This window comes from Larus michahellis, chromosome 29, assembly GCF_964199755.1.
Source record: "Larus michahellis chromosome 29, bLarMic1.1, whole genome shotgun sequence".
Taxonomy (NCBI): Eukaryota; Metazoa; Chordata; class Aves; order Charadriiformes; family Laridae; genus Larus; species Larus michahellis.
This window is the reverse complement of record NC_133924.1, coordinates 1,138,708-1,196,896: the sequence shown is the minus strand read 5'-3', so window position 1 is coordinate 1,196,896 and position 58,189 is coordinate 1,138,708. Positions and strand designations below refer to the sequence as shown.

General features: G+C 58.3%; 7 protein-coding genes across 7 annotated transcripts in view; 2 read left to right on the top strand and 5 right to left on the bottom strand.

The window, feature by feature from the left end:
• The first annotated feature begins 815 nt into the window (after positions 1–815).
• Positions 816–8,117, top strand: LOC141735122 (uncharacterized). The gene is made up of 3 exons (XM_074567612.1): positions 816–902; positions 1,211–1,285; positions 1,511–8,117. The coding sequence occupies exons 1-3, from the start codon at positions 869–871 to the stop codon at positions 3,685–3,687; spliced, it is 2,286 nt and encodes a 761-aa protein (XP_074423713.1). The 5' UTR covers positions 816–868; the 3' UTR covers positions 3,688–8,117.
• An 8,466-nt stretch (positions 8,118–16,583) lies between these two features.
• Positions 16,584–22,441, bottom strand: SH3BP5L (SH3 binding domain protein 5 like). Its single transcript, XM_074567748.1, has 7 exons — positions 22,388–22,441; positions 21,112–21,559; positions 20,933–20,995; positions 19,901–20,029; positions 19,623–19,784; positions 18,320–18,493; positions 16,584–18,095 (listed from the first exon to the last, which is right to left on the bottom strand). The coding sequence occupies exons 2-7, from the start codon at positions 21,313–21,315 to the stop codon at positions 17,682–17,684; spliced, it is 1,146 nt and encodes a 381-aa protein (XP_074423849.1). The 5' UTR covers positions 21,316–21,559; positions 22,388–22,441; the 3' UTR covers positions 16,584–17,681.
• Positions 22,442–22,455: 14 nt separating this feature from the next.
• LOC141735189 (uncharacterized) lies at positions 22,456–28,993 on the top strand. The gene is made up of 3 exons (XM_074567788.1): positions 22,456–22,551; positions 26,356–26,471; positions 27,436–28,993. Exons 2-3 carry the CDS (start codon positions 26,366–26,368, stop codon positions 28,179–28,181), a joined length of 852 nt encoding a protein of 283 aa, XP_074423889.1. The 5' UTR covers positions 22,456–22,551; positions 26,356–26,365; the 3' UTR covers positions 28,182–28,993.
• A 2,894-nt stretch (positions 28,994–31,887) lies between these two features.
• On the bottom strand, positions 31,888–36,232 carry LOC141735180 (uncharacterized). Its single transcript, XM_074567770.1, has 3 exons — positions 36,181–36,232; positions 34,366–34,481; positions 31,888–33,457 (listed from the first exon to the last, which is right to left on the bottom strand). The coding sequence occupies exons 2-3, from the start codon at positions 34,469–34,471 to the stop codon at positions 32,631–32,633; spliced, it is 933 nt and encodes a 310-aa protein (XP_074423871.1). The 5' UTR covers positions 34,472–34,481; positions 36,181–36,232; the 3' UTR covers positions 31,888–32,630.
• A 3,949-nt stretch (positions 36,233–40,181) lies between these two features.
• On the bottom strand, positions 40,182–43,470 carry LOC141735208 (C-type lectin domain family 2 member B-like). The gene is made up of 6 exons (XM_074567831.1): positions 43,403–43,470; positions 42,129–42,267; positions 41,583–41,678; positions 41,299–41,483; positions 40,905–41,005; positions 40,182–40,726 (listed from the first exon to the last, which is right to left on the bottom strand). The coding sequence occupies exons 2-6, from the start codon at positions 42,259–42,261 to the stop codon at positions 40,612–40,614; spliced, it is 630 nt and encodes a 209-aa protein (XP_074423932.1). The 5' UTR covers positions 42,262–42,267; positions 43,403–43,470; the 3' UTR covers positions 40,182–40,611.
• Positions 43,471–47,857: 4,387 nt separating this feature from the next.
• On the bottom strand, positions 47,858–51,170 carry LOC141735206 (C-type lectin domain family 2 member B-like). The gene is made up of 6 exons (XM_074567829.1): positions 51,080–51,170; positions 49,806–49,944; positions 49,260–49,355; positions 48,976–49,160; positions 48,581–48,681; positions 47,858–48,402 (listed from the first exon to the last, which is right to left on the bottom strand). The coding sequence occupies exons 2-6, from the start codon at positions 49,936–49,938 to the stop codon at positions 48,288–48,290; spliced, it is 630 nt and encodes a 209-aa protein (XP_074423930.1). The 5' UTR covers positions 49,939–49,944; positions 51,080–51,170; the 3' UTR covers positions 47,858–48,287.
• Positions 51,171–55,410: 4,240 nt separating this feature from the next.
• Positions 55,411–58,189, bottom strand: part of LOC141735207 (C-type lectin domain family 2 member B-like) — a 3,289-nt gene continuing 510 nt past the window's right edge. Inside the window, exons 2-6 of the mRNA XM_074567830.1 lie at positions 57,364–57,502; positions 56,818–56,913; positions 56,534–56,718; positions 56,139–56,239; positions 55,411–55,960 (exon numbers count right to left, since the gene is read on the bottom strand). Coding sequence (XP_074423931.1) covers positions 55,846–55,960; positions 56,139–56,239; positions 56,534–56,718; positions 56,818–56,913; positions 57,364–57,496 — 630 coding nt within the window. The 5' untranslated portion in view covers positions 57,497–57,502 and the 3' untranslated portion in view covers positions 55,411–55,845. The remainder of the gene's footprint in view (positions 55,961–56,138; positions 56,240–56,533; positions 56,719–56,817; positions 56,914–57,363; positions 57,503–58,189) is intronic.

Sequence of the window (58,189 nt, the reverse complement as noted above, 5' to 3'; positions counted from 1 at the left end):
CCTCGCCCCCCCCCCCCCCATCATCCACCCCCCCCCATCATCCCCTGGCCCCCCCCCCCCCCCCCCATTTATTTTTACCTTCGTTCCCTGCGATTTCCCCTTCCCGCCCCCCCCGGCTTCCACCCGCCTCGTGTTTTCATATCCCCCCCCCCCCAAATTTCTCATTTTATTCTCGTTTATTCTCATTTTAACACACACACACACCCCCCCCGCACCCACCTCCGCTGTATTCCCCCCCCACACCGCGGGACGCCATCCCCCCCCCCCCCCCCCCCATTTCTCCCCCTTGTCACATTCCGATTTTCATTTTCCCTCCAGCCCTGTTGCATTTTAATCCTCCCCCCGCGCCCCCCCCCCCCATTTAGACTTCCATGACACCACCCCCCCCCCCTTTAATTTCCACCTCGGTTCTATTTAACCCCCCCCCCCCTCCATCCCTGGGGTCGCCCCAACCCTTATTTAAGCGCCCCCCAACCTTCCGGGGGGGGGTATTTATGGGGGAGGAGGGGGGGGAGTGTCTTTTCCTATGGGGTGATTTAGGGTGAAGCCCCCCCCAAAACACCCTCGGGGGGGGCGGGGGGGCACATCGCACCCCAGTACCCGTCGCCACCCAGGGTGATGCTGGGACACTGCCCCCCCCCCCCCCCCCACTCCCCAACCCCCCCCCCCCGAACGATGCCTACATCCAGGTGGTCACGGGGTGGGGGGCACCCAATTTGGGGGGGGGGGGGGGGTTGTCGTCCTCCCCCCCCCCAAACCGTGGACCCCAATACCTGTTTGTGTTGCAGGGACACCCCCCACCCCCCCCCCCCAGCCACGTGTCGTGTGTCCGTCCCCCCCCCCCCCGAGTTTGGACCACCGGGACAAGATGCAGGAGAGCTACGAGAGCGTCATCTCCCTGGGTGAGGCCCTCCGTTCCCTTTAATTTCTTCTTATTCGAGGCGTATTAAAAATTAAATTAATTACCTTCATTAGGGGGGGAATTTATACGGTGCGACAACACCCCAAAATTGCCGGAATTAAGCTTAAATAGAGCGTTGGGGGCGGCAGGGGGGGTTGAAGGGGAAGAATTCAACCAGGCCCCCGTTTCCTTTCTGGCTTCTTCCAGCCAAGTCTTGGCGTTATAATTGGATTTAATTTTTGGGGGGGGGATGTGGGGGGTGGTGGGGGGGGAAAGAGCCATAATCGGTACCCGACTGTCTCCCCGTAGCCGAAGAAATCGCCATCAGTTGGCCACGGATCACCGCCTTCGCCGAATCGCATCGCAGGAGGGGTTTGGTCGCCGGTAAGTCGCCCCCGTAACGGCGCCGGCGATGACCGACAACGGCTTTCGGAAGGCCCAAAACCGTGGGGTGATGGGAGGGGGACAATACGGTGGCGGGGGGACGGGGGACGGGGAGTCGGAGACGCCAACCGCGACGTCGGGAGGGATGGGGGCAACCAACCGGTGGGATTTCCCCTCGTCGGGGTGGTCTTCACTCCCTTTTTTCTTCTCCCCCCCAACCTGTAGACGATGGGTTGTTGAGCGAGAACGAAGAGGAAGAGCCACCACCGGGCGAGCTGGAGAAGGTGGACGCCGAGGGGACACCAGTGGGGAAACCCAAAGGGACCAGTCCCACCAGTACGGAAGGGACGAAACCCAACGACAGTCCCCAAAAAGCCGAAAACCAACCCAGAAAACCATCGGGCAAGCGACAGGGGAAATCGGGCCACCGAGGCTTCAAGAAATTCCCCCCGCGGAGTTTGCTGGGCCACCACGGCCGGTGCCACGACTGCGGCAAAGCCTTGGCTTTCGGGTCGGCCTTCAACAAACGCCGACGAGGGACCGAGCGGCCCCATAAATGCCCCGAATGCGGGAAATGTTTTCGCCTCAGCTCGACCCTCATCACCCACCAACGCCGACACGCCGGCGAGAAACCCTACAAGTGCCCCGATTGCGGCAAGACCTTCAGCGTTGGCTCAGCCTTCATCCAACATCAACGGGTCCACGCCGGCACCGGCGCCGGGGCGGCCCCTTGTCAATGCGGCGTCTGCGGCAAGAGTTTCCCGGCCAGCGCCAGTTTGGTCAAGCATCAAAAATTACACCTGGAGGAAAAACCCTACAAGTGCGGGGATTGCGGGAAGGGTTTCAACTGGAATTCTCACCTGGAACGGCATCGCCGGATCCACACCGGCGAAAAACCCTATGCCTGCCCCGAATGCGGGAAGAGCTTCAGTTGGAGCTCCCACCTCGACCGGCATCGCCGGACCCACGCGGCGGCCGGTGAACCCCCTTGCCGTTGCGCCGATTGCGGGCGCTGCCCACCTCCCCGCGCCACCGAAAGCTCCAAAACCCCCGAGAAACCCTTAGAGTGCAACGAATGCGGCAAAGGCTTCACCAAGAACGCGGCGTTGGCCAAGCACCGGCGCGTTCACGTGGGCGAGAAACCCTACAAGTGTGGGGAGTGCGGGAAGGGTTTCGGCTTGAACGCCGCCTTGTTGCAGCACCAACGGAGCCACGCTGCCGGCAAACCCTACCAATGCGGCGATTGCGGCAAGAGTTTTGCTTGGAGCTCCCACCTTGACCGCCATCGGCGCATCCATATGGGGGAGAAACCCTACCGCTGCGGGGATTGTGGGAAGAGCTTTTCCCAGAGTTCCCACTTGGAGAGACACCAACGCGTCCACGCCGGCGCCGAGCAACCCTACCAGTGCACCGATTGCGGGAAGAGCTTCTTGGCCTCCACCAAACGCCGGCGGTTGTTGAGCGGCGCCGGCGAACGACCCTGTAAATGCACCGATTGCGGGAAGAGTTTTCTTTGGGGTGCCCGGGCTCGACCGGCACCGGAGAGGACCCATAAGTGCAGCGAATGTGGGAAAAACTTCACGTACCGGGCGGAGAACGTCAAGCATCAAGGGACGCAGACGGGGGAGAAACCTTATACCTGCCCCGAATGCGGGAAGAGCTTCGGGCAAAATTCGGCGTTGGTGAAGCATCGCCGGATGCACACGGGGGAGAAGCCCTACAAGTGCGGGGATTGCGGCAAGAGCTTCAGCGTCCGCTCCAACCTCATCAAACATCAACGGACCCACCTTGGCGAGAAGCCCTACAAGTGCCCCGATTGCGGGAAGGGTTTCATCCAGAAGTCGGACCTCACCAAGCACCGCCGCATGCACACGGGGGAGAAGCCCTACAAGTGCAACGTCTGCGGGAAGTGCTTCAGCGTCTCCTCCAACCTCATCAAGCACCAACGCATCCACCTGGGGGAAAAACCCTACCAGTGCTCCGAGTGCGGCAAGAGCTTCATCCAACGCTCCGAGCTCACCATCCACCAACGCGTCCACACCGGCGAGAAACCCTACAAGTGTCCCGAGTGCGGCAAGTGCTTCAGCCGCAGCTCCCACCTCAACCGCCACCAACGCACCCACGCCGGCGACAAGCCCAAAGCCGCCGCCGCCGCCGCCGCCGTCACCCCCTCCGGCGGCTTCTCCGGCGCCACCTTCTCCCCGCCGTTGGGCGGCTCGGCGGCCCCCATCCCCTCGCTGCCCTCCTTCCCTGCCTCCCCCTCGCCCCTGCCCATCCCGTCCCTCTCCAGCCCCGCCCTGGACCTGCCCTGGGCCCTCTCCTTCCCCGCCCGCGCCTTCCCCCACCCCTCCTTCCCCTCGGCCCCCGCCTCGGGGGCCCAGACCCCCTCCCTCATCAACTGAGGGGTGGCCGGCCCTGGCGGCGGCTCCAGCCTCCTCCCGACCTCCCCGGCCGCTCGCCCGACACCCGACTTGGGTTGACCTCAAAGCCCCATCGTTGGGGGGCTCGTTCCTGCCCAGAGCCGTTCAGCCTCGGTGGCTGATTAATGATCACACTAATTAGAGGATGGGAAAGTCCTCCTCGTTCTGGGGCTCCATCCTTCTCCCGACCTCCCCAGCCGCTCGCCCGACACCCAACTTGGGTTGGCCTCAAAGACCCATCGTTGGGGGGCTTGTTCCCGCCTGGAGCCATTGATCCTCCATGGCTGATTAGTGGGCTAATTAGCGATCTAATTAGGGGATGAGGGACCCTGGCTGTGGCCACCAGCTCCATCCTCCTCCCAGCCTCCCCAGCCACTCACCCAACACCCAACTGGAGTTGACCTCAAAGACCCATCGTTGGTGGGGGTCTTGTTCCCACCTGGAGCCGTTCACCCTGGTGGCTAATTAATGGTCTCGCTAATTAGAGGATGGGAAAGTCCTCCTCATTCTGTGGCTCCATCCTTCTCCCGACCTCCCCAGCCGCTCACCCGACACCCAACTTGGGTTGACCTCAAAGACCCATCGTTGTGGGGGGGTCTTGTTCCCACCTGGAGCAGTTCACCCTGGTGGCTAATTAATGGTCTTGCTAATTAGGGGATGGGGACTTCCCCCTCAGGCCCTTCAGGCCCTGGCTCCATCGTTCTCCCCGACCTCCCCAGCCGCTCGCCCGACACCCAACTTGGGTTGACCTCAAAGACCCATCACTGGGCGGCTTGTTCCCGCCTGGAGCCATCGATCCTCCACGGCTCCCACCTTGGAGCATTTTGGGAGAGAAAAAAAAAAAAAAAAAAGGCAGAAACGAGGATTTTCCCACGCCGCCGCGTCACCCGAGAGCTGCCACGAGGGACCCCCCCCCACCCCGTCACCCGCGGCGTCTCCTTGAGCTCGTCTTATCCCTCATCGTTCCTCAGAAACGGAGCCAGTCAGGGGTTTTTCGTCTTTCGGTTTTAATCGTTCTTTTCCTTTCGAAAAGAAAATACTTCGGGGCAAAACCACGGGGGTTTTGTGACGGCGCTTTTCAGGCACTTAATGGACTATTTTGATTTTTCTTTCCCTTCCCCCCCCCCTCCCCGCCCCCACTTTTCCACACGGACTTTGCAAAAACTATGCGTTTGTGGTGGAGGGGATGTATTTTTTTTTTTAATTATTATTATTACTGATTTTCCGGAATTTTTATCTTTGCTTTTGCTCCGTCCCTCGGAGCGGGATTCGGTGCATTTCGGTACTATCGGGAAAAGGCGGTGGCGGTGCTTTTTTTTTTTTTTTTTTTTTTTTTTTTTTTTGCCGCCCGAAATCCCGATTTCTCCCATTTCCCTATTTTTCCTCCTCACCGGGGGATCCAGGGCATCTCGGGGCTGGGGTTGTTGGGGGGCGGGGGAGGGAGGGGAGGGGGAGAAATAAATGAAGAAAATTTTTAAAAAATTTAAAAAAAAAAAACCAACAAAAACCACACGAAAAGAAACAGAAAGGGTCACGCGCGAAATATCAAAGCGTCGAAAGAATGACAGAAGAGAAAGAATTAAAGCGGAGAATGACTGTTTTTTCCCCAAAGGGGATAAAAAGCTGACATAAGCTTTTTTTTTTTGGAAAAGCCGGGAATTGCTGAAATCTCTGGAATCGGGAAGGTTTCGACTGGAACTGGAATAAGTCGAGGGGTGCGGCGACGCTGCGGGAAGGACTCGGCGTGTTTATGGAAAAAGGAAAAAGAAAAGAAATGAGTTTCAGATGTCGGCGAGAGGAAGAGGTAGCAAGGTAGGTGCGAAGAAAAAGAGGGAAAATGTCAAATAACGGGGGGAAAAATAGAGAAAATGGAAAAGAAGAGGAGGGAAAGAAAGCAAAGGAGGGACGGGATGGAGGCGGAGCTGCACCGTCCCCTTTCCCCATGGAACAGCCCCCTGAGGCTTGTCCCCGGCTCCGTGGGACGTGTTTTGGGGACCCGCCCGGCTCCTCGGCCAACCCCGCTGATGATGTCACACCTGTGATGTCACCGATGGCACGACTGTGATGTCACCGATGGTAGAACCAGGACGACACTGCTGGCATAACCGGGATGTCACAAGCGGGGATGTCGACTGGTGGCAAAACCATGACGTCACCAATGGCTCAACTGAGATGCCACCAATGGCACAACCGTGATGTCACCAATGACGCAACCAGGGTGGCGTTGCTGGCAGAACCGTGATGTCACCAATGGATCAGCTGGGATGTCACCAATGGCACAACCATGATGTCACCAATGGCACAACCATGATGTCACCGATGGCACAACCATGATGTCACTGATGGCACAACTGGGATGTCACCGCTGGCACAACCACGATGTCACCGCTGGCACAGCCATGATGTCACCAGTGGCACAACTGGGATGTCACCAATGGCACAACCGTGATGCCACCAATGGCTGAACTGAGATGCCACCAATGGCACAACCGTGATGTCACCAATAGCACAACCAGGGTGTCATTGCTGGCAGAACCATGATGTCACCAATGGATCAGCTGGGATGTCACCAATGGCACAACCATGATGTCACTGATGGCAGAACCATGATGTCACCACTGGCTCAACTGAGATGCCACCAATGGCACAACTGTGATGTCACCAATGGCACAACCAGGGTGTCATTGCTGGCAGAACCATGATGTCACCGCTGGCACAGCCATGATGTCACTGATGGCAGAACCATGATGTTACCAATGGATCAACTGGGATGTCACCACTGGCACAACCATGATGTCACCGCTGGTTACAACCATGATGTCACCGATGGATCAACTGGGATGTCAGTGCTGCCACAACCATGATGTCACCACCGCTACAACCATGACATCACCCAGGATGTTAATTCCATCCTTGCGTCACGGGGGGGGGTCCCCTCCGGACACCCCCCCCCCCCCCCGGGTCCCGATCCCCGACCGGTCCCACTTGGGGGGGGGGGGGGATGAAACTCGTTTGAAGGGGCCCCAAAATCTCCTGTTCTTGCCTCAATTTTGGCCACCAGTCAACGGGGATGGCTTTGGACGCCCACCTCCATCAATCAGGCGTTAACGAGCGCCTCGGTGGCCCTCACCCCGCCCTTGCACTAATTGTGCATTAACGAGCGCGCTAATTACCCGCTCCCCGTGTAGATGCCGCCCTGCCTTGGGGCCAATTCGGGCTAAATTTAGCCCCCAAATCAAGGGCGTGGTGAGATGAGGTGCTTTGGTGGCTTGGTCTGGACGGTGTCCCCAAGGCGGGGGGGGTGGGGGGTGACACGAGGGAGCCCCGGGGGGGGGGTGTGGGGGGTGACACGAGGGAGCCCCGTCACCCCGCAGAGCCCAGGACCTTGCAAAGGGGGAAGGGGGAGGAAGAGGAGGGAGAGGGATGAAGTCAAGAACGTCCGTCCCCGGAAAAAACACCCCCCACCCCACCCCCCCGCCCCAAAACCGCGATTTAAGTGAAATTTCTCTATTTTCTGGTGTTGTCCGTGCTTCCGAAACCGGCGTGGACGTGTCGCTGTGCTGCTTGTCAACGGTCCCCGTCCCCTCCCCTCCCCGATCCGTGTCCGCTGGCGGGGACCTCCTTGCCTTGTCCACCGCGGCTTTTATTTTATTATTTTATTTTATTATTATTTTTTTTGGGGGGGGTGGGGGTGGGGTGAGGGTGGGGAGGGGGGTGGGGGGGCGGGGAGGGAAGAGTCGCTTTCTTTCCACGAGTAGCAATTAATAAATTTAGAGCGTAGCAACCCCGGCGGCGCCGCAGTCCTTTCCCACGGCGGGTGGAAAAGTTGGCCCTTCCTCTTCCGTTGGCCTTGGAAGGCTTCGGACCACGTCGCGACCCCATCTTCCGCGGATATTTTTTTTTTTTTTTCCTCTTTGGTTGGGTTTCCCGTTGGGTTGCCCCAGTTTGAAGCCCAGTCGCGGTTAAAAAATGTGCGTTTTTGTTGTTGGTTTTTCGTTTTGTTTTTTTTTCCCCACTGCAAGATTCCCAGGAATCCAGTAAAAAGGGAACGGGATGGAGGGCGGTGTTGAGCCTTCACCAACTGAAGCCTTCGTTCGTGGTCACCAGCCAAGAGCGTGGTGGCCCCAAAACCCACCTTTTTAACCCCAAAAGGCTACTCCGCTTGGACCACGGGGGAGGGTTGGGGTTGTTAATGACCATTAGTGCCCTTCGGCCTCCAAAATGGTTTTTTGGGTGGCCCTGCAGCACATCTCCAAGGGGTTCAGGACACCTCCAAAGGGGTTTGGCACATCTCAAAGGGGTTCAGGACATCTCCGAGGGGTTCAGGTCATCTTGATGGGGTCTAGGACACCTCCAAAGGGGTTCAGGACATCTCTGAAGGGGTTCAGGACATCTCCGAGGGGTTCAAGTCATCTTGATAGGGTCTAGGACACCTCCAAAGGGGTTCAGCACATCTCCAAGGGGTTCAGAACACCTCCGAAGGGTCCAGCATGTCTTGAAAGAGCTCAGCGTGTCTTGAAGGGCTTTCAGCACATCTCCAAGAGGTTCAGGATGTCTCCAACGAGGTTCAGGATTTCTCCAAGGGGTTCAGAACGTTTCCAAAGGGGTCCAGCACATCTTGAAGGAGCTCAGCGTGTCTTGAAGGGCTTCAGCACATCTCCAAGGGATTCAGGACATCTCCGAAGGGGTTCAGGATGTCTTCAAAGGGGTTCAGGACATTTCCATGGGGTTCAGGACACCTCCAAAGGGGTTCAGCACATCTCAAAGGGGTTCAGGTCATCTTGATGGGGTCTAGGACACCTCCAAAGGGGTTCAGCACATCTCCAAGGGGTTCAGAACACCTCCAAAGGGGTCCAGCATGTCTTGAAAGAGCTCAGCGTGTCTTGAAGGGCTTTCAGCACATCTCCAAGAGGTTCAGGATGTCTCCAACGAGGTTCAGGACTTCTCCAAGGGGTTCAGAACGTTTCCAAAGGGGTCCAGCACATCTTGAAGGAGCTCAGTGTGTCTTGAAGGGCTTCAGCACATCTCCAAGGGATTCAGGACATCTCCGAAGGGGTTCAGGATGTCTTCAAAGGGGTTCAGGACATTTCCATGGGGTTCAGGACACCTCCAAAGGGGTTCAGCACATCTCCAAGGGGTTCAGAACACCTCCGAAGGGGTCCAGCATGTCTTGAAAGAGCTCAGCGTGTCTTGAAGGGCTTTCAGCACATCTCCAAGAGGTTCAGAATGTCTCCAACGAGGTTCAGGACGTTTCCAAAGGGGTTCAGGATGTTTCCAAAGGGGTCCAGCACATCTTGAAGGAGCTCAGCGTGTCTTGAAGGGCTTCAGCACATCTTCAAGGGATTCAGGACATCTCCGAAGGGGTTCAGGATGTCTTCAAAGGGGTTCAGGACATTTCCATGGGGTTCAGGACACCTCCAAAGGGGTTCAGCACATCTCAAAGGGGTTCAGCACATCTCCAAGGGGTTCAGGTCATCTTGATGGGGTCTAGGACACCTCCAAAGGGGTTCAGGACATCTCTGAAGGGGTTCAGGACATCTCGGAGGGGTTCAGGTCATCTTGATGGGGTCTAGGACACCTCCAAAGGGGTTCAGCACATCTCCAAGGGGTTCAGAACACCTCTGAAGGGTCCAGCATGTCTTGAAAGAGCTCAGCATGTCTTGAAGGGCTTTCAGCACATCTCCAAGAGGTTCAGGATGTCTCCAACGAGGTTCAGGACTTCTCCAAGGGGTTCAGGACGTTTCCAAAGGGGTCCAGCACATCTTGAAGGAGCTCAGTGTGTCTTGAAGGGCTTCAGCACATCTCCAAGGGATTCAGGACATCTCCGAAGGGGTTCAGGATGTCTTCAAAGGGGTTCAGGACATTTCCATGGGGTTCAGGACACCTCCAAAGGGGTTCAGCACATCTCAAAGGGGTTCAGGTCATCTTGATGGGGTCTAGGACACCTCCAAAGGGGTTCAGCACATCTCCAAGGGGTTCAGAACACCTCCAAAGGGGTCCAGCATGTCTTGAAAGAGCTCAGCGTGTCTTGAAGGGCTTTCAGCACATCTCCAAGAGGTTCAGGATGTCTCCAACGAGGTTCAGGACTTCTCCAAGGGGTTCAGAACGTTTCCAAAGGGGTCCAGCACATCTTGAAGGAGCTCAGCGTGTCTTGAAGGGCTTCAGCACATCTTCAAGGGATTCAGGACATCTCTGAAAGGGTTCAGGATGTCTTCAAAGGGGTTCAGGATATTTCCATGGGGTTCAGGACACCTCCAAGGGGTTCAGCACATCTCCAAGGGGTTCAGGACGTCTCCAAGGGGTTCATCGCACCTTGAAAGGGGTTCACCACATCTCCAAGGCTCTTGGCCACTTCCCAGGCAGCTCCCTGGAGAGATACAGGCAGCACCGGCACCGTGGGGGACTTCTCGGGGGTGGGGGGGAAGAGCAGCCCCTTCCCACCCCATGGATTGGGGGAAGGCCGAGCACCCCAAGACAAGGGCAACCCCCCCAACCCCACGGCACGCTGCTTCCTCAGCCACCGTCCCCATACCCACCCCAGGGACAAGGAGCCCCATTCCCACCCCACGGCTCTGCCATGGGGCAGAGACCGACCCCCCCCCCCCGGGCACAACCCCATTTGGGGGTCCAACCCCCCCCAAGACCCCGCCTGGTCTTGGCTCTGCTGGAGCAGAAGGTTCCGAAGAAACATCCGTGGGGGGAGAGTCGCCAGGAGGAGAACGGGGTGGGGGTGGTGGGTCTTTATTTTTCAATCGATATTAAATTCCCGTTGTCTTAATTAAACTGCTGGCGGGGTTGGAGGGGGGGGGGGGGGGTCCTGCGTAGAATATTTATATATTCGGGAAAAGTTTTTAATGACGACGCGTCTTAATAAACGCCTAAAAAGAAGATTTAGGGTTGGGTTCGGGTTTTTGGGGTTGGTTTTTTTTGTTTGTTTTTTTTTTTTCCGCGCTGGAAATACGGTTACGAGGTTAATTGCAGTGGCCGCGCCCCCGGGATAATTATAAAAAAAAAAAAAAAAAAAAACAAAAAAAAAAAAAGGAAAAAACCGGAATAAATCTGAAGTCTCAATGTGGACAAAAAAAAACAAAAAAAAAAAAAGCGGGGGGGATGAAGAGGGATAGCGGGGAGCAACGTCGGACCCCAAGACACTTCCTCAAGAGCGGCGAGCGAAAGGAGGCGATTCTTGGAAGGGACAGTCAATAAAAGGGGGGGGCTGGGGGGGGGGTGGGTGGAAAAAAAGGCTTATTTTTCCCTAAGGCGAGACAAAAAACCAACCAAAAAACCGGGGCGGGTATCGGTGGAGCAGCTTCAAAACCCGGCGAGAAACCGGTAAAATGGTGAAAAAGGTCAAACGATGAGCGTTTCGGGAGTGTCAAAGATTCCCCGGCAACGGCCTTCCCGACCCCCCCGACCCCCCCAAAAAAAAAAAAAGGTTTCCCATGGGTTTCGATTCCCCTCAAGGGCAAATCTGCCCCACGTCGACAAATGCCTAAAATTACCGGCGCGGTAAAGCCATGCCCGAGAAGCGGTGGGGGAGGTTGGGGAAATCTTGCCCGGGAGCAGCTGCAGACGTTGCTCCTCTCTTGGGTTTCTCCACGTGACACCGGGATGAGCCGGTCCCTTTGTTCTTTACAGCTCTAGAAAGTCAGATCCAAGCGACGGAATCTCCAACCAACTCAACGTCCCTATGAACGGGACATCCGTGGTGCTCCTGAAGCATCTCCTCCATCCCCGCCTCAGCCGCCACCACAGAGAAGAGTTCGGATTTCACCAAGCTTTTGGCTCCACCAAGGTTTTGACTCCACCAAGGTTTCCATTCCACCAAGGTTTTGGCTCCACCAAGGTTTCGGCTTCATCAACATTCTGACTCTGCCAAGGTTTGGGCTCCATCAAAGTTCTGGCTCCACCAAGGTTTGGGCTCCATCGAAGTTCTGGCTCCGCCAAGGTTTGGGCTCCATCAAGGTTTTGGCTCCACCAAGGTTTGGGCTCCATCAAAGTTCTGGCTCCGTCAAGGTTTGGGCTCCATCAAAGTTCTGTCTCCACCAAGGTTTGGGCTCCATCAAGGTTTTGACTCCACCAAGGTTTTGGCCCCACCAAGGTTTGGGCTCCACCAAGGTTTTGGCCCCACCAAGGTTTGGGCCCCACCACCATTTTTGGCTCTACCAAACCCTCCCTACAAAGAGCTGTGACACGACTCTCACCCACCCCACCCTACCCTGGGACCTTCTGTGTCCCAACAGATCTCCTGGCTAGCAACCCCCAGACCTTACAACACATGGGCCACCCCGTACAACCCCACGTTGCTCCACGCCGGGTCTTGGCCAATGCGTCTCCATCCGCTCACCACCTCCTTCCTCCTCACCATCCATGGTCCCACCACCTGCAAGGAGACACGTGCTGCTGTGGATCCCCAAAGTGTCCCACTAAGGTCCTCAATGGATGGAGGTTTGGAGCCAAGACCTGGAGATGATCCACTCCAACCATTGAGCTCAACGCAAGGTCTTCTAGACCCACACTCATGGCCTTGAGTATCTCCAAGGATGGCGGGCCTCTTCCAACCTTCTTCCATCCTAGAACACCTTAAGTTGGAAGAATCATGGCATCCAACTCTTCCAACCTTCCTCCATCCTAGAACATCTCAAGGTGGAAGAATCATGGCATCCAACTCTTCCAACCTTCTTCCATCCTAGAACATCTCAAGGTGGAAGGATGGTGGTGTCCAACTCTTCTTCCAACTTTCTTCCATCCTAGAACACCTTAAGTTGGAAGAATTGTGGTGTCCAACTCCTCTTCCAACCTCCTTCCACCCTAAAACTTCTCAAGATGGAAGGATCACGGCGTCCAACCCCTCGCAGGAGGGACAACGCCCCCAAAATAACCAAAAATTAGCTTTTTATTTAAAGTTTACGCAAAATTTCATGTTGTTGGGTTTTTTTCTGATTTGTGCCCAGATTTCAAAGGAAAAAGGGGAGAAAAAAATTAAAAAAGGAGCTTTATAATTTCCCGCTTTTTTCTGCCATGGGGATTTGGTGGTTTCTTCTTCGCGGGGGGGGGGACACACACACTTGGGGACCACCTTCACCCCCCCTTCTCGCCCTCCCCGCCCCCCTCCACCGCGTTTTGCTCTTTTTTAACGCTCGCGTAAAATAATCCCTGGAGGAAATTCGGCGTTTCCGTAGAAAAACGGGAAAAATAAAATATTCGTGTGTTCCCCCCCCACGGGGGTGCTCGGGGCGGGAGGGTGAACCTCCCCCCCCCACCCCCGCCTCAACCTTCCCGGTCCCTGTTTTCCCGGTTCCCGGTGCCTGTTGCAGCCCGGGTCGGTGTGGAAGGACACAGGAAAGGGCTGCCCCAGCCGGGAGGAAGAGGAGGAGGAGAAGGAGGAGGAAGGTCGGAGCCGGCAGGTACCGGGGGGAGGCGCCGGAAAAGCTCCGCCCGGTCCCGGTGATGCCCCCAGGCGGGTACCGCGGGTGCTTTTCCCGGTCCCGGAGATGCTTTTCCCGGTACCGGGATGCTCGGTTCGGTCCCGGAGCTCTCCCGTTGGGTCCCGGAGATGCTTTTCCCGGTCCTAGGGTTGTTTTCCCGCTACCGGAGATGCTTTTCCCAGTCCCAGGAATGCTTTTCCCGGTACTGGAGAAGATTCTTCTGGTCCCAGAGATGCTTTTCCCGGTACCGGGATGCTCAGTTCGGTCCCAGGGATGCTTTACCCAGTACTGGAGAAGATTCTCCCAGTCCTAGGGCTGTTTTCCCAGTCCCGGAGATGTTTTCCCAGTACCAGGATGCTCGGTTCGGTCCCAGGGATTCTTTTCCCAGTCCCGGGAAGCTCGGTTCGGTCCCGGAGCTCTCCTGTTGGGTCCTGGAGATGCTTTTCCCGGTCCTAGGGCTGTTTTCCCGCTACCGGAGATGCTTTTCCCAGTCCCAGGAATGCTTTTCCCAGTACCGGAGAAGATTCTCCTGGTCCCAGAGATGTTTTCCCGGTCCCAGAGATGCTTTTCCCGGTCCCAGAGCTCTCCCGTTGGGTCCCGGAGATGCTTTTCCCGGTCCTAGGGTTGTTTTCCCGCTACCGGAGATGCTTTTCCTGGTACCGGAGAAGATTCTCCCAGTCCCAGGGCTGTTTTCCCAGTCCCGGAGAGGCTTTTCCCGGTCCCAGAGATATTTTCCCAGTACCAGGATGCTCGGTTCGGTCCCAGGGATTCTTTTCCCAGTCCCGGGAAGCTCGGTTCAGTCCCGGAGCTCTCCCGTTGGGTCCCGGAGATGCTTTTCCTGGTCCTAGGGCTGTTTTCCCGCTACCGGAGATGCTTTTCCCAGTCCCAGGAATGCTTTTCCCAGTACCGGAGAAGATTCTCCTGGTCCCAGAGATGCTTTCCCAGTCCCAGAGATGCTTTTCCCAGTACCGGGATGCTCAGTTCGGTCCCAGGGATGCTTTACCCGGTACTGGAGAAGATTCTCCCAGTCCTAGGGCTGTTTTCCCAGTCCCGGAGATGTTTTCGCAGTACCAGGATGCTCGCTTCGGTCCCAGGGATGCTTTTCCCAGTCCCGGGAAGCTCGGTTTGGTCCCGGAGCTGCCCCGTTGGGTCCCGGAGATGCTTTTCCCAGTCCTAGGGCTGTTTTCCCGGCCCCAGAGATGCTTTTCCCGGCCCCAGGGATGTTTTTTGCCAGTACCGGAGAATATTCTCCCGGTCCCAGAGATGCTATTCCTGGTCCTAGGGCTGTTTTCCTGCTACTGGAGATGCTTTTCCCAGTCCCAGGAATGCTCTTCCCGGTACCGGAGAAGATTCTTCTGGTCCCAGAGATGTTTTCCCGATCTCAGAGATGCTTTTCCTGGTACCAGGATGCTCGGTTCAGTCACAGGGATGCTTTTCCCAGTCCCAGGAAGCTCAGCGTGGTCCCGGAGCTCTCCCGCTGGGTCCCGGAGATGCTTTTCCTGGTCCTAGGGCTGTTTTCCTGGTCCCGGAGATGCTTTTCCCGGTCCCAGGGATGTTTTTCCCAGTCCTAAAGATGCTTTTCCCGGTCCTAGGGCTGTTTTCCTGGTCCCAGAGATGCTTTGCCCAGTACCGGAGAAGATTCTCCCAGTCCCAGGGCTGTTTTCCCAGTCCCAGAGATGCTTTTTCCAGTCCTGGGAAGCTCAGCTCAGTCCCGGAGCTCTCCTGCTGGGTCCCAGAGATGCTTTTCCTGGTCCTAGGGCCGTTTTCCCAGTCCTGGAGATGCTTTTCCTGGTCCCAGGAAGCTCAGTTCAGTCCCAGAGCTCTCCCGCTGGGTCCCGGCGATGCTTTTCCCAGTCCCGGAGATGTTTTCCCAGTACCAGGATGCTCGGTTCGGTCCGAGGGATGCTTTTCCCGGTCTCGGGAAGCTCGGTTCGGTCCCGGAGCTCTCCCACTGGGTCCTGGAAATACTTTTCCCGGTCCCAGGAATGCTTTTCCCAGTCCTAGGGCTGTTTTCCCAGTACCGGAGATACTTTTCCCTTTTCCTGCTCTTTTTGCGGAAAATCCTTTAACGAACGATCCCATCTCATCCGTCAAGGCCAACATCCAAGAGAAAAACCTTATAAATATCTGGAATATGGGAAAAGCTTCGTTCAAATCTTTGATCTCCTTATCCGTGAGTGATTCCCCACCGACGAGAATCCCTAAAAGTGTTCGGAAGGTGGGAAAAAAATTCCAGGTGAGCTCCAGTTTAATCCGACATTTGGGATTATGACCTCATAAACGCGGAGAATGCGGAAAAAGCTTCGGAATTCGATCCGTCCTCGTTATCCATCAACGGCTCCGTACGGAAAAAACATCCCTCCGAGCATCCGGTTTGCGGGAAAAGCTTCGGGAAAAGCTCATATCTCCGACGGCGTCGATGGATCCATACGGGCGGGAAACCGCATCCCTGCCCAGTTTGCGGGAAGAATTGCCGGGACCGTCCCAGTTTGGTCACTCAACGGCTCCATCATCCAACTGGGAAGGAGAAGGATGGCGGCCGCTGCTCCATCCAGCGGGAAAATCCAAGCGGAATCGCCCCATAGATGCTCTTTGAAACCAGCTCCAAAACACAGGGAGCCTTAATAAGGGAGGGTGCCCCCCCCTTTTTTCTGGGGGGGGGGGGGAGGGCACCCAAAAAATGGGGGTCTGACCCCCCAAAAACGGAGGTGGAGGGAGGAAAGAGATTTGGGACTTGGGGATGTGGGTGATGGGGGGGTGGCATCATCCATGGCCCCCCCGGAACATGTTGGGGCGAGGGGGGGGGGGCAGCAATGGGACCCCCAAGGGATTTGGGGTTGGGGGGGGGGCGGGGGCGGCGCAGAGACGGGACCCCCCCATCCCTTGGGGTGACAGGGACCCCACCCCACTGCGTTTTGGGGGGGGGGGAGGAGCAGCAGTGGGACCCCCAAATGCCTTTGGGGTGGGGGACACCCCCCTGTTTCATGGGGGGGGGGGGGGGGGGCACAGAGACGGGACCCCCAAATCCCTTTGGGGCGATGGACACCCCACCCCACTGCGTTTTGGGGCAGGGGGGAGGGCACCAACGGGCCCCCCCACATCCCTCAGGGAGCCACCAGTGTCCCCCCCATCCACCCACCCACGAACCCCAAATCCGGGGGGGGGGTGTGGGGGGTGGGGGGGTTGTCCCCACTTTCCTGGGCCCCCTCCCCGAGCTAAATCCAGGCCTTGAACCCTCCCCATTTTCCCCTTATTTTCCCCCAAATTTTCCCCTTTTCCAAGCTGGCTCTGAAACACAAGGGGAAAAGCGCGGGGTGGGGGGGCACCTTCTTCGCACCCCCCCCCCCCCCCCCCCCCCCAAAATACCGAGATCTTCCCCCAAAACTGTGCTCCCCCCATCCCCCCCCCCCCCGACGGAAATCCGTATTCTTTAAAAAATCGAGTCAATGGGCAAATTAAACTGATGAAAATCAGCTTCGGGGGGGAATTAAAAGGGAAATTTCAAGACTTCATCCTGTTCCCAAAGCCATTAACTTCGTCCCCCCCCCCCCGCCCAGAATATCGGGGGGGGGGGGACGGAAATTTTGGGGTGCAAGCAAGCGAATAAAACCACGGGGGAGGGGGAAGGAAATCAATTTTACTCGCCAAAAAATACACTCCGAGAGCCCCCGGGGCTGCCTCAAACCAGCGGGGTTTTCATCACAGCCCCCGTATGCCGTGCCCCCCCCCTCCCCGCCCGCCCCCCGGACCCCAAAATGGTTGTAGGGGGGGTGGGGGGGTGTCCCCCCCCCTCCCTTTTGTTAGTGCAATTCGGCTTCAGCCTCGCCTTTTGCTGGAAAAGGGGGAAAATAACCCCAAATGACCATGTGGAATTTGAAGGGGGGGGGGGGATTAAGAGGAAGGCGGGGGGCGGGGGGGGGATGTTGTGTGTCATCCCCCCCCCCTCAAATCAGGCAGGGTCCCCCTATCCCCTTCCCCCCAAAGCGTTTTAGGGGTGCACTGAGGGGGGGGGTCGGTTCGTTAGCAGCTTCGTTAGCGGCCTCGCCCACCCAGCCGCTCGCTGCCAACACCCAACGGGGGCAAACAGCCCCCCCCCCGGGACACCTCCCCCCCCCCAGCTTTATTTACCCGCCCCCCCCCCCAAAGTGTTTTAGGGGTGCACCGAGGAGGGGGGTTTTGATCGAGGAGCTTCGTTAGCGGCCTCGCCCCCCCCCAGCCGCTCGCTGCCAACACCCGACGGGGCGGCAAAACTCGGTAACCCAACGGCAAACGGCGCCCCCCCCCCCCCCAACGTCAACCACTGAATTCCAAGGGGTGAACCCCAACGACCCCCCCCCCCCCCCAAAGTTTTGTCCCCCCCCCCCATCATCACCTTCATCAACGAGGGGCTTTAAAGCGTCACCCCCGGCAGCTCCGACCCACCCCACCGCAGTGGGGTTGCGCCACAGACCCCGTTGGCTTTTGGGGTTCCCCTGGTTGGGGGGTGAAGGGGGGGTAAAAAGCCACCGGGAGGGCGGGGGGGGGGGGGGTTTATAGGGGGAGAGGGGTTTAAAGGCTGATGCTTCGGTGATGTTTGAAATGCCCCTGCCCCCCGCGGCGTTGCTCCCGTTCCTCCAATTCCTCGCTGTTGAGGCTGGTAGCGTCCGACAGACCCAATAAATGTTCGACCGAGTCGAACTTCTGCAGGTCGGAGGCGATGGTTTGAAGGCTGAGCACCGAAAGGGTGTCACCCGGCGGGCATTCGGTCCCCAAATGCGTCCCTCCTGTCCCCCCGACCTCGCTACCGGCGTGTTGAGGACTCGCTTCGGCTCCCACCGGCGAAGCCCGACGGACGATGAGGCGTTGGAGGCGACGAGCGTGGATTTGTTCGCTGATCTGCTCCAGGTTGCGCAGGGCCACCGAATACCGCGTCTTGGCTTGGGACACCAACCTCTCCAGCGCCGTCACTTTGGCCTTGTGCTCCTGGAGGAGGTGACGGCGGCGGCCGCCGGGGTCACCTCAACGTCCCGATGGCCCCTTCCCGAACCCCACCCAGCCTCCTTTAATCCACGCCTCATCCCCGAAACCGGCGGAAAGCGGGAGGAGCCACCCCAAAAATAGGATCCCCGCACCCCCCGCCAACCCCAAAGGGTGAAAAAACAGTACAACCGCGTGTGCGTGTCCCCCCCCCACTCCTTTCCCAGTACCTCCAGGATCTGGTTGAACTGGGCTTTCAGCTCGAAATAGGGTTTGCTCTTGACGATGACGCGTTTGAGGGATTTTTGGAGGGCTTGGACCTTGGCCTCGGCTTGTTGACACAGTTGGGTGACGCGTTGATGCTCCCGCTCGCTCCGAAGTCGCTCTTCCTCCGCCTCGTTCACCTGGGGACGCCCCCCAAAAAAAAAAAAACCCTCAAAAACGCGGTGTGCGCGTGTGCGTCCTCCCCCTCAACGTCCCCAACCTCCTCCCGGGTCCCATCCTACCCTCCGTCCCGGTTTGAGCCCCCCAGGTTCAAACTCTTCCAAGAATTTGACTTTCCGGTAAGAAAAACCCACTTCGCGCTGGGGGAAAATTACATTTTTTTAGACGATTCTAATGTCTTAAGTTTGGGGAAAAAAATATCCGTTTTAGAGCCAGCTCCGGGGGCGCGGGTTTCAAGTTTCGGGTATTTTCGAGCTCGCCGAGCGCAGGGGGCGGGGGGGGGGGGACAAGGAGAAGCGAGAGCCGGGCGCTCCACCCGGGAGCTACCAACAGGGTTCTCTCACACCACGAACGTCCCGTTTCTACATCAATCCACAATTTCGCGGAGGAAAAAAACGGGAGCTTCTCCGCTTCCATCCGCCCAATTTCACGCCCCGAGCCCTTCCCTTCCTCCCCGAGTCCGGTATTTGCCGGGAGCCCCCCAGCTTCCCGCTGGTAGAATGAGCCGAATATAATCCGCGGATATTTTATATCGCTATTGGGATCGATATCAGTTCTTCTCGGTGCGGCCCTAAAACGCTGGGGGGGGGGATTAAAGTTGGGGGGGCCGTTTGTTGTTGGGTTACTACTGAGTTTTGCCGCCCCGTCGGGTGTTGGCAGCAAGCAGCTGGGGGGGCGGGGAGGCGAGGCCGCTAACGAAGCGGCTAACGAAGCTCCTCGATCAAAACATCCCTCCTCGGTGCACCCCTAAAACACTTTGGGGGCTGGGGGGGGGCTGTTTGCTGTTGGGCTACTGAGTTTTCTGCCCCGTCGGGTGTTGGCAGCGAGCGGCTGGGTGGGCGAGGCCGCTAACGACGCCTAACGAACGAATAATAATTATTATTATGAATTATTTAGCGTCATTGTGTTAAATCTCTTTATATTCCGACCCTCCGGTTGCCGCCTTGTTCCCCCGTTCCCCTTCCCAGGTGGCGAGGGGTGATCGGCTGAGAGCATTCGTGATCTAACGGACAATAAATCGGGGGGGGTTCTCAAAAAAAAAAAAAATAACACACACACACACCCACCCTTCCCCTCCCGGCCCCGTACTTTGCAGGTCGCGTGGTTGAGCATCTCCTGCCAGGTGGGATCCAAGCGGTTCTTGTCGGCCATCACCCCTTGCTCGGCCACGAAAACCATCTCGCGGGCGGCGTTGTGCATGCTGACGGCGCGCTCGTACCTCAGCGCCGCTTTCTGCGTCTCCTGCTGCGCCTGCGAGCCGGGTGGGAGCAGGAAAAATAACCCCAAAAAACCCAAAACAACGGGCTACGACATCGGAGGGGTGTGGGGGGGGGCCATTATTCTGCACCTTTCGGGTGCTCCGTTACCTCCTTGGCCAAGCGACGGGCTTCGTAGTAAGGTCGAGCTTTCTCGATGCAGTTGCCCAACTGGGAGCCCTGGGCGTTGAGTTTCCGGGCGGATTCGGAAAGGATGCGACGATAAGCGGTGCGGGCGTCCTGGAAACAAAGGACAGGGTGTCCCCCCGGGTCCCCCCTCTCACCCAGCGCACCCAGGGAGGCCACCCAGCAGCGGCGTTTGTCTTCCCAACCATCCCATGGAGGGTAGAAGCCAACAGGGACCAGTTAAAGGCTGGGCACTAGGACTAGGGGACCAGTTATGGGATGGGCAACCCAGTTACGGACTGGGGAACCAGTTAAGGACCGAGGAAAAAGGACGGGGGAACCAGTTAAGGACTGGGGGACCCAGTTAAGGACCAGAAGACCAGCTCTGCGGGACCAGTTAAGGGCTGGGGACCCAGTTAAGTACCAGAAGACCAGCTCTGCGGGACCAGTTAAGGGCTGAGGACCCAGTTAAGGACCAAGGAAAAAGGACTGGGGACCCAGTTAAGGACCTGGGGGAACCAGTTAAGGACCAGAAGACCAGCTCTGCGGGACCAGTTAAGGGCTGGGGACCCAGTTAAGGACCGAGGAAAAAGGACTGGGGACCCAGTTAAGGACCTGGGGGAACCAGTTAAGGACTGGGAGACGATGACTGGGGAACCAGTTAGGGACTGGGGAACCAGTTACGGACCAGGGGACCAGGACTGGGGGACCAGTTAAGGACTGGAGAACACAATTAAGGACCGGGGGACCCAGTTAAGGACTGGGAGACGATGACTGGGGAACCAGTTAGGGACTGAGGAACAAGGACTGGGGAGCCAGTTACGGACCAAGGGACCAGGACTGGGGGACCAGTTAAGGACTGGGAGATGACAACTGGAGAACGAGGATTGAGGGACCACCTAAGGACTGGGAGACAACTGGGGGGCCAGTTGGGGACTGAGGACAAAGGACTGGGGGACCAGTTAAGGAGGAGGGATGAAGGACTGGGGGCCCAGTTAGGGACTGGGAGCAGCTCACGTCCAACTGGAGCTCCACCCGGTTGATCTCCTCGTTGGCCTGGTTGAGGTGCTCCAGTTCCTCCTGGGGGAGAGGCCAAATGTGGGGTGAGAAACCCACAAAATCCTGCCCCACCCCCCCCAAAAAAAAAATGGGGGCGGGGACTGGGAAAAAAGACCCTTCCCACACCCATTCCTCACCTGTATCCTGGGATCCAGCTCTTCCTCCTCCTCCTCTTCCTCTTCTACCACTTTTGGGGGGCTCTTGGGCTCCTCGCTATCGCAGGCGCCCCCCGAAACGGCTGCCCCTGCCTCATCTTCACCCCCCCCCAGCTGGCCGGGGGGGGTACGACGTCCGTCCCCTCCCTCTGTCCCCCAAACCAGTCTCTCCTCCGCGTCCCCCATAGCGGGGTCCCCCCCCGAGGCGGGTGACGACGGGTGCTGCTTCGTTTCAGGGGGGGGGCCAGCATCTTAGCGGGGGGGCCATTCAGCGCCGGCCCACCCCGCACAGAGCAAGGGGCCCTATTTCATTTGGGGGGGGAAGGGGGGGGGAATTTGGGGGGCACCCCCCGCCCCCAACAGCGACAGAGTTCCCCCCCCAGGGACGATGACACGGGATCCGGATGGACGGAGACAGGATGGGGGGGGGCTGGAAAACAACCAGGAAAAGGTGAGCCCCCCCCTCAAATCCCTCTCCCTAGACACCCCCCCCCCACAAATGCTTCCTATTTCCCCCCACTGAGCTACCCCCCACATCCGTCCTATGCCCCCCCACCCCTCTAACTCCCCCCCACCTCTCAATTGACCCCTATATCCCTACAGTGCCCCCCCCAAGTCCCCCACCCCTCTAGTGCCCTCCCACATGCCTCCAATGCCCCCCCAACATACCTCCCAACCCTCTAATGCCCCCCCACATCCCTCTGATGCCCACCCCAACATGCCCCCCCACCCCTCCGGCGACCCCTATATCCCCCCAATGAACCCCCACATCCCTCTAAACCCCCCCCACATACCCCCCCACGCCTCCAATGACCCCTACATCCCCCAAAGGCCCCCCCAATATGGCCCCCCCTGCCTCCAATAAACCCTACATCCCTCACATGCCCCCCACAAGTGGTCCCCCCACCCCTCCAATGACCCCCACATCCCTCCAGTGGCCCCCCACATGCCCCCCCACTCTCCCAATGCTCCCCACATCCCTCCAGTGACCCCTACAACCCTCCAACGGCCCCCCCATATCCCTCCAGTGCCCCCCCAATATGGCCTCCACCCCTCCAGTGACCCCTAAATCCCTCCACAGACCCCTCCACACTCTCCTCACCATGTCCCCCTATATCTCTCCCCCACGGCTCCTCCCCTCCTGCTCCAACACCCCACACCCGCACCCCCCAAAACACCCTGAGCCCCCCACAAAGCTCCTCCCACCCCAGGGCCCCCCCCTCACACCTCCCCAGGCCCGGCCGCGGCCTCTGTTTACCTCCCGCTCCGCCACACCGCCCCGACAGCCCGGCTCCACCGGAACCGGAAATGCCCGCCCTCCTCCTCCCGACGTACAACATGGCGACCCCCTGCACCCCGCCGCTGCCCTTCGTTATCTCCGCTGCCCGCCCGGTGCCCGGCGGCTTTATGCCTGGCGCGGAGGTGAGTCCCGGGGAGCGAGAAGCCTCCGGGCGGGGGAGTCCGGGGGAAGCGAGAAGTCGCCCGGCGGGGAAAGGGCGGCGGGTTAGGCGGGGGAGGCCGCCGCGGCCGCCGCCATCTTGTGTTACGGCGCCGCCGCGCTTCAAGATGGCGGCCGCCGGCTGGGCCCCCCCGTTGAAGGCGGGCGGAGGCCGCCTTGGGGCCTGTGGGCCCCTATAGACCCCTATAGACCCGCGTGTGCCCACAGACACCCCCCACGGGCACACGGGCAGCTGTACGTCCACACACGCGTGTGTCCACAGCCCCCGGGGCGCGGCTGGAGGGGCTACAGGCGTGTACATCCAGCCCCACACGCGTGTGTGCACACAGACACACTGGCCTGGGCACACACAGGCCTGTAAATGGCACGTAAATGGCGTGTAAATGGCATGTACACGGCAGACACACACACACACACACGTGCCGGTTTAGGGAGATTTAGAGCCAAAAATCGGCGTCTGCTCTTCCCCGTCGCAGCATCAACATCCAGCCATGAGGGGCTGGAAAATCGTGTGGGGAATCAAGTGGGGTTTGATCCCCCTTTGGGGTTGTTTTATAGTAATAAAATACTTGATGAAATTCTGGAAAGGGGAGACGGATCTCCAACCGCGTCCCCATCCCTCCTTCCACCATATCCCCATCCCTTCTCCAACCACGTCCTCATCCCTTCTCCCACCACGTCTCCATCCATTTTCCCACCACGTCCCCATCCCTTCTCCCATCGTGTCCCCATCCCTTCTCCAACCACATCCCCATCCCTCCTCCAACCACGTCCCCATCCCTTCTCCCATCATGTCCCCATCCCTCTTCCAACCATGTCCCCATCCCTCCTCCAACCACGTCCCCATCCCTCCTCCCATCATGTCCCCATCCCTTCTCCAACCACATCCCCATCTCTTCTCCCATCACGTCCCCATCCCTCCTCCAACCACGTCCCCATCCCTCCTCCAACCACGTCCCCATCCATTCTCCCATCATGTCCCCATCCCTCTTCCAACCGTGTCCCCATCCCTCCTCCAACCACGTCCCCATCCCTTCTCCCATCATGTCCCCATCCCTTCTCCAGCCACATCCCCATCTCTTCTCCCATCACATCCCCATCTCTTCTCCCATCACGTCCCCATCCCTTCTCCCATCATGTCCCTATCCCTTCTCCCATCATGTCCCCATCCCTCTTCCAACCATGTCCCCATCCCTCTTCCAACCATGTCCCCATCCTTCCTCCAACCATGTCCCCATCCCTCCTCCAACCATGTCCCCATCCCTTTTCCCATCACATCCCCATCCCTCCTCCAACTACGTCCCCATCTCTTTTCCCATCACGTCCCCATCCCTCCTCCAACCATGTCCCCATCTCTTTTCCCATCACGTCCCCATCCCTCCTCCCACCACGTCTCCAGACGGACGGGCACATGCCTACAGGCCGTAGACACGTATGCCCACGCGGACGCGCGTATATACACGTGTGTCAACTCGTAAAGGCGCACGCGCGCATGCGTGCCCACCTGGACATGCCCACACACGTGAATCCATGCACCTGTATGTGCACGCGCGTGTGTATACACACGTATATACTCACCTCGCCACACGCACGCGCCCATATCCTTACCCCTGTGCACGTATAGACACGTATGGCCACGCTCAACACACCCATGCACAGGCGTACGCGTATGAACACACGTATGTGCTCGCCTGTACGCGTATATTCACCCCCACGTGCACATATATACACGTATGTACTCACCTGTACACGTGTATTCACCCTCATGGGCGTTTCGGGGTGATTTTAGGGGTTTTTCGAAGCCGCGCCCAAGGAAACGGGACGAAACGAGGCGGGATCGAGTCATTTTTGGGGTGAAGAAACCACCCCGTTTCTGCCCTGGGAGGATGGTTTGGGAGCGATTTAGAGCTTAAAAATCGGGGTCTGTTTTGCCCATCGACATCTGACCGTGGGGGGGCTGGGAAACTGCGGGGGTGTGGTGGGGGGGGGGCAGGGGAGGGAAAGAAACTGGGGTTTGATCCCACTTTGGGGTTATTTTCTATTAATAAAATACTTAATAAAAGTGTACAAAGGGGAGACGGGTCGATCCCTCTCGGCTTTTTGGGGTGTGAAGTGACGGAGAAACCTTTGGGGAACACCCCCCCCCCCAAAATACCCACCGTGGGGTGCAGCGATGCTCCCTTCCCCCCCGGGGGGGGCGGGGTGCTGAAATTTGGGGCGAGTTCCCCCCAGTTTTCCAGGTGGGTTGGGGTCAGGGGGAGGCTTCAAATCCCCCCCAAAAACCCCCTTCCCCCCCCCAAAAAAAAGAAAACCAACCTTTTTCCACCACAAATATTGGGTCTGCAGGAGCTCTGCCAGCATCCCGGGAGGCGCGGGGAACCCCCCCCTCCCCCAGCCCCCCAAAATTCACCCACCTCCCCCCCCCCCCCCAGCTCCCCAACTGGCAGCTTGAAGTTTTTTTACTGGTTTTGGCCGGGCTGGGGTTAATTTTTCTCCCAGTTTGGCAGCTGGTATGTCAGGAATGTCAACAACGCATATTGTTGTAGCTGTTGCTAGGCGATGTTTATACTATTCAAGGACCCTTTTTTCCCCTTCCTATGGAAACCCAGGACTGAAAGGACCCAACGAGGGGGGCGACCAATGGGATATTCCGTACCACAGACGTCACCTTCCGTATATAAAGGCGAGGGGGGGGCACCCCGGTGGGGGGGCGGGAATCCAGGATCTCGGCTGGGAATCATCATCCGGGGGTGGTGAGAGCAGACTTGTCCCATTTGACTTTCTCTATTCTTTTCCCGTTTTTTTCTTTTTTTTTTTTTTTTTTTTAATTCTTATTATTTTTCTATTTTCTCTCCTGTTCTTCTAAACCCTCTTTATCTCAACCCGCAAGTTATTTTTTTTTAAATTTTTCTCCCCGTCCCACTGCGGTGGGGGGGGGGGGAGGGGAGGGAGGGGGTTGCGGGGGGGATGGACGACCCCCGTTGCCGGCTGGGGTTCAACCCCCGGCGCTCCTGGCTGTGTTTCGGCTCTCGCTTAATATTTAACGATTAATTAACCCTCCCCCCGTAGATCCACCGCTCCACCAGCTGCCAGGAGGAAAATTAACCCTATCCCAGTCCAAACCAGGACACCCCACACCAAGGGGATGCCCCATGGTGGGTCAAGACCCCCCCCGGACCCTCCTCACCACCCCGTTGATTATTTTTTTATTCCTCCCCAAAATCCCTTTTTTTAGGGGGAAATCCTAAAACCCCGGAGGAAAACGGGGCGGTGGCTTTTGAGGTCGTCCCCTTCTCTCCCAGTTTGGGCTGGGAGAGAGTTAATTTTCTTCCCAGTGTTTCCGAGCTGGGATGGCAGGAACGTCCGTAACGCATATTGGTTGGGGTTGTTGCTAGGCGATGTTTATATTATTTAAGCACCGACGGAACAATGGCCAATGGAATATTCCGTACAATAGAGGTCCCGCTCCGGATAAAAACGGGGGAAAATTGGGCAACTAATTCCCCGGCTGGTGAGAGTGATTTGTGTTTTTTTTATTTTTTATATTCCTTTACCATTATTGTAATAATTATTATTAGTATTGCATTTCAATTTGCCGTTATTCTTCTCTTAAACCCTCTTTATCTCAGCCCACGAGTTTTATTTTGCCCCTTTTTCTTCCTCCTCCTTTTATCCCTCTTCTCCCTCCTCTTCTGGTGGGCAGGAGAAGGTCCTTGAACCCCGACACCTCCTTTAGGGTTGTCCCCTTTCGGGGTTGTCCCCTCTAGGGTTGTCCCCATGGAGGTGACAGCCATGGAGGACGCTGCTGCGCCCCTCGTCCCGCTCCCCACAGCCGGCGCTGGGGACAGCGCGAAGAGGAACGGGGACAGCGCGGTGCCACCGGGTGAGAGTCCCCGGGGGCTGGGGACAAGGCGGGGGGTTGGATGGTGGCTGAGAGGTGGCTTTGGTGGGGACAAGGGTCTGGGGACACTTGGGGGGGGTGGTTCTTTGTCCCTAAGGAGGGCTCTTGTGCCGGGTTGTGTCCCCAAACCTTCTCCTATCGTGTCCCCAAACCTGCCTCTGTGTCCCCAACCCTTTTCCCATGGTGACCCCAAACCTTCTCCCGCACAATAACCCTTTTGTCACCGTGTCCCCGTCCCTTCTCCCACTGTGGCCCCTCCCTTCTCCCACCACGTCCCCATCCCTTCTGCCGTGGTGTCTCCAGTGCTGCTGCCATCATGTCCCCATCCCTTCTCCTGCTGTGTCCCCAACCCGTCCCACCATAGGCCCATCCCTTTTGCCACCGTTTCCCCATCCCTTCTCCCACAATGTCCCCATCCCTTCTCCCACAGTGACAACATCCCTTCTCCCGCTGTGTCCCCAACACGTCCCACCATAGGCCCCTTCTCCATAGGCCCCTTCCCCCCCCAGTCCCTTCTCCGCCATGACCCCAAACCTTCTCCCACTGGTGACCTCATCCATTTCCCATCGTGACTCCATCCCCTTTCCGCGATGTCCCTGTCCCTTCTCCCACTGTGGCCCCAGCCTTCTCCCACCACGTCCCCACCTATTCTTGCCACCATGTCCCCAGACCTTCTGCCACCCTGTCCCTATGCCCTGTGCCGCGTGGCCCCATCCCTTCTCCCACCACGTCCCCATCCCTTCTCCCACCACGTCCCCAACCCTCCTCCCACAATGTCCCCAACCCTTCTCAAGGTCCCTTCTGCCTTGGAGCCTTCATCCTCTGCTGGCACCACCTGGCTCTTGGCTGACCCTTTCCCTGAATCCCTGCGGTTCCCCGTCCCCACTCCATGTGAACCCTCTCCCAGCTGGAAGGGGCTCCAGGGGACCTTCTCTCTCCCCAACAGGTTTGGGATCCATCAAGGAGGAGGAGAAACGGCAGCAGGATGCTCTTCAGCAGGAGGAGGAGGAACCGGTGGAACCCCCAACCTCCAGCCAGCAGCTGTCCCCAGGGTCCCATCCCGGGGGATCCCCACCCCCAGGGGACAAGGGGAGGGACGAGGCACCCAACACCTGCCGGGAATGCGGGAAGAGCTTCCGTCAACGCTCAGCGTTGGTCAACCACCATCGGATCCACACGGGCGAACGCCCCTTCAGCTGCCAGGACTGCGGACGCCGCTTCAACCGTCGCTCCAACCTCACCACCCACCGCCGCATCCATACTGGTGAGACGCCATTCCAGTGTCCGGATTGCGGGAAGAGCTACCACGACAGCTCCAACCTCCGTCGCCATCAGAAGACGCACACGGACGAACGCCCTTACCGCTGCGAGGAATGCGGGAAGAGCTTCAAGAACAGGTCGACCTTGACCATCCATCACCGCGTGCATTCGGGGGAGAAGCCCTACAAGTGCCCCGAGTGTAACAAGAGCTTCAAGATCAGCGCAGAGCTGATGCGTCACGGGCGGGTCCACAGCAGCGAGAGGCCCTTCAAGTGCTCCGAGTGTCACAAGAGCTTCAAGACCAGTCCAGAGCTGGTGCAGCACTGGAGGAGCCACACCGGCGAGAGACCCTATGAGTGTTCCGAGTGCCACAAGAGCTTCAAGACCACCTCGGCGCTGGTGCAGCATCGCCGGACCCACACCAATGAGTGACCCAACGATTGCTCCCAATGTGGGGGGCGTTTTGCCGACAACGCGTCACCGATGGACGCACGCTGTCAAGCACAATCCCTACCCAACCCTTGGGAAGAGCTTCTCCAACCGTCCCAGGCTCACCAAGCGCCCACAGATGGATGCCGGTGAGAAAGATTAACGCTGCCCTGACTGCGGCAGAAGTTTCAACCATTGCTCTACATCACCGGTGGTCCCACCTGGAGCAGAAACCCTACATTCGCCTGATTTGCCCCAAAAACTTCACCTCCAGCACCCAACTCATCCAGCGTCGGAGGATCCATCGTGAAGAGAAGCCGTAGGGTTGCGCCGAGCACCAGAAGAGCTTTTGGCACAGCTCTGGTTGCGTCTCACGTCACAAAAGCCACTGGACGAAGATGGGGACAACCCCACCGGGGATCATCCCCATCCTGGTGGCATCTCAGACTGATCTACACATGATGGTGATCCTTGGTGGTAACACCGAGGGGTGACCAACCCATCCACATGCATCCCACCAGCTATTCTTTTTCTTTCCCGATATGTTTTTATATAGAATGTGGGTTTTGGGGGACGATCTTATCAAAAGCCGGCCCCATCCTCTGGTTTTCTTGCCTTAGATTCGAGATGAGGCAAAGGGAGGGAGGGGAGACCCATGAGCTGCACCCAAGATAAAAGAAATGACGGTCAAATGGGGTGTTTCTCGATATCTCCCTTCAATTTCTTGATGTTTTCAACCCTCTTTAGTGATTTTTTAAGGGATGGAGCTGGATCGAAAGAAAATTCTGGCCAAAATAAAAGCATTTGCATCTCGGCATCGTGTGAGTATCTCTGTGGTGGGGACAAAGCGGGGGCTGTGGGGGTGGAAGAGCCCTTTTTTTGGAGGGGCAAACTGAAAAATGTCCTCAATTTTGGGGAGCCGGGAGCATCTTCTACCCCCAGAGGGTGTGAGACCCCCCAGGAAGCGGCTGTGGGGTGGTGGGGCTGGGATGGAGGCCCTGGAGTTGGGGATGGGGCTCTCCATCCCTCTCCATTTCCCTTGGACAAGGATGGGGGTTCATCCCAAACCCATGGATGAGGTTTCTTTGGCGCCGATGGTTCTGTCGTAGTGGTGCGGCGTCCTTCCATAAAGTGGCCACCACGAGCCCACGTGTCCTCCTCACCCTCCACCCATCCATGGAGTTATCCCACCACTCCCATCGACCACAGGGAAAACTCACCCCTGGAAATGGTCCAGAGAGTCTCCAAAATCTTGGTCTGTGCCCAAATCCAGCCACAATTTGGCTGTGGAAGAAGCCCATGGTCCATCCAGCTGCTTGACGCCACCAGAAGAAATGATTGGACCGAGCAGATGTGACTTTTGGGGGTCTAAAGACAACAAATCCGCTCTTCCCAACGAACTTCTGCCGTTGGTTTGCATCCCACAGCTGAGCTCACCTCGGCAAATGGATGGCGGAGGAACCGTCTGGATGGGTCGCACTCAAAGAGTTGTGGTCAACGGCTCGATGTCCAGTGACGAGTGGTGTCCCTCAGGGGTCGGTACTGGGAACGGTACCATCTAACATCTCTGTTGGCGACACGGATGTTGGCATTGAGTGCACGACACCAAGCTGGTGGCCACGGTCACCACGCCGGAGGGACGGGATGGCAACCAGAGGGACCTGGACAGGCTGGAGAGGTGGGACAATACCAACCTCATGAAGCTCAACCAGGCCAAGTGCAAGGTCCTGCACGTGGGTGGGGGCAATCCCAAGCTCAAAGGCTGGGGGGAGAGCGGCTGGAGGGCAGCCCTGAGGAGAAGGACTTGGGGGTGTTGGTGCTGGGGACCATCTGGGGCCATCAGAAGGACACGGAGCTGTTGGAGCGGGGCCAGAGGAGGCCACGGAGATGCTGGGAGGGCTGGAGCCCCTCTGCTGCGAGGACAGGCTGAGAGAGCTGGCGGGGGGGGTCAGCCTGGAGAAGAGAAGGCTCCAGGGAGACCTTCCAGCCCCTTCCAGTCCCTAAAGGGGCTCCAGGAAAGCTGCGGGGGGGGACACACTCTATCGGGGAGTGGAGCGATAGGATGAGGGGAACGTTTTTAAGCTGGAAAAGGGGAGATTTAGATGAGATATTCGGGAGAAATTCTTTAGTCGGAGGGTAGCGATACACGGGAAGAGGTTGCCTGAAGAGGTGGGAGATGCCCCATCCCTGGAGGTGTTCAAGGCCAGGTTGGACGGGGCTTGGAGCAACCTGGTCTGGTGGGAGGTGTCCCTGCCCATGGAACTGGATGGTCTTTAAGGTCTCTTCCAACCCAAACCTTTCGGTGATTCTGTGATTCTAAGTCCATCCCTACCAGTAAGTCAATGAACAGGACACCAGCAACATCTTGTGTCCATAAAACCTTCAAGATACTGCCCCAAACCCCTCCAGAATGTCAAGATACAGCCCCAAACCTTCCAAAACGCCAAGATACAGCCCAAAACCCCTCCAAAAGACCAAGACACAGCCCAAAACCCTTTGAGAAGGCCAAGATACAGCTCAAAACCGCCAAAACCACCAAGATAGAGCCCAAAACCCCTCCAAAAGACCAAGACACAGCCCCAAACCCTCCAAAACATCAAGATGCATCCCAAAACCCCTGCAAAAGACCAAGACCCAGCACAAAACCCTTCAAGAAGGCCAAGATACAGCCCAAGACCCCCCCAAACCACCCAAGATACAGCCCCCAAACCTTCCAAAAGACTAAGATACAGCCCCAAACCCTCCAAAACATCAAGATGCAGCCCAAAACCCTTTGAGAAGACCAAGATCCAGCTCAAAACCCTCCAAAACACCAAGATACAGCCCAAAACCCCTCCAAAAGATGAAGATACAGCCTAAAACCCTTCGAGAAGGCCAAGATACAGCCCAAAAACCTTCCAGAAGACTAAGATACAGCCCCAAACCCTCCAAAAAGTCAAGATGCAGCCCAAACACCCTTTGAGAAGACCAAGATACAGCCCCAAACCTCTCCTAAGTTCTTCCATGTTTGCTGCTTATTTTTCTCCACGTCATGGTATCTGGTGGTGCAACCTCTGTCCTGCCCATCTACGGCTCGTCTTTGGGTGAATCAACTCTTGAGTTGGCCAAAGGGCATCAGAAGAAGCTCCAGCAACATCTTCGGGATGGAGATGGGCATGGCCCAACTCCACCTCCTGCTCTTGCTCCCCGAAAATAAACCAGAACTCAACTGCGATAAACTTTTCCTCCACTCGGCTCCTTGCTTTGGCCTCGTTGAACCCCAAAAAAGCTCATTTTTCATCCAGGCTGGGCCTCAGCCATCTCTAGGGTTGAGTTTTCCCAGCGGTTCTGCGAGGATGGGAGTGGGGGGACACGTCCATGGTGAGGTAGAGGGTGAGGAGGCCACCGGGTCTCGTGGTGGCCGCAGTTTGGAAGGACGCGACAGAACCACCGGCGTCAAAGAAACCTCATCCATGGGTTTGGGATGAACCCCCATCCTTGTCCAAGGGAAATGGAGAGGGATGGAGAGCCCCATCCCCAACTCCAGGGCCTCCATCCCAGCCCCACCACCCCACAGCCGCTTCCTGGGGGGTCTCACACCCTCTGGGGGTAGAAGATGCTCCTGGCTCCCCAAAATTGAGGACATTTTTCAGTTTGCCCCTCCAAAAAAAGGGCTCTTCCACCCCCACAGCCCCCGCTTTGTCCCCACCACAGAGATACTCACACGATGCCGAGATGCAAATGCTTTTATTTTGGCCAGAATTTTCTTTCGATCCAGCTCCATCCCTTAAAAAATCACTAAAGAGGGTTGAAAACATCAAGAAATTGAAGGGAGATATCGAGAAACACCCCATTTGACCGTCATTTCTTTTATCTTGGGTGCAGCTCATGGGTCTCCCCTCCCTCCCTTCGCTTCATCTCGAATCTAAGGCAAGAAAACCAGAGGATGGGGCTGGCTTTTGGTAAGATCATCCCCCAAAACCCACATTCCATATAAAAACATATCGGGAAAGAAAAAGAATAGCTGGTGGGATGCCTGTGGATGGGTTGGTCACGCCTCGGTGTTACCACCAAGGACCACCATCATGTGTAGATCAGTCTGAGATGCCACCAGGATGGGGATAGTCCCCGGTGGGGTTGTCCCCATCTTCGTCCGGTGGCTTTTGTGATGTGAGATGCAACCGGAGCTGTGCCAAAAGCTCTTCCGGCGCTCGGCGCAACCCTACGGCTTCTCCTTGCGATGGATCCTCTGACGCTGGATGAGTTGGGTGCTGGAGGTGAAGCTTTTGGGGCAAATCAGGCGAATGTAGGGTTTCTGCTCCAGGAGGGACCTCTGGTGGTTGGAGTGATGGTTGAAGCCTCCACGCAGTCAGGGCAGCGTTAATTATTAACACCAGTACGAGCACATTGGTGCGTGGTGAGCCTGGGACGGTTGGCGAAGCTCTTCCCAAGGGTTGGGTCGGGACGACTGTCCTAGACAACGTGGGTCCGTTGATGCCGCGCCAATTGGGAGCTGTCGGCAAAACGCCGCCCGCACTGGGAGCAATCGTAGGGCCTCTCGCCCGTGTGGGTCTGCCAGTGCCGCACCAGCCCCGAGCTTTTCGTGAAGCTCTTGTGACACTCGGGGCACTCGTAGGGCCTCTCGCCGGTGTGGGTCCGCCAGTGCTGCGCCAGCTGGGAGGTGTTGCGGAAACACCGGCCGCACTGGGAGCAATCATAGGGTCGCTCGCCGGTGTGGGTCCACCAGTGCTGCACCAGCCCCGAGCTGTTGGTGAAGCTCTTGGGGCACTGGGAGCACTGGTAGGGCTTCTCCCCCGAATGCACGCGGTGATGGATGGTCAAGGTGGATCTGTGCCTGAAGCTCTTCCCGCATTCCTCGCAGCGGTAAGGGCGTTCGTCTGTGTGCGTCTTCCGATGGCGACGGAGGTTGTTGCTGATGCGGTAGCTCTTCCCGCAGTCGGGACACTTGTAGGGCTTGTCGCTGGCGTGGATGCGGCGGTGGGTGGTGAGGCTGGAGCGATGGTTGAAGCGGCGTCCGCAGTCCTGGCAGCTGAAGGGGCGTTCGCCCGTGTGGATCCGATGGTGGTCCACCAAAGCTGAGCGTTGACGGAAGCTCTTCCCGCATTCCCGGCAGGTGTTGGGTGCCTTGTCCCTCCCCTTGTCCCCTGGGAGTGGGGATCCCCCGGGATGGGACCTTGGGGACAGCTGCTGGCTGGAGGTTGGGGGTTCCACCGGTTCCTCCTCCTCCTGCTGAGGAGCATCCTGCTGCCGTTTCTCCTCCTCCTGGATGGACCCCAAATCTGTTGGGGAGAAAGAAGGCCCCCAGGAGCCCCTTCCAGCTGGGAGAGGGTTCACATGGAGCGGGGACAGGGAAAGGGTCACCCAAGAGCCAGGAGGTGCCAGCAGAGGATGAAGGCTCCAAGGCAGAAGGGACCTTGAGAAGGGTTGGGGACATTGTGGGAGGAGGGTTGGGGACATGATGGGAGGAGGGATGGGGACGTGGTGGGAGAAGGTCTGGGGACATGGTGGCAAGAATAGGTGGGGACGTGGTGGGAGAAGGCTGGGGCCACAGTGGGAGAAGGGACAGGGACATCGCGGAAAGGGGATGGAGTCACGATGGGAAACGGATGAGGTCACCAGTGGGAGAAGGTTTGGGGTTGTGGTGGAGAAGGGACTGGGGGGGGAAGGGGCCTATGGAGAAGGGGCCTATGGTGGGACGTGTTGGGGACACAGCGGGAGAAGGGATGTTGTCACTGTGGGAGAAGGGATGGGGACATTGTGGGAGAAGGGATGGGGAAACGGTGGCAAAAGGGATGGGCCTATGGTGGGACGGGTTGGGGACACAGCAGGAGAAGGGATGGGGACATGATGGCAGCAGCACTGGAGACACCACAGCAGAAGGGATGGGGACATGGTGGGAACAGAGATGGGGACGTGGTGGGAGAAGGGACGGGGACACGGTGACAAAAGGGACAGGGCTATTGTGTGGGAGAAGGTTTGGGGTCACCATGGGAAAAGGGTTGGGGACACAGAGGCAGGTTTGGGGACACGATAGGAGAAGGTTTGGGGACACAACCCGGCACAAAAGCCCTCCTTAGGGACAAAGAACCACCCCCCCCAAGTGTCCCCAGACCCTTGTCCCCATCAAAGCCACGTCTCAGCCACCATCCAACCCCCCGCCTTGTCCCCAGCCCCCGGGGACTCTCACCCGGTGGCACCGCGCTGTCCCCGTTCCTCTTCGCGCTGTCCCCAGCGCCGGCTGTGGGGAGCGGGACGAGGGGCGCAGCAGCGTCCTCCATGGCCGTCACCTCCATGGGGACAACCCTAGAGGGGACAACCCCAAACGCCGTCACCCCCTGGCCCCCGGGGTGGGGGGTTTCCCCTAAAAAAAAGGGATTTTGGGGAAAAATGATGGGGGGTGAGGGGGGTCTCGACCCACCGCGGGGCGTCACTGGGATGTAGGAGCTGGGGACGGGCAGCCCCAGTGTGGGGTGTGTACTGGTTTGGACTGGGACGGGGTTAATTTTGTCCTGGTTTGGGGTCAATTTTGTCCCGGTTTGGGGTTAATTTTGTCCTGGTTTGGGGTCAATTTTGTCCCGGTTTGGACTGGGACGGGGTCAATTTTGTCCCGGTTTGGGGTCAATTTTGTCCCGGTTTGGGGTTAATTTTGTCCTGGTTTGGGGTCAATTTTGTCCCGGTTTGGACTGGGACGGGGTCAATTTTGTCCCGGTTTGGGGTCAATTTTGTCCCGGTTTGGAGTGGGACGGGGTTAATTTTGTCCTGGTTTGGGGTTAATTTTGTCCCAGTTTGGACTGCGATGGGGTTAATTTTGTCCCAGTTTGGACTGGGATGGGGTTAATTTTGTCCTGGTTTGGACTCAGACGGGGTTAATTCCCCTCCTGGCAGCTGGTGGAGTGATGGATCGCAGGGGGGGTGGTGGGGGGGTGGTGGGGGGGGGGTTGGGGGGGTGGGGGGGGTGGTGGGGTGGATATTCTTAATTAGTCATTAAATATTAAGGAAGAGCTGAAATATGGGGAGGAAAATTAAGAAAAAAAACCCAAAAACTTTTGGGGGTTGGAATAAAAAGAGTTTCGAAGGCCGGGAAGGGAAGAAAAAAAAGAAAAATAATGAGAAGAACGGGGAAAAAAAAACCCGACAGAGAAAACAAGGGATGAAACGCAATTACTCACCCAACCCCCCCTCCCCCCCCCCCGTTTTGTCCTGTCTATGGGGCGGAATATCTGTGGGGTGGAACATCCCTTCGGGCCCCCTTCGTCCTTGAAGCTGCTGCGCCAAAAAAATTCGAGCGCGATATCGAAATTCTTCTCATACCAAACCCCCCCCTCCCCTCCCCCCCCCCCCCCCCGCCTCCAAAAGCAAGAGGGAAAAAAAAAAAAAAAAAAAAAGGAAAAAAAAAAAATTAACTCTCTCCCAGCCCAAACCGGAAAAAATGAAGGAAAAAAAAAAAGAAAAAAAAGAAAAAAAAAAGGGGGACGGAGAAATGGGAATTTACCGGTTCGGAACATCCCTGAGGATATTCCAAATTCTCTGGAGGGAGAAGGGGAAAGGAGCCGGGGGGGGGGGGGAGGGGGGGGAAAAGCGTCCCCTTAAACAAAAAAATTAGAGGAAAAAAGTGAAAAAAAAATAAAAAAAAAATAGAATTATTCCTAGTTTTCCCCGAAGTCCGGAGGTGAAGGTGAGGCCCCCGGTATAAATTCCGAGAGAATTCCACATGAATCTGGGATCAAGGCGGCGAGGAAGGCGCCACCCAACGCAACTCAACAACTACATCAACGTCGCCGTCGGGAAACGAAGCGAATTAATTCGGTTTAACGGGGGCCGGTCCCCCCATGATTTTTTCCTTAACTCAAGCGGGTCGTCGTCCCCCCCCCCCCAATCCCGAGAGGAAAAAAAAAAATAAATCAGTTTAACAGGGAAAAAAAAAAAAAAAGGGCAGAAAAACCTGAATAACGATAAAAAATTATATATATAAAAATAAAGGACGCGCCACGCAACTGCTCACCGCCCCAAAGCGACGCTCCTCGGCCAATTCCCCCCCCCCCCGCCCCGGCGCCGCGTTCCCGGCCCCCAACCAAGTCCCCTTCCCAGTTAATTACGCTAATTAATATACGGAGATCGAGGTCCGTGCCTGCCCGCTATGGAATATTATCCCCTTGGAGAAGCCGGAATGGCCTTGGCTGCTCGGCAACCGCCCAAAACCGTGTTATCAACATTATTCTCCTCCCAAACCCAAAACATGGCCACCGGGAAGGAAATTAACCCCCTCCCAGCCAAAAACCAGTAAAAACCTTCAGCTGCTGGTTTTGGGGGGGGGGGAGAGGGGGGGGGAAGTCCCCGGGGCAGCAGATGTTGGCAGAGCTCCCGCGGACCCTACTTTTTTGGGGGGGGAAAGGTAGGGCTTGGAGGGGTGCGAAGGCTCCCCCCCGCCCACCCCAACGCACATAAAATTGAGGGAAAACGCCCCAATTTCAGCACCCACCGGGACCGCGGCGGGGAGGGGGGCCCGACCTGGCAGCACCCAGAGGTTTCTCCGTCGCTTTGCACCCCAAAAATCCGAGAGGGATCGACCCATCTCCCCTTTAAAGAATTTTATTGATTTTTATCAATCTTATTGATATCAAAATATTGTTGTGATCCACGTGCAAGGTCCAGTTGGAGGCCTGTGGCTACTGGTGGTCCCCAGGGGGGGGTCAGTACTGGGCCCAGTCTTGCTCAACATCTCCATCCAGGACCTAGGTGGACATTTGGTGGTGACACTGAACTGGGAGGAGCGGGTGACGCACCACAAGGCCGTGCCACCACCCAGCGACGGCTGGGAGCGGTGGGTGACACACCACAAGGCCGTGCCACCACCCAGCGACACCTGGACAGGCTGGAGAGGAACCTCATGGAGTTCAACCTCAGGAGGAACAACCCCACGGACCAGTACAGGTTGGGGGTTGACCTGCTGGAGAAGGAACTGGGAGTCCTGGTGGACACCAAGTTGCCCATGAGCCAGTAAGAAGGCCATTGGTCTCCTGGGGGGCATCAAGAAGAGCATGGAGAACCTTGAGGGAGGTCATCCTCTGCCCTGCTGAGGCCACAGCTGGAGTACTGGGTCCAGTTCTGGGCTCCCCAGTTCAAGAAGGACTGGGAACTACTGGAGATAGCCCAGTGGAGGGCTATGAAGACCATCAAGGGAGTGGAGGACCTCTCTGCTGAGGAAAGGCTGAGAGCCCTGGGGCTGTTTAGCCTGGAGAAGAGAAGCCTGAGAGGGGACCTCATCATCCAACCCTTCAACAGTTGGACTCGATGGTCTTAAAGGTGTCTCCCAACCACAACGATTCAACAATCAAACCATTTAACGGTTGGACTCAACAATCTCAAAGGTCTCTCCCAGCCCCAACGATTCGATGATTTCTACGGTCAACGTTTACCAACGTCCAAAGAGGATGGGGCCAGACTCTTCCCAGTGGTGCTCAGCCATTGGACAAGGGGGAATGGACAACAACTGGAAGACGGGAAATTCCATCTCAACATGAGGAAGAACTTCTTTACCGTGATGGTGGCAGAGCCCTGGCACAGGCTGCCCAGAGAGGGTGTGGTGTCTCCATCTCTGGAGACATTCCAAACCCTCCGGGACGCGTTCCCGTGCGACCTGCTCTGGGTGACCCCGCTTTGGCAGGGGGCTGGACTGGATGATCTCCAGAGGTCCATTCCAACACCAAAGCTTCCATGATTCTGGGCCGAGGCCTTCAACCAAGTCTTCTCCAGATTTGGAACTTCTTGAACCCCATTTTGTCCTCTGGGAGTTCCTCGCCCGACATCTCCAAGGATGATGGAGCTCCTCCCAAACCTCACGTAAGCTCAGGGGAGTCTTCTCCGCTCCTTTGGCTGACCTTGAGCAGGTTCTCCTCCTCTCCCCTCGTCCCCAGAGCTTTGCCAGGCTCTCCCTGAGGGGGGGTGGGGGTGGGGGGGTGGGACGGGCACCCAGGTGAAGAGCGATGGGCGCCCGTCGCGGTTTGGGGCTGGGATGGGGTTGATTTTCTTGCTGGTGTAGGGTGGGATGGTTTGGATGGGGGATGAGAAACAGCGAGGAGGAACATCCACGGCTGGATTCGGTTGTGGCTGGGCAGCCAAGGCCTGGTCTGCTCCTCACCCCGCCCCACCAGCGAGTGGGCTGGGGGTAGGGTGGGGGCACCAAAAGTTGGGCCAAAACCTGTTATTCCTCCCTTTTTCTCCCCCCGTCCCAGCCCGGGGGGAAGCGAGCGAGGGGCTGCGTGATCCCGGCTGGGGTTAAACCACCACAGCATCCAGGGGACAAGGCAGCGTGTCACCCCTCTGCCTGCCCTGGTGCCCCCCCTCCCCCCCCAAAAAGGGGTGCCAGCGTGGGGCAGGCACCGAGTTTCTGCCCTGCGCACCAAACTGGGGGAAACTGGGTGGGTGACGAAATCCTTCAGTCCCAGCCTTCGTCCGGGCAACGTACCACGAGCCGGACACCAGTTAACGGGGGACTGGAACCCCCATCCAGCTGGAAAAAAAAAAGGGGGCGAGACATGGGGCTGGGGCGGAAGCGGGGACTATCCTGCCCTCCGAACCAGAGTGAAAATCCCGGGTTTTAATCGCCCGGAGGCAGGAATGGGGCATGAAGGGAAAGGCGAGACCCCCCCCCAACTGGCATCGGGGCACGGGGAGAGGTGCTGAGCAGCCTCGGGAGGGGTTTTAAGATGCTTTCGGCAGGCAAAAAAAAAAAAAAAAAAAAGTTAATTAAAAGCCTGTGCCATTTGTTATTCCCGCTGGGATTCCAGGCAGCACCAAGAGGGAATTCCCAAGCGGGAAGAACTGAAGCTTTTAGAGAAAAAGCCGTAGATCGGGGCCGTCTCACACTCCTTCCCCAGGCTGTGGCCGCCCAAACACTTTATATTTTTATTTCTCTTCCATTTATCTCTGCCCCCCCCCGCCCCCAAGGGGTTCCCAAACGTCCCCAAAAGTGACTTCAGAGAGTCTTTACCGACCCCTAGATCGCAGCAGCGCCGACGAGCAGCGGGATGACGAGGAGCTGCAGGGGGACGGCAGGCACAGCGCTTGCTAAGGGGTTCCCAAACGTCCCCAAAAGTGACTTTGGAGAGTCTTTACTGACCCCAAGATCGCAGCAGCGCTGATGAGCAGCGGGATAACGAGGAGCTGCAGGGGAAAGGCAGGCATGGCGCTTGCTAAGGGGTTCCGAAATGTCCCCAAAAGTGACTTCGGAGACTCTTTACAGACCCCTAGATCGCAGCAGCGCCAATGAGCAGCGGGATAACGAGGAGCCGTGTCAGTACAGCAGGCACAGCGCTTGCTAAGGGGTTCCGAAATGTCCCCAAAAGTGACTTCGGAGACTCTTTACCGACCCCTAGATCGCAGCAGCGCCGACGAGCAGCGGGATAACGAGGAGCTGCAGGGGGACGGCAGGCACAGCGCTTGCTAAGGGGTTCCCAAACATCCCCAAAAGTGGCTTGAGAGAGTCTTTACCGACCCCCAGATCGCAGCAGCGCCGACGAGAAGCAGGATAACGAGGAGCCGTGTCAGTACAGCCGAGGGAAGCACTTGGTCAGGGCATCCCCTGGTATCTTCAAAGCGCGCTCACGTCTCTCTCCCTCTTCTCCGGCCCGAAACAAGCCCCCCCCGCCCTTATATCCCGCGTCAGATGGGGCGGAAAAAAAAAATATAGGCCAGAGTCATCGCAGGCGCGGCCAGCACACACAGCGAGCCGCGCCAGGCTCACGCTCTCCGGCTTCGCCATGGCGTTGCGCTCCCTTCTTGTTATTTTCTTCTCCGAAGATCAAGCTCTCGCGGATACGGCGCGTCATTTCTGCAGCAACGGGACCTGGGTCCTTTTTTTCCCCTTTTTCTTTTTTTTTTTTTGGCACGTATGCTGGGGTGGGTCCAACTAGTAGTGTTCCCTCGTGTCTCACTCGTCGGCGCATCCTCTGTTCTCCCTAACACACCCCTCTGTGATCGAAATGACACATTTTAAAAACACAATTAACAAATATTATATATTTTAAAAACACAGAATGCCACATTTTAAAAATGTTGACTGCTAGATTTTTAAAATGTATGACAATAAATATTATTAAAATATATAATAAATATTAAAAAAATAGTGTAATAAATTTTAAAAACAGTAGAAAAGGAGCACCAAGCGCGATGTACAAAAGGAGCAAGATAAATTACGCGGCAGTCCCAGAAAAAATAAACAAGCAGTCCCAGGCTTGAGGTCCCAGGGCAGGCAGCACACGGCAGCTCCTGGCACGTCGGATGGTCACAGGAGACCTGGCAGCGAGTTTCTGCCGAGACCAGGAGGAAGCGAAGCAGCAGCTGAGGGAGGGACATCGGTGCAGAGCTCCCCGCCGGCAGAAGAGGCGAAGTTCTGAGTCCCCACCACGGAAAAGTCCTTTCTCCAGGGCCTCTGTCACCCGAGCGCTTGGGGCTTGCTGCAGATGTACGGCCGTGACTGGGAGCAGCCTGCACTCGCGACAGCCCCGTCGTACAAATACGCACACTCTCCTTGGCCCTGCACCACAAACCTGCAACAAGCAGCACAGGCACCGCTGGCACCGCGGGGGTCGCGGTCGTCCCCTCAAGCACCAGGAGGGGACAAGGGCCGCCTGCGAGGGACAGCCCCAGCAGACACGTCCCACCAGGGCCCTGCCCGTCCCACCTCAGGACGGTCTCCCCACAGCCCCGGCTCCCAACGGGACTCACGTCTGGTTGAAGCTGCTGCCATCCACCCACTGCAGGCGCTCGCCCTGTCTCCGCAGCCCAAGCCAATAGAGGTGGTCACCCTTGTGGCTCCAGAGGAACTCCTGGGCAGGAAAGAGAGAAGCCAACAGAGAGCAGCTGCTGCCAGCCCCACGCCAGTCCCTCTCCCAGATCCACACTGGTCCCTGCCAGCCCCACACAGCTACCACCAGCCCTGGGATGGCAGCAGCTCCCACCCCACGCCTGCTCCAACAAGCTCCAGAGCTGCTGCAGGAGCTCACCAGCCCGGCCAGCGCTCTCGCTCCTGCTCTGACACAGCTCGGCTCCATCCCCGGGCTCTGCACCCAACCCAGGAACACCCCAAACCCCCACGCAGCCACAACAGCCCCTCACTCACCATCTCCCACTCCCTCCGGGGCATGGCCAGCGAGGCCCCATGCGAGGAGCACTGCTCCTGGCTCCAATTCCAGCTGCTCTCGTCCTTTGAGAAGTAGTAGCAGACATTGCAGTGCACATTCCAGCCCTCAGGACAGGCCAGCATCGGAGCCACAGGCACAGCTGGATCCCCTCCACATCTTCCTGCTGGAGAGGGAAGGGCAGAAGGGCAGAGGATTGGGCTCCGCAGGGACCAGGGGACACAGCTCCACGGGGCAGGGAAGGAGGCAGCCGCTCCTCCCTTACCTGAGAGTACAGCAACAGCCACGGCCAGAGCCAGCACCAGAGCCACCAGCACAGCCAGCACCACGACCCACTCTGGACGGAGCGTGGGGCACTTGCCTGGAGGGGGAAAGAGCCACTCGGGGTGAGGACGGTGCTGTCCCCCTCCCAGCCCCACCACCCCCAGCACAACCTGCCCAGGGAACACAGGAGGGACCCCCCAGACCCCTCTACCCCACACGCACTCAGCTGCAGCTTCTCAACCCCCTCCCCGGGCACAGCAACTGCCATCGGGCCATTCCCAGCTGGCAGCAAGGGACAGTCACACAGGGCAGGGACAAGGCTGTCACCCCACACACACTGGGGGACAGCCCCCAGCGGGAGAGCTGCCAGGCAGAGAGAGACGGGGGGGCTGATACAGCCCCCCAGGGAGGACCCAGCAGAACACAAAACCCTTTCCCAGACAGCTGGAAGAAGCCCCACACGTGCCAGCCCCACTCCTCCTGGGGTGACACTGCCATGGGGACACTGTCCCCTCCCAACAGGCCACAGGGGGGGCCCCGCACTCACCCAGGAATCTTCCGAGTATCTTTTTCCCCACAGTCGTTGGCACCTCTGGGTGGGTGGATGTTTCTCCATGCTGGAGACACAGGGGCTCTTCCACACTCCTATTGTTGAAGCAGATTCTGTTCCTGTCTCCCATGGCAAGCTGAAAAGTGAAATCACTTTGGTCACAACACGCGGGATCTTTCAAGTCAGGCCTGGATCCAGTTCTACCATCCCTGCTCTCTTCACGGTGTTGGGAGATGGCAGAGAAGGTGACACAGTACAGGGGGATGTTCAATCCCCTTGGCTGACTGGCACCAGGCCTGGTTGTCACAGAGCAGTCGGGACCCCACGGGGACACTCAGCCTCAGGAATGTGATGCCAGCGCAGCCCTGCCCTGTCCCTGCTCCCCCTGGGACGCTGCAGCCTGTCCCCAACACCTGGGGACACAAACACAGCCCCAGTGAGCTCAGGGACCAGCCCGTGGAGCCCAGCAGGGCCAGCGCCCTGGGGACGGTCGCTGATGTCTGGCTGAAGGAGGGCAGAAGGCAGACGAGGGAGGAACAGCCCCAGGTCTGGACATTCCCCTCCAGCCCCACTCACCCAGCTGAGCCCTGCAGCCCGGCCTCCACCAGCCCAGGCAGAAACCCCAACTGCCAGCAGCTGCTGGAGCACCAGCTCTCCGTCCTGGCAGGCAAATGCCAACGCCCGGCACAGGAGAGCGGCAAGAGAGGCTCCGTCTGCACCAGGGCACGGGGCTGCTCTCCCCAGAGCTGCTCCTGCGCCTTTGCACAAAGCGGCTCCTGCAGCCCGGGCTTCTCTGGTGCGAAATCGACCGCTGCTGGCGATTCGTGACCCCCACTCTGGCTCCCTGCCCAGATTTGTGACCCCCACTCTATGGCTCCCTGCCCAGATTTGTGACCCCCACTCTATGGCTCCCACCCTGGAAAAGCAGCAGCGGCTCCTCCCGAAACAACCTGCCCAGAGCCCAGGTGCTCCAGCATCCGCAGAGACGGGGACTGTGCGGGGGCCTGGAGCCGGAACCCCCCGCCCGGGAAAGCCCCCGCAGCACCAGGCCCTCCCAGGAACCCAGCGCAGCCCGAGGGAGCCCCGCCGACGGAGCCAACGGGGGAGACCCAGCTCAGCCGGCGGAGCTCCGGGCAGCAGCGGGGGCCCCGCGGGGGGAGCGCCTCCCCGGCCCCGCACGGAGCCGGGCCATGAAGAGCGGGGGCGCACGGGGAGCGCCAGCCCGCCGGGCTCCCTTCCCCGCAGCCCCGCACCGAGCGGACAGCACCTACCTCCCCCCTACACCTCTGCTCCCGCCGCCGCTCTGCCCCCGCTGAATGGAAGGGCCTGATATTTGTACCCCGACACGGCCCGCCCACCGCTCCGGCCAATCAGCGCGCAAGGACGAGGAGTGGCGGCAGGCTCAGCCAATCGCATTGGGCAACCCCGGGTGCCTTGCGAGACAGTTGACCGGAAACGGGCCCCTCACCCCACGGCGGTCTCATGATGGCCGTCCCTCACAGGCCATTTTGGGTAGAAACTCGGTGGTTTTTAGCCCGTCCTGGCGGCCACCGCAGGGTGCCGGAGCCCCCCCTTTCCCTCCCCGGTGCGGTATTTGATGAGGTGTGCCCCAAGTCCCCGAGGCCGGGGAGTTTTCCTGCGGGTTTTGGTATGAAATAAAGCAAATTAAAGCTCGGCCCGGCCCCGGAAAGTGGGATTTTGCTGCTGGGGAGCTGCAGGTGGCGGGTAAAGGATCCACCTGAAAAAAACAAACTCAAATACCACCAGTGACACATTCCTGAAAACTTCCTGGTGTTGGGGATAATGAACTGCAGATAATGAACTGCTCGTTAATTAATTAACTCAGCATTAAACAGGGCCTGGAGGCAGCCGGGATCAGCGGGGAAAGCGGCGCCAGTAACGCGCAAAGAGCCACCCCTCGCCGGGTTCAGCAACCGCCGCTAATTGTTAGCGTGGGTGTTAGCCATTAGTACCGGGATTTTGCAGCCCAAAGCCAGAAAGTTCTAAAAATGAGGTATATTTAGTCTGCGCCGAGGAGGCGGAGGAGACAGGCAGGTTGCCAGAGAGGCGGGAGATGCCCGGACACATCCCGAGTCCGGCTGGGTGAGGCTTTGAGCGCCTTGATGGAGGTGAAGAATTCCTTGCGGATTTATTCTGCGATAAAAGCTGCGCTGACGGGACTCAGTTTGGCCGGGACATCCTCATAAACATTTACCCTTGCCAACAGACAGGTGTTTTTCCCCCTTGGAACTCCTCGGAACGGGTCCTGCGTGAAGTTTTATCATGGCCGCCAGCAGCGTTGGGGCATTTCCAAGATGGATCCTGTTCCCGGCGATGGCTGGGAGCGGTGGGTGACACACCACAAGGCCGTGCCACCACCCAGTGACGGCTGGGAGCGGTGGGTGACACACCACAAGGCCGTGCCACCACCCAGCGACACCTGGACAGGCTGGAGAGGAACCTCATGGAGTTCAACCTCAGGAGGAACAACCCCACGGACCAGTACAGGTTGGGGGTTGACCTGCTGGAGAAGGAACTGGGAGTCCTGGTGGACACCAAGTTGCCCATGAGCCAGTAAGAAGGCCATTGGTCTCCTGGGGGGCATCAAGAAGAGCGTGGAGAACCTCGAGGGAGGTCATCCTCTGCCCTGCTGAGGCCACAGCTGGAGTACTGGGTCCAGTTCTGGGCTCCCCAGTTCAAGAAGGACCAGGAACTACTGGAGATAGTGGAGGGCTATGAAGACCATCAAGGGAGTGGAGGACCTCTCTGCTGAGGAAAGGCTGAGAGCCCTGGGGCTGTTTAGCCTGGAGAAGAGAAGCCTGAGAGGGGACCTCATCATCCAACCCTTCAACAGTTGGACTCGATGGTCTTAAAGGTGTCTCCCAACCACAACGATTCAACAATCAAACCATTTAACGGTTGGACTCAACAATCTCAAAGGTCTCTCCCAGCCCCAACGATTCGATGATTTCTACGGTCAACGTTTACCAATGTCCAAAGAGGATGGGGCCAGACTCTTCCCAGTGGTGCTCAGCCACGGGACAAGGGGGAATGGGCACCAACTGGAAGACGGGAAATTCCATCTCAACATGAGGAAGAACTTCTTTACCGTGATGGTGGCAGAGCCCTGGCACAGGCTGCCCAGAGAGGGTGTGGTGTCTCCATCTCTGGAGACATTCCAAACCCACCTGGACATTTTCCCCATGCGACCTGCTCTGGGTGACCCCGCTTTGGCAGGGGGCTGAACTGGATGATCTCCAGAGGTCCATTCCAACACCAAAGCTTCCATGATTCTGGGCCGAGGCCTTCAACCAAGTCTTCTCCAGATTTGGAACTTCTTGAACCCCATTTTGTCCTCTGGGAGTTCCTCGCCCGACATCTCCAAGGATGATGGAGCTCCTCCCAAACCTCACGTAAGCTCAGGGGAGTCTTCTCCGCTCCTTTGGCTGACCTTGAGCAGGTTCTCCTCCTCTCCCCTCGTCCCCAGAGCTTTGCCAGGCTCTCCCTGGGGAGGGGTGGGTGGGGGTGGGGGACAGGCACCCAGGTGAAGAGCGATGGGCGCCCGTCGCGGTTTGGGGCTGGGATGGGGTTGATTTTCTTGCTGGTGTAGGGTGGGATGGTTTGGATGGGGGATGAGAAACAGCGAGGAGGAACATCCACGGCTGGATTCGGTTGTGGCTGGGCAGCCAAGGCCTGGTCTGCTCCTCACCCCGCCCCACCAGCGAGTGGGCTGGGGGTAGGGTGGGGACACCAAAAGTTGGGCCAAAACCTGTTATTCCTCCCTTTTTCTCCCCCCGTCCCAGCCCGGGGGGAAGCAAGCGAGGTGCTGCGTGATCCCGGCTGGGGTTAAACCACCACAGCGTCCAGGGGACAAGGCAGCGTGTCACCCCTCTGCCCGCCCTGGTGCCCCCCCCCCCCCCCCAAAAAAGGGGTGCCAGCGTGGGGCAGGCACCGAGTTTCTGCCCTGCGCACCAAACTGGGGGAAACTGGGTGGGTGACGAAATCCTTCAGTCCCAGCCTTCGTCCGGGCAACGTACCACGAGCCGGACACCAGTTAACGGGGGACTGGAACCCCCATCCAGCTGGAAAAAAAAAAAGGGGGCGAGACGTGGGGCTGGGGCGGAAGCGGGGACTATCCTGCCCTCCGAACCAGAGTGAAAATCCCGGGTTTTAATCGCCCGGAGGCAGGAATGGGGCATGAAGGGAAAGGCGAGACCCCCCCCAACTGGCATCGGGGCACGGGGAGAGGTGCTGAGCAGCCTCGGGAGGGGTTTTAAGATGCTTTCGGCAGGCAAAAAAAAAAAAAAAAAAGTTAATTAAAAGCCTGTGCCATTCGTTATTCCCGCTGGGATTCTGGGCAGCACCAAGAGGGAATTCCCGAGCGGGAAGAACTGAAGCTTTTAGAGAAAAAGCCGTAGATCGGGGCCGTCTCACACTCCTTCCCCAGGCTGTGGCCGCCCAAACACTTTATATTTTTATTTCTCTTCCATTTATCTCTGCCCCCTCCCCCGCCCCCAAGGGGTTCCCAAACGTCCCCAAAAGTGACTTCAGAGAGTCTTTACCGACCCCCAGATCGCAGCAGCGCCGACGAGCAGCGGGATAACGAGGAGCTGCAGGGGAAAGGCAGGCACAGCGCTTGCTAAGGGGTTCCGAAATGTCCCCAAAAGTGACTTCGGAGACTCTTTACAGACCCCTAGATCGCAGCAGTGCCGACGAGCAGCGGGATAACGAGGAGCCGTGTCAGTACGGCAGGCACAGCGCTTGCTAAGGGGTTCCCAAACATCCCCAAAAGTGACTTCGGAGACTCTTTACCAAGCCCTAGATCGCAGCAGCGCTGATGAGCAGCAGGATAACGAGGAGCTCCAGCGGGACAGCAGGCATGGCGCTTGCTAAGGGGTTCCCAAACGTCCCCAAAAGTGACTTCGGAGAGTCTCAGCAAGCCCTAGATCGCAGCAGCGCTGATGAGCAGCAGGATAACGAGGAGCTCCAGCAGTACAGCAGGCACAGCGCTTGCTAAGCAGTTCCCAAATGTCCCCAAAAGTGACTTCGGAGACTCTTTACCGACCCCTAGATCGCAGCAGCGCCGACGAGCAGCGGGATAACGAGGAGCTGCAGGGGGACGGCAGGCACAGCGCTTGCTAAGGGGTTCCGAAATATCCCCAAAAGTGGCTTGAGAGAGTCTTTACCGACCCCCAGATCGCAGCAGCGCCGACGAGAAGCAGGATAACGAGGAGCCATGTCAGTACAGCCGAGGGAAGCACTTGGTCAGGGCATCCCCTGGTATCTTCAAAGCACGCTCACGTCTCTCTCTCCCTCTTCTCCAGCCCGAAACAAGCCCCCCCCGCCCTTATATCCCACGTTGGATGGGGCAGAAAAAAAATATAGGCCGGAGTCATCGCAGGCACAGCCAGCACACACAGCGAGCCGCGCTAGGCTCACGCTCTCCGGCTTCGCTAACAGCAGCGTTGTCTGATCACGCCGCCATGGCGTTGCGCTCCCTTCTTGTTATTTTCTTCTCCGAAGATCAAGCTCTCGCGGATACGGCGCGTCGTTTCTGCAGCAACGGGACCTGGGTCCTTTTTTTCCCCTTTTTCTTTTTTTTTTTTGGCACGTGTGCTGGGGTGGGTGCAACTAGTAGTGTTCCCTCGTGTCTCACTCGTCGGCGCATCCTCTGTTCTCCCTAACACACCCCTCTGTGATCGAAATGACACATTTTAAAAACACAATTAACAAATATTATATATTTTAAAAATACAGAATGCCACATTTTAAAAATGTTGACTGTTAGATTTTTAAAATGTATGACAATAAATATTATTAAAATATATAATAAATATTAAAAAAATAGTGTAATAAATTTTAAAAACAGTAGAAAAGGAGGACCAAGCGCGATGTACAAAAGGAGCAAGATAAATTACGCGGCAGTCCCAGAAAAAATAAACAAGCAGTCCCAGGCTTGAGGTCCCAGGGCAGGCAGCACACGGCAGCTCCCGGCACGTCGGATGGTCACAGGAGACCTGGCAGCGAGTTTCTGCCGAGACCAGGAGGAAGCGAAGCAGCAGCTGAGGGAGGGACATCGGTGCAGAGCTCCCCGCCGGCGGAAGAGGCGAAGTTCTGAGTCCCCACCACGGAAAAGTCCTTTCTCCAGGGCCTCTGTCACCCGAGCGCTTGGGGCTTGCTGCAGATGTACGGCCGTGACTGGGAGCAGCCTGCACTCGCGACAGCCCCGTCGTACAAATACGCACACTCTCCTTGGCCCTGCACCACAAACCTGCAACAAGCAGCACAGGCACCGCTGGCACCGCGGGGGTCGCGGTCGTCCCCTCAAGCACCAGGAGGGGACAAGGGCCGCCTGCGAGGGACAGCCCCAGCAGACACGTCCCACCAGGACCCTGCCCGTCCCACCGCAGGACGGTCTCCCCACGGCCCCGGCTCCCAACGGGACTCACGTCTGGTTGAAGCTGCTGCCATCCACCCACTGCAGGCGCTCGCCCCGTCTCCGCAGCCCAAGCCAATAGAGGTGGTCACCCTTGTGGCTCCAGAGGAACTCCTGGGCAGGAAAGAGAGAAGCCAACAGAGAGCAGCTGCTGCCAGCCCCACGCCAGTCCCTCTCCCAGATCCACACTGGTCCCTGCCAGCCCCACACAGCTACCACCAGCCCTGGGATGGCAGCAGCTCCCACCCCACGCCTGCTCCAACAAGCTCCAGAGCTGCTGCAGGAGCTCACCAGCCCGGCCAGCGCTCTCGCTCCTGCTCTGACACAGCCTGGCTCCAACCCCGGGCTCTGCACCCAACCCAGGAACACCCCCAAACCCCCACGCAGCCACAACAGCCCCTCACTCACCCTTTCCTCCTTGCTCTTGGGCATGGCCAGCGAGGCCCCATGTGAGGAGCACTGCTCCTGGCTCCACTCCCAGCTCCTCTCGTCCTTTGAGAAGTAGTAGCAGACATTGCGGTGCACATTCCAGCCCTCAGGACAGGCCAGCATCGGAGCCACAGGCACAGCTGGATCCCCTCCACGTCTTCCTGCTGGAGAGGGAAGGGCAGAAGGGCAGAGGATTGGGCTCCGCAGGGACCAGGGGACACAGCTCCGCGGGGCAGGGAAGGAGGCAGCCGCTCCTCCCTTACCTGAGAGTACAGCAACAGCCACGGCCAGAGCCAGCACCAGAGCCACCAGCACAGCCAGCACCACGACCCACACCGGAGGGAGCGTGGGGCACTGGCCTGGAGGGAGAAAGAGCCACTCGGGGTGAGGACGGTGCTGTCCCCCTCCCAGCCCCACCGCCCCCAGCACAACCTGCCCAGGGAACACAGGAGGGACCCCCCAGACCCCTCTACCCCACACACACTCAGCTGCAGCTTCTCAGCCCCCTCCCCGGGCACAGCAACTGCCATCGGGCCATTCCCAGCTGGCAGCAAGGGACAGTCACACAGGGCAGGGACAAGGCTGTCACCCCACACACACTGGGGGACAGCCCCCAGCAGGAGAGCTGCCAGGCAGAGAGAGATGGGGGGGCTGATACAGCCCCCCAGGGAGGGCCCAGCAGAACACAAGACCCTTTCCCAGACAGCTGGAAGAAGCCCCACACGTGCCAGCCCCACTCCTCCTGGGGTGACACTGCCACGGGGACACTGTCCCCTCCCAACAGGCCACAGGGGGGGCCCCGCACTCACCCAGGAATCTTCTGAGTATCTTTCTCCCCACAGTCGTTGGCACCTCTGGGTGGGTGGATGTTTCTCCATGCTGGAGACACAGGGGCTCTTCCACACTCCTATTGTTGAAGCAGATTCTGTTCCTGTCTCCCATGGCAAGCTGAAAAGTGAAATCACTTTGGTCACAACACGCGGGATCTTTCAAGTCAGGCCTGGATCCAGTTCTACCATCCCTGCTCTCTTCACGGTGTTGGGAGATGGCAGAGAAGGTGACACAGTACAGGGGGATGTTCAATCCCCTTGGCTGACTGGCACCAGGCCTGGTTGTCACAGAGCAGTCGGGACCCCACGGGGACACTCAGGCTCAGGAATGTGATGCCAGCGCAGCCCTGCCCTGTCCCTGCTCCCCCTGGGACCCTGCAGCCTGTCCCCAACACCTGGGGACACAAACACAGCCCCAGTGAGCTCAGGGACCAGCCCGTGGAGCCCAGCAGGGCCAGCGCCCTGGGGACGGTCGCTGATGTCTGGCTCAAGGAGGGCAGAAGGCAGACGAGGGAGGAACAGCCCCAGGTCTGGACATTCCCCTCCAGCCCCACTCACCCAGCTGAGCCCTGCAGCCCGGCCTCCACCAGCCCAGGCAGAAACCCCAACTGCCAGCAGCTGCTGGAGCACCAGCTCTCCGTCCTGGCAGGCAAATGCCAACGCCCGGCACAGGAGAGCGGCAAGAGAGGCTCCGTCTGCACCAGGGCACGGGGCTGCTCTCCCCAGAGCTGCTCCTGCGCCTTTGCACAAAGCGGCTCCTGCAGCCCGGGGTTTTCTGCTTGCGAAATCGACTGCTGCTGGCAATTCGTGACCCCCACTCTGGCTCCCTGCCCAGATTTGTGACCCCCACTCTATGGCTCCCTGCCCAGATCCGTGACCCCCACTCTATGGCTCCCACCCTGGAAAAGCAGCAGCGGCTCCTCCCGAAACAACCTGCCCAGAGACCAGGTGCTCCAGCATCCGCAGAGACGGGGACTGTGCGGGGGGCTGGAGCCGGAACCCCCCGCCCGGGAAAGCCCCCGCAGCACCAGGCCCTCCCAGGAACCCAGCGCAGCCCGAGGGAGTCCCGCCGACGGAGCCAACGGGGGAGACCCAGCTCAGCCGGCGGAGCTCCGGGCAGCAGCGGGGCCCCGCGGGGGGAGCGGCTCCCCGGCCCCGCACGGAGCCGGGCCATGAAGAGCGGGGGCGCACGGGGAGCGCCAGCCCGCCGGGCTCCCTTCCCCGCAGCCCCGCACCGAGCGGACGGCACCTACCTCCCCCCTACACCTCTGCTCCCGCCGCCGCTCTGCGCCCGCTGAATGGAAGGGCCTGATCTTTTATACCCGGCACGGCCCTCTCACCGCTCCGGCCAATCAGCGCGCAAGGACGAGGAGTGGCGGCAGGCTCAGCCAATCGCATTGGGCAACCCCGGGTGCCTTGCGAGACAGTTGACCGGAAACGGCCCCCTCACCCCACGGCGGTCTCATGATGGCCGTCCCTCACAGGCCATTTTGGGTAGAAACTCGGTGGTTTTTAGCCCGTCCTGGCGGCCACCGCAGGGTGCCGGAGCCCCCACTTTCCCTCCCCGGTGCGGTATTTGATGAGGTGTGCCCCAAGTCCCCGAGGCCGGGGAGTTTTCCTGCGGGTTTTGGTATGAAATAAAGCAAATTAAAGCTCGGCCCGGCCCCGGAAAGTGGGATTTTGCTGCTGGGGAGCTGCAGGTGGAGGGTAAAGGATCCACCTGAAAAAAACAAACTCAAATACCACCAGTGACACATTCCTGAAAACTTCCTGGTGTTGGGGATAATGAACTGCAGATAATGAACTGCTCGTTAATTAATTAACTCAGCATTAAACAGGGCCTGGAGGCAGCCGGGATCAGCGGGGAAAGCGGTGCCAGTAACGTGCAAAGAGCCACCCCTCGCCGGGTTCAGCAACCGCCGCTAATTGTTAGTGTGGGTGTTAGCCATTAGTACCGGGATTTTGCAGCCCAAAGCCAGAAAGTTCTAAAAATGAGGTATATTTAGTCTGCGCCGAGGAGGCGGAGGAGACAGGCAGGTTGCCAGAGAGGCGGGAGATGCCCGGACACATCCCGAGTCCGGCTGGGTGAGGCTTTGAGCGCCTTGATGGAGGTGAAGAATTCCTTGCGGATTTATTCCGCGATAAAAGCTGCGCTGACGGGACTCAGTTTGGCCGGGACATCCTCATAAACATTTACCCTTGCCAACAGACAGGTGTTTTTCCCCCTTGGAACTCCTCGGAACGGGTCCTGCGTGAAGTTTTATCATGGCCGCCAGCAGCGTTGGGGCATTTCCAAGATGGATCCTGTTCCCGGCGATGGCTGGGAGCGGTGGGTGACACACCACAAGGCCGTGCCACCACCCAGCGACGGCTGGGAGCGGTGGGTGACACACCACAAGGCCGTGCCACCACCCAGCGACACCTGGACAGGCTGGAGAGGAACCTCATGGAGTTCAACCTCAGGAGGAACAACCCCACGGACCAGTACAGGTTGGGGGTTGACCTGCTGGAGAAGGAACTGGGAGTCCTGGTGGACACCAAGTTGCCCATGAGCCAGTAAGAAGGCCATTGGTCTCCTGGGGGGCATCAAGAAGAGCGTGGAGAACCTCGAGGGAGGTCATCCTCTGCCCTGCTGAGGCCACAGCTGGAGTACTGGGTCCAGTTCTGGGCTCCCCAGTTCAAGAAGGACCAGGAACTACTGGAGATAGTGGAGGGCTATGAAGACCATCAAGGGAGTGGAGGACCTCTCTGCTGAGGAAAGGCTGAGAGCCCTGGGGCTGTTTAGCCTGGAGAAGAGAAGCCTGAGAGGGGACCTCATCATCCAACCCTTCAACAGTTGGACTCGATGGTCTTAAAGGTCTCTCCCAACCACAACAATTCAACAATCAAACCATTTAACGGTTGGACTCAACAATCTCAAAGGTCTCTCCCAGCCCCAACGATTCGATGATTTCTACGGTCAACGTTTACCAACGTCCAAAGAGGATGGGGCCAGACTCTTCCCAGTGGTGCTCAGCCATTGGACAAGGGGGAATGGACAACAACTGGAAGATGGGAAATTCCATCTCAACATGAGGAAGAACTTCTTTACCGTGATGGTGGCAGAGCCCTGGCACAGGCTGCCCAGAGAGGGTGTGGTGTCTCCATCTCTGGAGACATTCCAAACCCACCTGGACGCGTTCCCGTGCGACCTGCTCTGGGTGACCCCACTTTGGCAGGGGGCTGGACTTGATGATCTCCAGATCATCACCATGTCCATTCCAACACCAAAGCTTCCATGATTCTGGGCCGAGGCCTTCAACCAAGTCTTCTCCAGATTTGGAACTTCTTGAACCCCATTTTGTCCTCTGGGAGTTCCTCGCCCGACATCTCCAAGGATGATGGAGCTCCTCCCAAACCTCACGTAAGCTCAGGGGAGTCTTCTCCGCTCCTTTGGCTGACCTTGAGCAGGTTCTCCTCCTCTCCCCTCGTCCCCAGAGCTTTGCCAGGCTCTCCCTGGGGAGGGGTGGGTGGGGGTGGGGGACAGGCACCCAGGTGAAGAGCGATGGGCGCCCGTCGCGGTTTGGGGCTGGGATGGGGTTGATTTTCTTGCTGGTGTAGGGTGGGATGGTTTGGATGGGGGATGAGAAACAGCGAGGAGGAACATCCACGGCTGGATTCGGTTGTGGCTGGGCAGCCAAGGCCTGGTCTGCTCCTCACCCCGCCCCACCAGCGAGTGGGCTGGGGGTAGGGTGGGGACACCAAAAGTTGGGCCAAAACCTGTTATTCCTCCCTTTTTCTCCCCCCGTCCCAGCCCGGGGGGAAGCAAGCGAGGTGCTGCGTGATCCCGGCTGGGGTTAAACCACCACAGCGTCCAGGGGACAAGGCAGCGTGTCACCCCTCTGCCCGCCCTGGTGCCCCCTCCTCCCCCAAAAAAGGGGTGCCAGCGTGGGGCAGGCACCGAGTTTCTGCCCTGAGCACCAAACTGGGGGAAACTGGGTGGGTGACGAAATCCTTCGGTCCCAGCCTTCGTCCGGGCAACGTACCACGAGCCGGACACCAGTTAACGGGGGACTGGAACCCCCATCCAGCTGGAAAAAAAAAAAGGGGGCGAGACGTGGGGCTGGGGCGGAAGCGGGGACTATCCTGCCCTCCGAACCAGAGTGAAAATCCCGGGTTTTAATCGCCCGGAGGCAGGAATGGGGCATGAAGGGAAAGGCGAGACCCCCCCCAACTGGCATCGGGGCACGGGGAGAGGTGCTGAGCAGCCTCGGGAGGGGTTTTAAGATGCTTTCGGCAGGCAAAAAAAAAAAAAAAAAGTTAATTAAAAGCCTGTGCCATTCGTTATTCCCGCTGGGATTCTGGGCAGCACCAAGAGGGAATTCCCGAGCGGGAAGAACTGAAGCTTTTAGAGAAAAAGCCGTAGAGCGGGGCCGTCTCACACTCCTTCCCCAGGCTGTGGCCGCCCAAACACTTTATATTTTTATTTCTCTTCCATTTATCTCTGCCCCCCCCCCCGCCCCCAAGGGGTTCCCAAACGTCCCCAAAAGTGACTTCAGAGAGTCTTTACCGACCCCAAGATCGCAGCAGTGCTGATGAGCAGCGGGATAACGAGGAGCTGCAGGGGAAAGGCAGGCATGGCGCTTGCTAAGGGGTTCCGAAATGTCCCCAAAAGTGACTTCGGAGACTCTTTACAGACCCCTAGATCGCAGCAGTGCTGATGAGCAGCGGGATAACGAGGAGCTGCAGGGGAAAGGCAGGCATGGCGCTTGCTAAGGGGTTCCGAAATGTCCCCAAAAGTGACTTCGGAGACTCTTTACCAAGCCCTAGATCGCAGCAGCGCTGATGAGCAGCAGGATAACGAGGAGCTCCAGCAGTACAGCAGGCATGGTGCTTGCTAAGCAGTTCCCAAATGTCCCCAAAAGTGACTTCGGAGACTCTTTACCGACCCCTAGATCGCAGCAGCGCCGACGAGCAGCGGGATAACGAGGAGCTGCAGGGGGACGGCAGGCACAGCGCTTGCTAAGGGGTTCCGAAATATCCCCAAAAGTGGCTTGAGAGAGTCTTTACCGACCCCCAGATGCAGCAGCGCCGACGAGAAGCAGGATAACGAGGAGCCGTGTCAGTACAGCCGAGGGAAGCACTTGGTCAGGGCATCCCCTGGTACCTTCAAAGCACGCTCACGTCTCTCTCTCCCTCTTCTCCAGCCCGAAACAAGCCCCCCCCCGCCCTTATATCCCACGTCGGATGGGGCAGAAAAAAAATATAGGCCGGAGTCATCGCAGGCACGGCCAGCACACACAGCGAGCCGCGCCAGGCTCACGCTCTCCGGCTTCGCTAACAGCGGCGTTGTCTGATCACGCCGCCATGGCGTTGCGCTCCCTTCTTGTTATTTTCTTCTCCGAAGATCAAGCTCTCGCGGATACGGCGCGTCATTTCTGCAGCAACGGGACCTGGGTCCTTTTTTTCCCCTTTTTCTTTTTTTTTTTTGGCACGTGTGCTGGGGTGGGTGCAACTAGTAGTGTTCCCTCGTGTCTCACTCGTCGGCGCATCCTCTGTTCTCCCTAACACACCCCTCTGTGATCGAAATGACACATTTTAAAAACACAATTAACAAATATTATATATTTTAAAAATACAGAATGCCACATTTTAAAAATGTTGACTGTTAGATTTTTAAAATGTATGACAATAAATATTATTAAAATATATAATAAATATTAAAAAAATAGTGTAATAAATTTTAAAAACAGTAGAAAAGGAGGACCAAGCGCGATGTACAAAAGGAGCAAGATAAATTACGGGGCAGTCCCAGAAAAAATAAACAAGCAGTCCCAGGCTTGAGGTCCCAGGGCAGGCAGCACACGGCAGCTCCTGGCACGTCGGATGGTCACAGGAGACCTGGCAGCGAGTTTCTGCCGAGACCAGGAGGAAGCGAAGCAGCAGCTGAGGGAGGGACATCGGTGCAGAGCTCCCCGCCGGCAGAAGAGGCGAAGTTCTGAGTCCCCACCACGGAAAAGTCCTTTCTCCAGGGCCTCTGTCACCCGAGCGCTTGGGGCTTGCTGCAGATGTACGGCCGTGACTGGGAGCAGCCTGCACTCGCGACAGCCCCGTCGTACAAATACGCACACTCTCCTTGGCCCTGCACCACAAACCTGCAACAAGCAGCACAGGCACCGCTGGCACCGCGGGGATCGCGGTCGTCCCCTCAAGCACCAGGAGGGGACAAGGGCCGCCTGCGAGGGACAGCCCCAGCAGACACGTCCCACCAGGACCCTGCCCGTCCCACCGCAGGACGGTCTCCCCACAGCCCCGGCTCCCAACGGGACTCACCTCTGGTTGAAGCTGCTGCCATCCACCCACTGCAGGCGCTCGCCCTGTCTCCGCAGCCCAAGCCAGTAGAGGTGGTCACCCTTGTGGCTCCAGAGGAACTCCTGGGCAGGAAAGAGAGAAGCCAACAGAGAGCAGCTGCTGCCAGCCCCACGCCAGTCCCTCTCCCAGACCCACACTGGTCCCTGCCAGCCCCACACAGCTACCACCAGCCCTGGGATGGCAGCAGCTCCCACCCCACGCCTGCTCCAACAAGCTCCAGAGCTGCTGCAGGAGCTCACCAGCCCGGCCAGCGCTCTCGCTCCTGCTCTGACACAGCCTGGCTCCAACCCCGGGCTCTGCACCCAACCCAGGAACACCCCCAAACCCCCACGCAGCCACAACAGCCCCTCACTCACCCTTTCCTCCTTGCTCTTGGGCATGGCCAGCGAGGCCCCATGTGAGGAGCACTGCTCCTGGCTCCACTCCCAGCTCCTCTCGTCCTTTGAGAAGTAGTAGCAGACATTGCGGTGCACATTCCAGCCCTCAGGACAGGCCAGCATCGGAGCCACAGGCACAGCTGGATCCCCTCCACGTCTTCCTGCTGGAGAGGGAAGGGCAGAAGGGCAGAGGATTGGGCTCCGCAGGGACCAGGGGACACAGCTCCGCGGGGCAGGGAAGGAGGCAGCCGCTCCTCCCTTACCTGAGAGTACAGCAACAGCCACAGCCAGAGCCAGCACCAGAGCCACCAGCACAGCCAGCACCACGACCCACACTGGATGGAGCGTGGGTTGCTTGCCTGGAGGGAGAAAGAGCCACTCGGGGTGAGGACAGTGCTGTCCCCCTCCCAGCCCCACCACCCCCAGCACAACCTGCCCAGGGAACACAGGAGGGACCCCCCAGACCCCTCTACCCCACACACACTCAGCTGCAGCTTCTCAACCCCCTCCCCGGGCACAGCAACTGCCATCGGGCCATTCCCAGCTGGCAGCAAGGGACAGTCACACAGGGCGGGGACAAGGCTGTCACCTCACACACACGGGGGGACAGCCCCCAGCAGGAGAGCTGCCAGGCAGAGAGAGACGGGGGGGCTGATACAGCCCCCCAGGGAGGACCCAGCAGAACACAAGACCCTTTCCCAGACAGCTGGAAGAAGCCCCACACGTGCCAGCCCCACTCCTCCTGGGGTGACACTGCCACGGGGACACTGTCCCCTCCCAACAGGCCACAGGGGGGGCCCCGCACTCACCCAGGAATCTTCCGAGTATCTTTTTCCCCGCAGTCGTTGGCACCTCTGGGTGGGTGGATGTTTCTCCATGCTGGAGACACAGGGGCTCTTCCACACTCCTATTGTTGAAGCAGATTCTGTTCCTGTCTCCCATGGCAAGCTGAAAAGTGAAATCACTTTGGTCACAACACGCGGGATCTTTCAAGTCAGGCCTGGATCCAGTTCTACCACCCCTGCTCTCTTCACGGTGTTGGGAGATGGCAGAGAAGGTGACACAGTACAGGGGGATGTTCAATCCCCTTGGCTGACTGGCACCAGGCCTGGTTGTCACAGAGCAGTCGGGACCCCACGGTGACACTCAGGCTCAGGAATGTGATGCCAGCGCAGCCCTGCCCTGTCCCTGCTCCCCCTGGGACGCTGCAGCCTGTCCCCAACGCCTGGGGACACAAACACAGCCCCAGTGAGCTCAGGGACCAGCCCGTGGAGCCCAGCAGGGCCAGCGCCCTGGGGACGGTCGCTGATGTCTGGCTGAAGGAGGGCAGAAGGCAGACGAGGGAGGAACAGCCCCAGGTCTGGACATTCCCCTCCAGCCCCACTCGCCCAGCTGAGCCCTGCAGCCCGGCCTCCACCAGCCCAGGCAGAAACCCCAACTGCCAGCAGCTGCTGGAGCACCAGCTCTCCGTCCTGGCAGGCAAATGCCAACGCCCGGCACAGGAGAGCGGCAAGAGAGGCTCCGTCTGCACCAGGGCACGGGGCTGCTCTCCCCAGAGCTGCTCCTGCGCCTTTGCACAAAGCGGCTCCTGCAGCCCGGGCTTCTCTGGTGCGAAATCGACCGCTGCTGGCGATC

Coding starts and splice junctions, on each gene's coding strand:
- LOC141735206 (XM_074567829.1), bottom strand. CDS start 49,938: ATGGGAGACAGGAACAGAATCTGCTTCAACAATAGGAGTGTGGAAGAG. Junction 49,356..49,805: donor GATACTCAGAAGATTCCTGG/GTGAGTGCGGGG, acceptor TTCTCCCTCCAG/GCCAGTGCCCCACGCTCCCT. Junction 48,403..48,580: donor GGCAGCAGCTTCAACCAGAC/GTGAGTCCCGTT, acceptor TGCTTGTTGCAG/GTTTGTGGTGCAGGGCCAAG.
- LOC141735189 (XM_074567788.1), top strand. CDS start 26,366: ATGGAGGTGACAGCCATGGAGGACGCTGCTGCGCCCCTCGTCCCGCTC. Junction 26,472..27,435: donor GGACAGCGCGGTGCCACCGG/GTGAGAGTCCCC, acceptor TCTCCCCAACAG/GTTTGGGATCCATCAAGGAG.
- SH3BP5L (XM_074567748.1), bottom strand. CDS start 21,315: ATGGGGGACGCGGAGGAGAGACTGGTTTGGGGGACAGAGGGAGGGGAC. Junction 19,785..19,900: donor CCCGTCGCTTGGCCAAGGAG/GTAACGGAGCAC, acceptor CCCGGCTCGCAG/GCGCAGCAGGAGACGCAGAA. Junction 18,096..18,319: donor AGTTCAACCAGATCCTGGAG/GTACTGGGAAAG, acceptor CACCTCCTCCAG/GAGCACAAGGCCAAAGTGAC.
- LOC141735122 (XM_074567612.1), top strand. CDS start 869: ATGCAGGAGAGCTACGAGAGCGTCATCTCCCTGG. Junction 903..1,210: donor CGAGAGCGTCATCTCCCTGG/GTGAGGCCCTCC, acceptor GTCTCCCCGTAG/CCGAAGAAATCGCCATCAGT. Junction 1,286..1,510: donor CAGGAGGGGTTTGGTCGCCG/GTAAGTCGCCCC, acceptor CCCAACCTGTAG/ACGATGGGTTGTTGAGCGAG.
- LOC141735208 (XM_074567831.1), bottom strand. CDS start 42,261: ATGGGAGACAGGAACAGAATCTGCTTCAACAATAGGAGTGTGGAAGAG. Junction 41,006..41,298: donor CCCGGAGGGAGTGGGAGATG/GTGAGTGAGGGG, acceptor TTTCCTGCCCAG/GAGTTCCTCTGGAGCCACAA. Junction 40,727..40,904: donor GGCAGCAGCTTCAACCAGAC/GTGAGTCCCGTT, acceptor TGCTTGTTGCAG/GTTTGTGGTGCAGGGCCAAG.
- LOC141735180 (XM_074567770.1), bottom strand. CDS start 34,471: ATGGAGGTGACGGCCATGGAGGACGCTGCTGCGCCCCTCGTCCCGCTC. Junction 33,458..34,365: donor GGACAGCGCGGTGCCACCGG/GTGAGAGTCCCC, acceptor TCTCCCCAACAG/ATTTGGGGTCCATCCAGGAG.